Source organism: Dendrobates tinctorius, unplaced genomic scaffold (assembly GCF_039654945.1).
Source record: "Dendrobates tinctorius isolate UK_male_01 unplaced genomic scaffold, ASM3965494v1 ptg000211l, whole genome shotgun sequence".
NCBI lineage: Eukaryota > Metazoa > Chordata > Amphibia > Anura > Dendrobatidae > Dendrobates > Dendrobates tinctorius.
The window spans coordinates 28,933,900-29,005,988 of NW_027361878.1; the positions used below are offsets into that span (position 1 = coordinate 28,933,900).

Genomic DNA, 72,089 nt, shown 5'->3' on the forward strand with positions numbered 1-72,089 from the left:
TCAGCATTGAAAAAGGAGTGCCAAGTTCTATTTTTCAACTCCAGTAAGGGCAGTTTCACACCTCAGTGTCTCTGGTACGTGTAGTGACAGTTTTCTCACTTACCGGAGACACTGACACACGTAGACACATTCTAATGAATGGGTCTATGCAGATGTCAGCGGTATTTCACGGGCCGTGTGTCCATGTGCAAAACACGGAGACATGTCCGTTTTAACACGGACACACGGCCCGCAACACGTGCTGCTCACGTGCACACAGAGAACTGTTCACACCGTCCTCTGTGCCAACGGACGGCGCCGGGATGAAGCGCTACTGTAAGCGCTGTTCCCAGCAGCTGGTGCTGACCGCGGCTGTGATTCTGCTCTCCTGCTCTGCTGGCAGGAGAGCAAAATGAGTGAAAACCCGACGTGGTTTCCCTCATTTTCTGAACCAACCAGAAGAAACTTACAGCTGAGGGCTGCAACCCTCAGCTGTCAACTTCAGCCAGGTTGGTTGTGAAGAATAGAGGGGTCCCCACGCTGTTTTTTAAATTGTTTAAATAAATAAAAAACCGGCGTGAAGTCCCCCCTATTTTGACAACAAACCAGACTAAAGCCGACAGCTGAGGGCTGCTATTCTCAGGCTAGTAAGGGGCCATTGATCTTGGCTCCCTCCCCAGCCTAAAAACAGCAGCCCCCAGCTGCCCAGAAAAGGCGCATCTATTAGATGCGCCTAATCTGGAGCTTTGCCCGGTTCTTCCCACTGCCCTGTAGCAGTGGCAAGTGAGGTAATAAGGGGTTAATGGCACCTTTCTATTATAAGGTGCCATTAAGCCTGGATTAGAAATGGAGAGATGTCAATAAGACACCGATCCATTACTAATTCTACTGTAAATAAATGGTCCAGTAAATAAATGGTCAAATAATCACAATAGGAATAAATTATTTTAATGAAAGAATACAACACACATTTTTATAATCTTTACTACACTAATTCCTTAGCAAAGCCATCGATCTTCTGAAAAAAAGGTGAACATAATAAAACAAATCTATACATTACCTGTCCGACGCTCAGTCACGTCCCGCGGTGTAAATCCATCTCGGGGGTAAATATTTACAGCCGGAACACGACTGTAAATGACTGGGGAATGAATGGAGCAGTCGGCGCCTGCTCAGTAACTAGCGGTGACGTCACCGCTCATCACCGAGTCTGGCTCTGCTCCATTCATTCCCCAGTCATTTACAGTCGTGTTCCGGCTGTAAATATTTACCCCCGAGATGGATTTACACTGTGGGACGTGACTGAGCGCCGGACAGGTAATGTATAGATTTGGTTTAAGTTCACCTTTTTTTCAGAAGATCGAGGGCTTCGGAAAGGAATTAGCAGTGTAATAAAGATTATAAAAATGTGTGTTGTATTCTTTCATTAAAATAATTTATTCTTATTGTGATAGTGTTTATTTAACCCTTTCTTTACTGTAGGATTAGTAATGGATCGGTGTCTTATTGAAATCTCTCCATTACTAATCCGGGCTTATTGGCACCTTATAATAGAAAGGTGGCATTAACCCCTTATTATCCCACTTGCCACTGCTACAGGGCAGTGGGAAGAACCGGGCAAAGCTCCAAATTAGGCGCATCTAATAGATGCGCCTTTTCTGGGCAGCTGTTTTTAGGCTGGGGAGGGCCCAAGATCAATGGCCCCTTTCCAGCCTGAGAATAGCAGCCCTCAGCTGTCGGCTTTAGTCAGGTTGGTTGTCAAAAATAGGGGGGACCCCACGCCGGTTTTTTTCATTATTTAAATAGTTAAAAAAACAGCATGGGGACCCCGCTATTCTTCACAACCAACCTGGCTGAAACTGACAGCTGAGGGTTGCAGCCCCCAGCTGTAAGTTTCATCTGGTTGGTTATGAAAATGAGGGAAACCCGTCAGGTTTTCATTCATTCTCTCCTGCCGGCAGAGTAGGAGAGCAAAATCACAGCCGTGGTCAGCACCAGCCGCCGGGAACAGCGCTTACTGTAGCAGCTTCTTCCCGGCGCCGTCCGTGTGGTCCTGATGCGGCACACGTGTGCCACACGGACACGGATAGCTCCAGTACCGGTTTTTCCAGTACTGGAACTATCCGGACGTGTGAAACTGCCCTAATAATGAATCAGACTGATTCGGGCTCCTAGTGTTCGTACTCCTATGGGGCCCCACGCAGCTGCTCTTCATAGGAGATGTGTTGTAAAATCATCTTACAGTACTGCAGTGTATTAGTACTGCCAAAAAACAAACGTTGATGCAACTCCCAACGACCACTTTAGCGTTCCCTATTTTTTAAGAAAATCCCTTTCATTTTTTTTTTCATAACTATCACGCAACACACAGCTGGGAGTCAGTGCGTGCCCGAGTCTGCTGATCAGAGTGCAAGGAGTGCATTGCATTATAACTGGTGGCACCGATATTCAGATTAGATCTGCAGATCTTCATGGGTGATGAAACCACAACTTGTTTTACAGAAGTCCCAGCATTAGACCGCCCCGAATTCTGCACCAGCAAGAAAGCACTTTGCATCCTTTGAGACCCAAATGAAACAATGGCGATTACGTCAATTGACCATAACCGCTTCCTAAGCCCTCGTCCTACTGCTCCAGAATTCCCCTTCTGAGTTTTGACCTGCCCTTTGGAGGGGACGGCTCCTGGCACCAGTGATCTCATTCCTGCAATGTTTAGTGTAGGAGCTTTTTTTTGTATGGTTATACAGCTCACTAGCGGCCTCTTATGTCTGTAGGTGAGCACAGTCATCTGCATTCTGACAACTTTCAACTTTAGCATTTCTTTTTTCAGCTCTCTGATATCATGAAAAAAAATAAAGAAAAAATATAAAACTGAAAGAGAACCGGTCACCTCGAAAACTTGGGTAAATCTGCAGGTGAATGCTGCCTTAAGGTACAACTACTGGAAGGAAATGAACTTATTTCCTCCCGGGAGCCGCCGGCTTTCAGCCATGGGGGCATGCATGGAGCGACTAGTCACAACTCCGTACCCAGCGGCTGTGAGCACGTCCCAGCGCTTTACCAGCTCTACTACATGGCAAAGCTGGAGGCTCCTGGGAAGAAATAAGTTAAATTTTAGAGATGAGCGAGCATGCTCATGTGCTGAGTGTCTTCGGGGTGCTCAAAAAATATGTTTGAGCTGCGAAACATGCAGCTGCGGGGACTCGAACATATTTTTCGAGCACGCCGAAGACCCTTGGTTACTGAGGAATAAATTCTTGGACTTTACGTGCGCTGCCAGACAAATTCCATGGTTATGGAATTTGTCTGGCAGCGCACGTAAAGTCCAAGAATTTATTCCTCAGTTACTTTGTTGCGGTTCCGCTGTGGACCGTTGGACGTGCAGCAGGCTGACATACTATACAGGTGTAAGCATCGTTCCTATTCTGCTGTGTTCCGGACTTTGCCCTTACTGTTGCCCTTAAGCCTGGCTTCATTTGGCCATACTGGTTCCTGTGACATCACCGCCTGTTGGTCCCGCCCGCCGGGTTTAAATAGCTTTCCTGGACGTGACTACCTTGCTTGTATATCTCGTCCTGTACCTGATCTGCTAGCTGAGAGTTGCACGCTGTGCTACCTCCTTCCTTCCTTCTGAATCCACCTGGATTACCTGCTGCCTAACCGCCGCCGCCTGGACCTTCTGACGGTGTCTGCCTGAAGGCTCCTTCCAGCCCTGCCTCCACCGCTCACCGCTCCTACAGCACTCACGGTATGCGCTGAAGATCTTGACTGCTGTGTGCGTTTCACCTGAGAGACTTATCCCTGCTACCTTTACTCACTCAGTATCAATTACCTAGTGACTTTCTCTGCCACTGCACTGTGCCCGAAGATTCCCCTCCCGCAAGGGAGAGGGCTAAGTGACTGTCCTTGCCCTGCATTCTTAAGACTGTGTCTGCTTACATCTACATAGTGCTGGTGTACAACTTGCTATCTACTGGACTGAGTTCTGCTGCTGTTACCACTGCTGTCATTGTCTGGCTCCGCCAGCACCTGTGCTGTTCTGTGCTGCTTGTTTAATACAAACTACTTTCACGTATACCTGTGTCTGTGACTCTATCATCTAGCCACTGTCTTCATAGAAACCTACTATACATCATTACAACAGGCTTTACTTTCTCTTGGAGAAGGTGAGTATAAATACCGCTATCATTTATACATTTTTCTCGGATAAGACCCTATTGCGCTCTTGTCTCAACCTTTTAGTGCATACAATTATTGAAGACCCTTGGTTAGCACCCGAGCATGGCGGACAACTCCTTATCTCAGCAAGTTAGCTCATCACTATTCATTTTCTCCCAGTGGTCACACACGTAGACGTGTAGCCCCCAGTTTTAGAAACATTTACGACTATTGCAGCGACTGTAGCTCAATGCAACTCCATAAAAAAAAAATCATTGTGATGTAACGTGACATGTTGCCATGCATCCCTAAAATCAGGGCTCATTCAGACATCAGGTTTTCTCACTGATCGCACTTGTAGCTATGACCGTCAATGGAGCCGTTCATAAGTCCATGATTTTCACAAACTAAGTGATCTGCACAAAGCCGCATAGGCTGCCCGATATTCTTCCAAGTTTCTCTATCTTCCTTTTGTTTCCCCATCCAAGGAAAACTGATGAAACTCAGCCCAAACTATGATTGTTAACATGGATGCTGACAAAACCTCCGATAAAAAAAAAACAAACACTGTTAAAACTTGGAAGGATTTTCTTGCATCAGAAAAATCACTAACATCTGCATAAACTCTTATAGGGAGTCTTGTACTCCAGAGGGAGAGCGATTCTTTTCGGCAGCTCTCTAGGGTTTCCTATTAAAAGTTTGATCATCAGGACCCCTTATCCCACCAAGGAAAGGACGAAACATTTGAGGCATTAAAGCCACTGGAAAAAACAGTCTAATGTACTCTACAGTAGGGTCACATCACTATTTCTTGCCTGCAAAATAAGAGGTTTGTGAATCCAGCAAAACAGACAGCAGGTTTACTTATACAGTGTAATATACACTCACTGGCCACTTTATTAGGTACACCATGCTAGTAACGGGTTGGACCCCCTTTTGCCTTCAGAACTGCCTCAATTCTTCGTGGCAGAGATTCAACAAGGTGCTGGAAGCATTCCTCAGAGATTTTGGACCATATTGACATGATGGCATCACACAGTTGGCGCAGATTTGTCGGCTGCACATCCCTGATGCGAATCTCCCGTTCCACCACATCCCAAAGATGCTCTATTGGATTGAGATCTGGTGACTGAGGAGGCCATTTGAGTACAGTGAACTCATTGTCATGGTCAAGAAACCAATCTGAGATGATTCGAGCTTTATGACATGGCGCATTATCCTGCTGAAAGTAGCCATCAGATGTTGGGTACATTGTGGTCATAAAGGGATGGACATGGTCAGCAACAATACTCAGGTAGGCTGTGGCGTTGCAACGATGCTCAATTGGTACCAAGGGGCCCAAAGAGTGCCAAGAAAAAATTCCCCACACCATGACACCACCACCACCAGCCTGAACCGTTGATACAAGGCTGGATGGATCCATGCTTTCATGTTGTTTACGCCAAATTCTGACCCTACCATCCGAATGTCGCAGCAGAAATCGAGACTCATCAGACCAGGCAACGTTTTTCCAATCTTCTACTGTCCAATTTCGATGAGCTTGTGCAAACTGTAGCCTCAGTTTCCTGTTCTTAGCTGAGAGGAGTGGTACCCAGTGTGGTCTTCTGCTGCTGTAGCCCATCTGCCTCAAAGTTCGACGCACTGTGCGTTCAGAGATGCTCTTCTGCCTACCTTGGTTGTAACGGGTGGCAATTTGAGTCACTGTTGCCTTTCTATCAGCTCGAACCAGTATGCCCATTCTCCTCTGACCTCTGGCATCAACAAGGCATTTCCGGCCACAGAACTGCCGCTCACTGGATTTTTTTTCTTTTTCGGACCATTCTCTGTAAACCCTAGAGATGGTTGTGCGTGAAAATCCCAGTAGATCAGCAGTTTCTGAAATACTCAGACCAGCCCTTCTGGCACCAACAATCATGCCACGTTCAAAGGCACTCAAATTACCTTTCTTCCCCATACTGATGCTCGGTTTGAACTGCAGGAGATTGTCTTGACCATGTCTACATGCCTAAATGCACTGAGTTGCCGCCATGTGATTGGCTGATTAGAAATTAAGTCTTAACACACAGTTGGACAGGTGTACCTAATAAAGTGGCCAGTGAGTGTATACTGATTAGTGCATTCTCCGCTTACCAGCGCCACTCCGTTACTCTTCTGGCCCACATGATGTGCAAATAAACTAACCTAGATCACACAGGGGTTCATGTGTGGATCGGGGCTACTTTCTCAGTGAAATGCTATGGAGCCTCCTTGGGCTTATATTGGAGGACAAGGCACTGCCTAATACAAGATCCTTGTGTGAGCCAGCAAAGAATGGCACTGGAATCCAGAGAACACCACAATTGGTAAGTCACTATTACTGAAAGCTACAAGCAGCAGTGTGATGGACAGGTGCCAGCCTCCATGCAAGCTACTTTTTTCTTATCCTTCTGACATGCCATATCCCCAGTTTTCATTCTGTTTGGGTATATAGTCGTAATTAAAGAGTTATTCCATTCTGTAGAAGTGATCACCTACGTGACCCTACAGATCAACACAATGGGGCTTTGCAAAGCCGCATCTGAATGGACCTGTGGACAAGCACAAACACCTCTGCTCCATTCATTCCCTATGAGGTCACACAAAAAAGTTAAGTACTCAAGTTGTCCATGCAGTCCTATAGAACAGGGTTCCGCAACTCCAGTCCTCAAGGCCCACCAACAGATCATGTTTTCAGGATTTCCCTAGTATCGCTCAGGTGATCACCTGAAAACATGATCTGTTGGTGGTCCTTGAGGACTGGAGTTGCGGAACCCTGCTATAGAGAATAAATGGAGTGGCGGCGCAAGTGGAGCTGCCAAGGTTTTTTTAAGCCTTTGCCTAACAAAAAAAAAAGTAACTAATCTGACTTTTTTCCTAAAGCAGCTTAGTTGGCGCTTGTGCCTGCTTTTTTTTTTTTTTTTTTTTTTTTTTAAATACAGGAGAATCTTTTCCCTATACTTTCTGCTACAGTTTCAAAACAAAGCCGCCCCAGAATGAGCATGTTAAAGACTGCTTCAGAACCCTGAAGAGGTTAAAAGTAGCAATAAAAAAAAAAACAAAAAAAAAAAAACTCGAGATGTGCACAGCATGGTTGTTTTATACATTGCTGTGCAATTATTGCAGCTTTTTTTCCCCTTTTAAAAAGGTAGATTTCAGGCAGACTCCACCTGAAGGAGATTCCTGTGCACAAACCCTTATAGATTCCCTAGTGCCCAAGCGTCACTGATCTTGCATGGCTCTTATCTGGTCTGATCCCTCAGAAGCACAAATTGCTGAAAAAGTGAATGCCTGCTGTGGAAAAAAGAGGTCACAGTGCATTGCAGCTTACTTTGTAGCCATAGACCAGTCTGATTGCTCCTGCTGACCCCTCATCCACCCATGAAATCCCCTACAATGGGCATTTGAGAATCAGAACTGGACTGAAGGTGCCACCTTCCAACTTATGAAGGCTTTCACTCATGTCTATATTATCAAGCAGATGGTTTAAATTTGTTGTTCATTACTCAGACAACCCCTTCTTAACCATCACAGCCCCCCCGGTAAAAGTTATACTCCCCTCGGGTACGGGTGCCTGCACTCCTGGGATGATATTGTGCTATGTGAACCTTGCAGCCAAACCATGTCATGAGCCCCGAGAGAGGAGGCGCTGGAATGGCACCAGCAGCGGAGGAGAGCACAGCTGCTATTATTTTACATGGAGGAACTATCATGATTGGCCGAGTAGTGGACAACCCCTTTAATGTGTTCTGGATGATGTATTATTGGAAGGTTTGTTTGGCTTATCTTGTATTTCCAAAAAGGTGAAAAATCTGTATATGATATTCATCCTACATCTTTTATTAAAAAACATTAAACAAGTTTCTTTATATTTTTATTTCTCATTTTATCAAAACATTCTCCGACTGAGATATGGATCCACTTCCACAAAAAAAAAAAAAAAAAATCCTTGACAGGTTGTTATCTTTCTTATGTGTTCACTAGCAGACCGAAAAAGATGGAGGGATGTAGACAGAAGCCTCCCCAATCATAGCTACACAGGGTGTCACATTAGTGGGCTAATCTTTGCACCTCCTCAGGTACGAGCTCGGGTGGGGGGTCAGGGGAAAAAGGGCAGTTATCTGTCGACAAATTTTACTTTTTATTAACTAATAATCCGAACATTTCTAACAACGGCTGCAGTCCTGAGAATTATTTACTAGTCATTTATGTATCACGTGAAAAATCTGATCACCCCTCCTACCACCCTAAAATTTGGACATTGGGGAGTGTTGTAAGGCAGATCAAAGGAACAGAAAAAAAGATCTCAAATCTGAGAAGAAGTGATCCAGTGTCTTACTGTTAATTGTGACAGTACACTATCCGTATATACACAAACACATACACACCATAAGTGCAGCAGGGCAGTGCCCAGAATCATGGTCGGACATTCACACACACATTCAGCGCTCTGACACTCTCTGATCTCTTAATTCTCACATTTGGTCCACATGGAAAAAAAAAAAAAAATCCACCTTACAACACTCGTTAGTTAGGGGGGAGATCACCTGCCTCTTCGGTCTTCCCCCACCATTTCCCTGAAGACTTGGTAAATCAGTGGTGTTATCGAAGAGAAATTGTAAAATCTGAAGCGATGTTAACGCCTGGTTTTCGTACAGTTATCACAGAAGTTTGTGCATCGTAGTCAAATTCCAGCTGCACTTCTGAGCCACCTACAAAAGAAAGAAAGAAAGAAAGGTTAATAAATGAGCAAGTGTTCCGGTCGCAGACCCGTGGGGGTGCGTACTCCACAATGGCGGCTTAGGCATATAACCGGCAATAGGTTGTCCACTACTTTAGCATTGATCGCTTATCCATAGGATCGGTCAGGGTCTGAGACCCGGCACCCCCGCTGAGCAACCCGTAGAGCTGCACCGTCTCCTGATCGTGGCAGCCTCAGGGTACTGTACATTTGCCTATTGATTTGACTAAAAAAGGTAAATGTGCAGTACCCTGCATGGGGAATCTATGAAAGATATCAATCATGTCAAGGGAGATGCGATTAGGAGAAGATCTGTGGCTGTCATCTCCTGTAGTGTATACGAGGATTTGGGGTACACACCGTAAAATCTCTCTATCGCTTCATTGGGGGACACTGGTAACCATGGGGCTACTCAAGATCAGCAGGACAGGAATCATAGGGGAACAGGAATGAATTAAAGAGGAATCTTTAGCACTAAGGAGTGCTTTTTATTGATGACATGCGAGTCGGAGAGGTTATTAATAAAAAAACAAAACCTTCCCTTTATAATAGGATTCCTCTCTAATCAATAACAAGCTCTCGTTAATAAAAAGATTCCTCTTCTTTAATTCATTCCTGCTCCCTTGATTCCTATCCTGCTGATCTTTGGGAGCCCCACAGTTACATGTGTCCCCCCAATGAAGCGATAGAGAAAAGGAGATTTTTGTGTACTCACCGTAAAATCTCTCTTAGCCTCTAATTTGGGGACACAGAACCGTGTGTTATGCTGCTGTTCACTAGGAGGCGACACTATGCATAATCTGAAAAAGATTAACTTTGGCTCCTCCTCTGCAGTATACACCCCTGGACGGCGTCAGCCATCTCCAGTTTTGTACAAAAGCATTAGGAGGAACAGAACAATAACAACATAACCATGCCTGTAATAGGGCTACTATGTACGAGCTCAAAGAACAATATGAGAACTTAACCATAACAACGGCCCGTAAGGGCAACAGGGTGGGAGCTGTGTCCCCCAATTAGAGGCTAAGAGAAAGAGATTTTACGGTGAGTACACAAAAATCTCCTTTACTCTGTCGCCTCATTAGGGGACACAGAACCGTGGGACGTTCTAAAGCAGTCCCTGGGTGGGAAGCAATGGACGAATATTGTGCTAGCAGGTCCCTAAACTTGGGGCACTGCCGCCTGCAAAACCCGTCTACCCAGGCTCGCATCCGCTGAGGACTGGGTATGAACACTGTAGTGCTTCGTAAACGTGTGCAGACTAGTTCAAGTGGCCGCCTTACACACTTGTTGTGCCAAAGCTTGGTGCCGAATGGCCCAGGAGGCCCCTACTGCCCGTGTAGAGTGTGCCGTGATACCGGCCAGAAGAGGGGAACTGTTAAGTCGGTAGGCCTCATGTATGGTGGACTTGATCCACCTGGCAAGGGTAGCCTTGGAAGCCGGCAGTCCCTTGCGACCGCCTTCCGGAAGAATGAAGAGAGAATCAGACTTCCGGAAGGGAGCAGTCCTGGACACGTAAATCCGCAATGCTCTGACGAGGTCAAGCGTATGCAGAGCCTTCTCCACTCTATGAACCGGGACCGGGCAAAGGGATGGCAGTGAAATTTCCTCATTGAGGTGGAAGTTGGACACAACCTTCGGAAGGAAGGATGGTACTGTACGGAGAACCACCTTGTCCTGGTGAAAGGCTAGGAAAGGCCGTCTGCAGGAAAGTGCTGACAATTCAGACACTCTGCGTAACGAGGTGATTGCCACTAGAAAAACCACTTTCTGTGACAGAATGCAGAGTGGAACTTCTTTAAGGGGTTCGAAGGGTGGTGCCTGCAATGCTGTCAGGACGAGATTGAGGTCCCACGTGTCCAGCGGACTTTTGTAGGGAGGAACCAATCGGGAAACTCCCTGGAGGAAAGTCCTTACTTGCGGTTTGGTAGCAATGCGCCTTTGAAAAAGGACTGAAAGCGCTGACACCTGACTCTTAAGCGAGCCTATGGATAGCTTGGCGTCTAGGCCCGATTGAAGAAAACTTAGGACCTTCGGGAGAGAACAAGGGAGTGGGACTTGTCCATGAGATTCGCAACAGGAAAAGAAAGCTCTCCAGGATCGATAATAAATCTTGGCGGAGGCTGGCTTCCGTGCCCTGATCATGGTCGCAATGACTTCCGGTGAAAACCCTGCCTGGGTTAGAATCCAGGTTTCAAGGGCCATGCCGTCAAACTGAGAGCCCCTGAATTCTGATTGTAGAACGGACCTTGAGACAGAAGGTCGTGACGGTCGGGTAAACGCCAGGGGGTATCTGCCGTAAGTTGAACGATGTCTGCGTACCATGTACGTCTGGGCCAATCTGGCGCGATGAGGATGGTTGGAACTCCCTCTTGTTTGATCTTCCTCACGACCCTGGGGATCGGGGAGGGGTGGAAAAATGTACAGGAGTTGGAACTGGGACCAGTCCTGGACCAGGGCATCTGCTCCGAGCGACCGCGGGTCGTGTGTCCTGGCCATGAAATTGGGGACCTTGGTATTGAGATGGGATGCCATTAGGTCCACATCCGGGGTTCCCCAGCGTTGACAGATCTGGTAAAAAATCTCGGGATGGAGAGACCACTCCCTCGAGTCCATTCCTTGCCTGCTGAGGAAGTCGGCTTCCCAGTTTTCTACACCCGGAATGTGGACCGCAGAGAGTACAGACCTCGTGTCTTCCGCCCAGTGGAGGATATGTGCCACTTCTCTCATCGCCTGGGCGCTGCGGATCCCGCCTTGGTGATTCACGTATGCCACAGCCGTGGCATTGTCTGACTGTATCCGTATGTTCGAGGCTGCAAGCAGGTGATGAAAGGCTCTCAGTGCCAGGAAGAGGGCCCGGATTTCCAGGACATTGATGGGCAAGGTCGCTTCCCTTGGTGACCACTTGCCTTGTGCCCTGTGATGTAGGTGCACCGCCGCCCAGCCTGTCAGGCTTGCATCTGTAGTCAGGATCTTCCATTGACCTGAGAGAAAGAGTTTTCCCCGTGCAAGCGAGGTTGGCTTGAGCCACCAATGCAGGGACCTCCTGGTTGACGACGTCAACCGGAAGTCCCTGTCGAGGGAGAAGGGATTCCTGTCCCAAGATCTGAGTATGGCTAGTTGAAGAGGCCTGAGGTGAAACTGGGCAAATGGCACTGCCTCTATTGCTGCTGCCATCCTGCCGAGGACTCTCATGGCAAACCGGAGAGATCGGGGAGGACTGTGGAGGAGTGTACGAACTCCCAGACGGATGGCCAGTGTCTTGTCCTTGGGAAGGCGCACCAGGCCCCTGGAGGTGTCAAATAGCATTCCCAGGAAGGGTAGAATCTGACACGGGGTAGTCGACGATTTTTGTAGGTTGACTAACCATCCCAGACGACTCAGTGTGTCTATTGTGATTGAGACACTGACCTCGCAGTCCTTGAAGATGGAAGACTTGATGAGGAGGTCGTCCAGGTACGGGACGACTAGAATGCCTCTTGAGTGCAGAACGTCCATGGTGGCTGCCATGACTTTGGTAAACGTTCTTGGAGCCGTGGCGAGTCCGAACGGAAGGGCGACAAACTGGTAGTGGTTTTGGTTTACCGCGAACCTGAGAAACCTTTGATGGGCGGGAGCAATTGGTATGTGCAGATATGCATCTTGTATGTCTATGGAAGCAAGGTATTCTCCCTGCTCCATGGACGCAATGATGGACCGGAGGGACTCCATGCGGAAATGACGGACCCGTACATATTTGTTGAGCCGTTTTAGGTCTAGTATGGGCCGAACGCTGCCTCCTTTCTTGGGAACTACGAACAGATTGGAGTAGAACCCTCGGAATCTTTCGTTCGCGGGAACCGACACCACGACTCCTGCTTGAAGGAGAGAGGAGACCGCTTGGTGGAAGGCACGAGCCTTGTCTGATGGTGTTGGAGGGGTAGAGAGGAAGAACCGATTCGGTGGAGTGGAAGTGAACTCTATCTTGTATCCGGAAGACACTATTTCCCTGACCCACCTGTCTTCTGTAATAGGCAGCCAGACTTGTTGAAAGAACAAAAGTCGCCCGCCTACTGGTGGGGTGTCGTCCGGAGTTCGTGAGTCATGATGAAGCGAAGTTCTGAGGTTTTCCTCCCTTGGGTTTCGCTTGGCCTGCTTTCGACTGCCAAGTCCTGTCCGGTCTCTGCGCCGTCCTTGGGTTGTCCCTGCGTGGATAGTGGTTCCGGTTTAGCGCTGGGTGCGAGACGGACCAGCCCGAGGAATTCCGAAAGGATCGGAATCGTGTCTGGTTTCTTCGTTTAAACGTGCGCTTCGGTTTTAGTTGAGGGAGAAAGGTACTCTTACCCCAAGTGGCATTGGCTATCATTGTGTCCAACTTTTCGTCGAAAAGCCTTCCAGTAAGGTACGGAAGATGCGTGAGGGACTTCTTTGAGGCCGCATCCGCTTTCCATTCTCGCAACCAGAGGATACGCCGAATCGTAATGGCCTTCGCCGCTATCCCCGCCAGATCTCTTGCTGAGTCTAGGGCTGCGTGACGCATGTAGTCTGCTACCACTGCTATCTGGACCGCTTGGTCCAAGAGCCCGGCATTTGGAACTTGAAGACTCTCCTGTAGTTTGTTGGCCCAAGCCAGGATGGCTTTGGCTGCCCAAACTGAAGCAAACGCAGGGGCCAGGGAGGCCCCTGCTGCTTCGAAAATGGAACGAGCCATGCGTTCTACTTGCCGGTCTGCTGCGTCCCTGAGGGTTGAGCTGTCTGGCAGAGAGAGTAAGGTCTGCGCTGCTAGTCTAGATACCGGGGGTCCACCTCGGGCGTATCTGTCCACTGTTTGGTGTCTGTGAGAAGGGGTATTTCGCTTCCAAATATTTGCGATTGGCAAATTTTTTCTCAGGCTGCGAAAACTGTTTAGTAAGTATCTTCTGGAACTCATGGTGATTAAGGAACACCTTAGGTGGTTTCTGAACACTTTCAAAACAAATCTTATGTTCTGGGGCTTCCGAGACTGGCTCTGAAATTTCCAGCACCCGATGAATGGCAGAGACTATGTCCTCAACTAGCGCTGTATTGCTAGGGGGGGGGGGGGAGGTACCACGGACCTCTCCGTTTCGTTGTCCGAATCGGAGTCACAGATGCCTTCCGAATCCTGTGTATCGCTAAGGTGATCCCTGGTGGGCGACCTGGGGCGGGGGTCTTCTGTGGTGGGGGATCTCTGTGGTGAACTGCATTGTCTGTCTCTGACAGGGGACTGCCTAGGAGACCTGGAATGACGGTATCTCTCCCTGGGATGGGATGACCTTGTGCTATAGGACAACTCAGGCGATCGTGACCTGTGGGTCCGCTTACGTCTGTGAGTAGGAAGCAGCATGTCCCTGAGACAAGCTGTCCGTTTGCTGGGTAACGTTCATAGCCGGGACCCGACCCTGCAGAGCTTGCAGCAATGTGGTGGTTAAGTTATCTATGGACTGAGTCATAGACTGTGACATCTGAGTAGTCCATTCCGGCGTGGTATCTGACACTGGAGCGTTGGTAGGTACTGCCTGGGGTTCTGACCCAGAGCTCTGGATGCAATCCCGGCAGTGCGGATATGTGCTGCCACTGGGGAGCGTGGCTTTGCAGGCTGTGCAGAATGCATAGAAACATTCCTGCCTGGTTCTCTTTCTTGAGCCCGGCATAGTGCACAGAGGCTGGCTATCAGGGATCCTACAGGGGTGGCTACGCAGAGGGAACCCACAGAGAGCCTTATAGGAAGTATGGATTCACAGCTGAGTAAAGAGAACCCAGCTGTGATCTTACCCCACCAGTGTGCCTCTAGGTCCAGCGCCGACAGATCCCCGTTCTGTGCCCCCCGGAGACTATTGTGGTTCTCCTCTGCTGAAGGCGTCCGTTATCAGGGTGTCTGCAGCCAGAAAAATGGCCACCGGGACGCTGAGGAGAGGAAGGAGGGGGCGGAGAGTTGAAAAGGGCGCGCTGGGCTATGTAGAAACGCGCCCTTTCTGCCTCGATCCGCCCCCTCTATGACACTCTAGTGTGTCATTTTAGTCATCCGGGGTGCGGGCCGGGGGGCCGGGAGAAGGCGACGGCTTCAGCTAGGCCAAAGCCGCGGTCTCAAGTAGAGGCCTGATGCCCAGGAGGGCTCCAGAGCGGCGCGGTAGTCTGGGAGGGGGTCGGATTTGTACCAGACCCCCCCGGAATGGGCGACTACCTAGCGGTGGGGGCAGCAGGGGTAGCGGTTCCTGTGTGTGGGGTCCCTGGAGCCACTGCTGCTGCAGAGACAGGGGAGCAGAAAGCCCTGTCTCTGCTGTGCCACGTCTGCCTGCACCATCCCCCGGCCTTCACAGGATCCCACAGCTGGTCTGGGGTCCCTGGATGCTGCAGTGCCTATTCTCCGACCCTACCTGCGGCATCTTCACCTAATGCCCCCTGCGGGGGATTAGGGAGGGTGCGTCTGTCACCGTCAGGGGGTCTTCATCCTCGCCTCAACCTCAACCCAGACCCCAAAGGGGTTGGGGAAGGAGGGGGGTCTCAACTTCGCACCAGTACCCGAGGGACTGGGGAAGGAGCGACATGGGGAATAGCCGTCTCCACTTCAACTGGGCACCCCTAAAAAGGGGGCCAAGGAAGGAGCCATGCCGGGAGTCTCGCTGGAGACCCACTTTTCTTCATCTGTATTTCCGGACGAAAAAAGGAAAAAACGGAAGAAAAAAAGGTGTGCCTCCTTGCGACACTAAGCAAAAACTGGAGATGGCTGACGCCGTCCAGGGGTGTATACTGCAGAGGAGGAGCCATAGTTAATCTTTTTCAGATTATGCATAGTGTCGCCTCCTAGTGGACAGCAGCATAACACACGGTTCTGTGTCCCCCAATGAGGCGACAGAGTAATAACCCTTTAAATCTCATTCACCATGCCGCAGTGCCCATCTGCTGTATGCAGCCAAATGGGGTCATAACCTCTAATTCTAAATACATTTTTCAATCCATTTCTTCCTATGTAATGCAGCTATCAAAGCACCGTACACACCATGCTGTACTGTCTATACAGAGAGAACAGAAAAATTATATATAACTCTAAGGAATAGTTTCCTACAGATGAGCGCTCACCTGGCTGATGTAAGGTTATGTTCTTTGGCTTTGTTGCTCCAATTATCACGACACGCTCCAACCAACTGGGGGTCTCAAACTTTCCATTAAGATCCAGGGAGCTGGTAAAAGACAGATTATGTTACACAAGTACCAATTAGGCCATGTTCACACATTCAGTATTTTCCATCAGTATTTGTAAGCCAGAATAAGGAGAGGAACAATCAGAGGAAAAATATAATAGAAACACGTCACCACTTCTGTCTTTATCACCCTCTCCTGGATTTGGCTTACAAATACAGGCAGTGTGAACGTGGCCTTACTCAGATCCCGCCATTTCTTCTGATCACGTCTCCATCATACTGACGTTACTCAGCCTCACCTTGATGTCAGTTTTCCATGGCTATAGCTGAATTTTCTGTATAAGAACTCATTTTGTTGGTAACTGAAGCTGTGACCATCATCCAAGTACAGTTCACCTTGGGCTTCCCCCTAAAACAAGGGGAAAGATCTGCTGCTTATAGGAAAGTCATAGACAAAGTGCCTAAGAGGTTCCGTTAGATGATGGCATCAGCCGTAGAACGACCACCCAGAAATGTCCAGTTCACTCACCTGCAGATTCAGGGCCACGTGCAGAGTAAACGGATCATCTTGCACACAATCTGAGGAACGTCTGGCTCGATCCATCCGAGGGATTATAGACCCACCGCGCTGAAACACCGGGATCTGGAAAAGTCACAAGGACAAACACAAATTATCAGGAGCTCTGAATGCCAAGAAAGCAGAAGTACATGTTTTACTAGTTAATAATAAAGAAATAATCCACAAAAATATTTTTCTTACAGTCGCCATATTCTGAGATCATTTTTCAGTCTTTTTATTCCATTTCTTTTTTGGAGGAAATCTGATGTGACCACAGATTCTGCCATTTTTTGTTTCCCATTTTGATGTTCACTGTATGCGATAACTATTCTAATATTTTATAATTTCAGGAAAATATGTATGCAGTGATAGCATATCATTTTTTTTTTCTCCTCTACATTTTTCTATTAATATTTAGGGAAAGGGAGCATATAAAAGGGAATCTGTCAGCGGGACTTCACGCCTCCAGACTATTCATATATGCATATGTAGCCGTTTCAAAAACAAGTCCAGCAATATCTTCACATGGCCAGTTCATTCCTCTGTTACTGAGAAATCAGTGTTTGAATTGATATGTAAATAAGACTGAGGAGCTATGGTAGATCTGAAAGCCTCTGTCACTCCAGCTCTATTCCCTGCCCAGTGCTGCTTCCTCCTGCTTTACTGTGATAAAATGAAAACCTGGCACTCAACTTAATGCTTAGTGAGTCGATTTATTGTAGCACCAGAAAACGTTTCGGTCGATATTGACCTTCATCAGTTACGTGCTAGTATGACTGAGTATAGTTTAAAGGAGGGCGCTTATTACGAGTTTCACTGGAAAGCCGAAAACATGGATTTTTGTGATAACTCACCGTAAAATCCTTTTCTCCGAGACGCTCATTGGGGGACACAGGTACTGTGGGTGTATGCTACTGCCGCCTGGAGGCTGATACTAAGTGAAAAAAAGAGGTTAGCTCCTCCTCCGCCATATACACCCTCGGCCCTGACTGCGGGCGGAAACCAGCTTGGTGCAAAAGCAGTAGGAGATCAAACAAAAATTAGACAACATCAACCTTAATGCAGGCAACAACCTGTCTAGAAATAATCACCCTAATCTCATACAGAGAGCATATTAAATAAACAGAAGCCAACTTGGCCATCAGGGTGGGTGCTGTGTCCCCCAATGAGCGTCTCGGAGAAAAGGATTTTACGGTGAGTTATCACAAAAATCCATGTTTCTCCTTCGCCTCATTGGGGGACACAGGTACTGTGGGACGTCCTAAAGCAGTCCCTGGGTGGGAAGTTGACTCACCGATCCAAGCTACATGCACCTCCTGTCTAAAGATGCGCCACCGCTGCTTGGAGAATCCTTCTACTCAGGCTCGCATCCACTGAAGCCTGAGTATGGATATTGTAATGTTTAGTAAACGCGTGCAGGCTGGACCAGGTTGCTGCCTTGCAAACCTGTTCCGCCGAAGCCTGGTGCTGAAGCGCCCAAGAGGCGCCCCCTGCCCGAGTAGAGTGTGCTCTGATCCCTGCTGGAATCGGCGCGCTTCCTATGCGGTAGGACTCCTGAATAGCCAAACAAATCCATCAGGCTATGGTCGATTTTGAGGCAGCAAGTCCCTTCCTGTGACCTTCAGGGAGCACAAACAGCGCGTCTGACTGACGAAAGGGTGCTGTCCACGACATGTACCCCCTGAGTGCTCTCACCAGGTCCAAAGTATGAAAGGCCTTTTCCACACGGTGTACCGGTGATGGACAAAAAGAGGGCAAGACAATATCCTCATTAATGTGAAACGAGGAAACGACTTTTCTCAAAAAAAGGAGGAGCTGGTCTAAGAACCACCTTGTCCTTGTGAAAGGTCAGAAACGGGGCTCGACAAGCTAGTGCTGCCAGCTCAGAGACCCGCCTGATTGATGTTATAGCTACCAGGAACACCACCTCCCAGGAAAGGTCTGACAAAGACATCCTGAATCGGCTCAAATGGAGCTTCCTGCAGAACACTTAGGACCAGGTTAAGGTCTCAGGCGTCCATAGGTGCCTTATAGGGAGGTACCAAGTGGGAGACCCACTGGATGAAAGTCCTTACTTGCAGGTTGGTCGCAATCCTGCGCTGAAAAAGGATGGATAAAGCCGATAACTGTCTCCTGAGAGAACTGGGGGCCAAGCCTGAGTCTGTGCCAGACTGGCGAAAAACTAAGATGTTAGGGACAGAGAATCTCAGTTGAGAATAACCGTGGCGTCGGCACCATGCAAAGAAAAACTTTCCAGGTGTGGTGGTAACTTCGTGGCGAGGTAGGCTTCCGGGTGCTAACCATTGTAGCAACCACTTCGTGCCCAAACCCCGCCTGAGTCCGAATTTAAGATTCAACGGACAAACAGTCAAACCCAGGGCCCCCAAGTTCGGGGCAGATCGGCCCCTGAGAAAGTAGATCTGGGCGTTCTGTTAGTCGCCATGACACGGTGGCGAGCAGCTGCATTAGATTTGCATACCACGCCCGACAAGGCCAGTCTGGGGCCAGCAGAATTGCTGGCACCCCCTCTGCCTTGATCTTCTTGATGACCCTCAGAAGTAGTGGCAGCAGGAAAAATAGGTATGTGAGGCAAAACAGGTTCCATGGCAGAACCAGCGCATCCACGGCGATTGCCTGCGGGTCCCGGGACCGGGCGACCAATACGGACACCTTGGCGTTGACCCTGGAAACCATCAGATACACATCCGGTGTTCCCCACCGTTGGCAAATCTGCTGAAAGACCTCGGAGTGCAATGACCATTCCCCGGACGCAAGTCCCTGTCGGCTGAGGAAGTCTGCCACCCAGTTTTCTACACTCGGGATGTGGACCGCCGATATCACTGAGCGGCTCCTCTCGGCCCAGTGAAGAACGTGCCCTACCCTGTGCATGGTTGCCCTGCTGCGGGTGCCTCCTTGGTGATTTATGTAAGCCACCGTCGTGGCGTTGTCCGACTGGATTCGGACTGGACGGCCTGATAGATGGTGATGAAAACGTTGCAGAGTAAACCGGATTGCCCGTATCTGCAACAAGTTGATCGGGAGGCGTGCCTCCTGCGGCGACCACCGTCCCTGGGTCGTGTGGTGGCGAAAAACCGCTCCCCAGCCGAAGAGGCTGGCGTCGGTTGTGACCACCAGCCACTGATCTGGGGGAAAGGGTACCCCTGAAGAAGGGAGGAACTGGTTGTCCACCACTCTAGTGATTGTCTGACCTGAGAGGACAACCGGCATCGGTGATCGAGTGTGGACAGGTTCTTGTCCCAGGATAACAAGAGGGCGAGCTGCAGGGGGCGAAGGTGAAACTGGGCGAACGGGGGTCGCTTCCATCGCCGCCGCCATTTTTTCCTATAATCCTCATGCAGGAAACGGATGGTGTGAGGGACTGGTTGGCGCAATACTAGCACCCCCTGCCGGCTAGGGCCTTGTCTCGAGGGAGAATTATCAACCCTCGGAACGTGTCAAAGACCATCCCTAAGAAGGAAATCCTCTGGGTTGGGACAAGGGATGACTTCTATACGTTGACCAACCACCCTAAACGGGCAAGAGTATCTAGCGTGATGCTGACACTTTCCTCGCATGCCCGCCTTGAAGGGCTCTTGACCAAGAGGTCGTCTAATTAAGGCAATACGACTATGCCCCGGGAGTGCAGGATGGCCATGGGGACTGCCATGACCCTTGTGAACTCTCTGGGGGCAGTGACTAGCCCGACGGGCAGCAAATTGAAAGTGTAGACCGTTGATGACGAAGCATAGAAACCTTGATGCAGAGGGAAACTGAGGATATGCAGACAGGCGTCCTGGCTATCGATAGAGGCCAAGTACTCTTCCTGCCCCATCGCCGACATAACTGAACGGATAGACTCCCTCTGGAACTGTCTGATCCTGATAAATTTGTTCAGGAGCTTTAGTTCCAAAACGGGCCTGACCGACCTGTCCTTTTTGGGGACTGCAAACAGGTTGGAATAGAAGCCCCGAGTTTTCCGGTACTGGAAAGAAGACTCCATTGTGGCTGAGCAAATTGATGGCTCCTAGTAGCGCCTTTGTCCGGCTATCCACCTTGGTAAGACGGGAAAGAAAAAAAAAAAAAAAATAGTCTTGGGGGTACCTGACAAATGCTATCTTGTACCCCGTGGACACCAGCTCTCTCACCCATGTGTCGAGCGCGACATTGAGCTAGGCGTGGTGGAACCAGAGTAGGCGACCGCCAACCTTGTTGGTGTCGCCTGGCAGATGCCCTGAGCCATTTGGCTGCAGATCTTTGGGAAATGGATCCTCTTGACCTGGATTGGTTAGCCCGCATTCTGCCCAATGGGTTGGCTCTATATGAGACCTGTCGGTCCCTATTCTGGTTGGGGCGCCCTGACGCGGCGTAATTAGCCGCTGTTGCCCACCCGGGGTTGCGACAGGCCCGAAAAATGCGCCTGAAACTGGTGACGAAACAGCGGTTTGACCTTTTGTTGAGGAAGAAACAACGCTCTTGCCTCCTGTGGAGTCGGAGATAAGCTGATCTAACCTCTCTCCAAACAGATGGCCACACTGGTATGATAGCGCTGTCACTGACTTCTTTGAGGCCGAATAGGCCCGCCATGCCCTAAACCATAGAGCTCTCCTAATGGAGATTGCATCTTCGGCCGCAAGTGCCGCGCAGTTGGCCGCATCTAAAGATGCATTGATCAAGTAGTCCCCCGCCATGGCTATTTGATTTATGATTTCTGATACTTCAGCTGGTAGGTCTATGTCTTGCAAGGCTCTATTCAACGATTCTGACCAAGAAATCATGGCCTTGACTACCCACGTTGCTGCAAACGAGGGAGAGAGTGCTGATCCCGATGCCTCAAAACACTGAGCGAGCCAAGTTCTCTATGAGACGATCCGTGGGATCCTTAATAGAAGAACCACTAGGTACTGATAGTAGAGCTTTCCAAACGTGACACAGGTGGATCCACCGTTGGAGATTCTGTCCACTTTTTACGGAGATCCGGGGCCAAAGGATACCTCGCCTCTGTGTCGTTGCGCTATGTCCTCAAATTCAGGGTGAGTGCAAAATACTCTAGGGGGACGCTTGACTCGCTTAAATGACACCTTATGGCTCAAAGCCAGAGTGGAATCATCCTCAATCCCCAGCGTCTGGTTGACTGCTTCTATGAGACTGTCAACAGTTTCCTCACCCCCCGGCGTATCAAGGTCAAGGGGTTCGTCCGAGTGGTAGTCCGAGCCCTGCGAGCTCATGGATGCCGAGGCACCGGATGAAACGGGAGACGCCGTGTGGGTTCGTTTCCCTGGGTTGGCCTGGAGTGAGAGTGGCCCCTGCAGGCCGGAGGCTCCTGTGAGGTAGGGGACCCCTCTAAGACAGGCGAGCCACTGTCCCTGCCCCTATCTGAGGCCTGAAGGGACTCAATTGATCTCGTGACGCCATGGATTGCGACAGTGATAACGCCCATTCCGGGGGACCTGGTACCCTGGGCTCGGTCGCAGGGGAGGGCTCCTGGGTGCAATCGGACTCGCAGGCTTCACATACTCGCTTGGTCTACGCCTGCGGAAAAGCGGACCGACAGGAGATGAAAGCAGCGTATAAAAACGTATGCGTCTTAGGTTTTCCTGACATGCTGTACCCATCAGACCTCCGTGCTGAAAACACCGCCGGGGGAGGGTGCTCTTCGTTTCTCTTAGCGGCACTCTGTGGGGCTAGGGGGCAGCACTTACTCCAGTCCTGTGTCCCGTGTCCTGGCGTGCAAGACACTGCGGGCGGGCCCCCGGAAGAAGAAAGGGATCCTGGGGGCGGTACTTCCAAGTGCGGCCTAGCTTCGGCCTGAAGCCGGGGCCTAAATTTCTTCGGCGTCCGCCCAGGCCACAGGGCAGCTGCAACGCCGGGGGCGGGGATTTCCGGCCGCGGCCTAGCAACGGCTGAAGCCGCGGCCTTGATTTCACTATCTGCCCGGGGGCCAGAACCAAGGCCGGGAACTGATCCGTTCCTTCCAGAAGCACCCATCTCTGCTCACCCAGAAGTTAAGCGCCGCTGCAGGAGCCCTCCCCGGCCATCCTCCTCCATCCAGCTCAGGTAGAGGGGAGGGGAGGCCATATGAAAAAAAGGACGGTGCAGGCACCCTAACTCCATCTAACCCTTTGCAAGGGTGAGGAGAGTGACCGTCCGCCGCCTTGCCGCACCGCAGTCTTAGCATTGGTGGGACAGTGGGGGCCGCACGGACTACACCTGAGCCTCTGTGCAGCCTAGGGTTTCAATACGCCAGGGTGGACAGGGATAAGTCCGGCATCATGTCCCATGGTGCGGGAGAGGATGCATGGAGGTACACTCACACGTGCTCGCCCGTTGTAGGTTGGGGGAGATCGGCCCCTTTCATTAGGGTCCGTCGCCCGTATCTCACCTCCGTGGTTTGACAATATCCCACGCTGCGGGAGAGGATACGTGGAGGGATACTCGCATGTGCTCGCCCGTTGTTGGTATGGGGAGATCGGACCCCTTCAATAGGATCCGTCGCCCCTAGCTCATCTTTATGCGAAAAAAAGGACAAAAAACCCTGGTTGCGGGAGAGGATACGTGGAGGGATACTCGCAAGTGCTCGCCCGTTGTTGGTTTGGGGAGATCGGACCCTTTCAATAGGGTCCGTCGCCCCTGTCTTATCTTCATGGGAAAAAAGAAAATCAGCCTGGGAAACAGACAGACGTGTGCCTCCAACGGACACTAAGCATGAACTGATTTCCGCTCGCAATTAGGGCGAGGGTGTATACGGCGGAGGAGGAGCTAACCTCTTTTTTTCACTTAGTGTCAGCCTCCAGGCGGCAGTAGCATACACCCACAGTACCTGTGTCCCCCAATGAGGCGAAGGAGAAAATCAAGAGTGCTGCTGTAATGCAGAATAATCTTAATCAATGGCAGTGTAAGCGCAGCCTGGTCCTCCTGGACGCGGGTAAACACCGGCTTTCCAGTGAAACTCATAATAAGCGCTGATTTCACAGGAATGGATCAATGGACTGGGCATGTAAAAGGTATTGCTGGACTTGCCTTTGAAAGCGCTACATGCAGTCTAAGGCTACTTTCACAGTGTTTTTTAGCGCTGCGCTTCGTTCGCAATAGAAACGCATGCAAAAAAAAAAAACGCATCATGCGTTTTGCATGCGTTTGTGTTTTTTAGGCGAATGCGTTTTAACCAGTTTCTAACCATGTTAACTCTTAAAACGCATGCGATTTTAAACGCAGACGTGCGCATGCACACGCCTGCGTTCCCATAGACTGTAATGCGTTATTTTGTCGCATTCCGTGCGCATGCGTTTTTTTTTTGTTTTTTTTTACACAGTTGGACGGACCCAAAAATGCAACAGGTTGCATCCGGCGCGCCTAGGCGCACACTACAAAAAACCGCATGCGCACGAAAACCCATACGAACGCATGCAAACGCTAGACCATGCGCCCGCCATGTTAAACAAAGGGGTGCATAGACGCGCCCGATGCTCTGCGCTAAAAAACACGTGTGAAACCAGCCTAAGTGATGATCTATGTGTATAGTAACGTGGCAGAAATGGGGCCACGGTAACCCATCAACACCCTCCGATCGCATAGCACACTGGCAGATAGATCGGAGAGCTGCCATATTTGGTAGCTTTTAAATGCCGTCATCTCTACTGACTGTGGCATTTAAGATGTTGACCTGTTGTGATCAGAGCTACCTATATACAGAAGATGTTGTTAAGTGCTTAAGAACGCGCATCAGCTCATCTATCACGGTAATGATACTCACTGAACTCATGGTGACCGACTGGTAGAACTTATGAGGAGACTTGTACTGCTGATATGTGTGGACATCATACCAGACCTGTGAAGAGTTACCAGGGGTCAGCAACATGTGTGTGATCCTTGGAGGCTACAATCACAATGATGGACTGGTGCACTCACTTCTCCGGTCCCAGGAAGATAGATCTGCACTCCGCGAGCATTGCTCTCTGTTACAGGGTGCACCAGAAGTCCAGAGCCTGCACAATGTTCATAAGCAGAACCAAACATTACAGGCGCTACCAAAATACCATAATATCTACAAATAATAATGGCGTATATTTCGCTTTTCAAAAAAACAAAGTAATTATAGGGGTTTTCCACATACAAAGAAGGGGTGACAACATGGTGGCAAGACACAAATAGAACGTCTCCGGGTCCATCGGTGACGTCTTGACAAAAGCGAACATCACGGCTGCATCCACTCACGTGGCTCAGCTGCTGTGCTGAAACACACGACATGAGTCACTTAGCTCGGTGATTGGCCGCAGCTGTGCTGCGCGCTTCAGTTGTGACGTCACCGTTGCAGCCCAAAGAAGCGGTGAAAAACCAGTGATGGGACCTGGAGAGGGGCGAATACTGTGATTGCTGGCTGCCAACCAAGCAATTGATTGGGCACCACTTTTGTGAAAGTGAAAAACCACTTTAAGTGTCAAAATAAAGACTCCTAGAGTTGATAAGAGAGGTACATATGCACAGACGTGGATAATCGGCTCACCCAATAAATACTGGTCGTCCATCGCAAATGTGGAGACGTCTGATGGAAAGTCGATCCAGAGAGCCCTAAAATATACAAAGCCTCCATATTTAGATCACTACTGACATCTGCTTTCCATGATTTCTAATGTTAAAAGGACGCTGACATCGCCAGCGACATCGCAGCGCTGCAGCCAAGCACTGAGCTCAGCGATGTCGGCTGTGTCTCCCGGCAGTTAGGTGATCAGTTCACAATCTTAATCCTTAAAATGAGACAGAACTGTTCCAGGTGAAACAGAGCGCGTCGGTACTGGTAGAGGACCAAGGACTAAAGGGGGGGACAAACCCTCTAAACCCCACATTTCTATCCCCCCCCAGTTTCCCAGCATTGAACAATCCCCTCACCTCATTACGGGCTCGCCATCACGATGTGCGGAGTAGAACAGTGTATACCAGTATGGAAGGAGCGCGTATCTTTCCTGTAGGGCTTCACGTATAATATCTGCATTGGTTTCTCCGTGTAACCAGGGCTCACGTCGAGGTGTGTCCAAATGCGCGTGAGCACGGAAGAAAGGCTGATATGCCCCGGCCTGGTACCAGCGGACAAGCAGTTCAGTTTCGGGGTTCTTGAAAAAACCGCCAACATCCGCTGTAAAAGTTGAAGCAGACTATAGTTTATAATCACTTACTATTCATATATCGCTAATATAATCCAGGGCGCAACTGATTGCAATACGGATGACCTAGTAATGATGTTACTTGTAGGTTCCACTTGTCTTTAACCGTGCAGCCACATGGACTACACTGTGGCATGAAGCAGATTTGTTCTATTGATTAACCCCTTCATGACCCAGCCTATTTTGACCTTAATGACCTGGCCATTTTTTGCAATTCTGACCAGTGTCCCTTTATGAGGTAATAACTCTGGAACGCTTCAACGCATCCTAGCGATTCTGAGATTGTTTTTTCGTGACATATTGGGCTTCATGTTAGTGGTAAATTTAGATCGATAATTTTTGCGTTTATTTGTGAAAAAAATCAGAAATTTGGCGAAAATTTCGCAATTTTCAAATTTTGAATTTTTATTCTGTTAAACTAGAGAGTTATGTGACACAAAATAGTTACTAAATAACATTTCCCACATGTCTACTTTACATCAGCACAATTTTGGAAGCAAAATATTTTTTTTTTCGGAAGTTATAAGGGTTAAAAGTTGACCAGTGATTTCTCATTTTTACAACAAAATTTACAAAACCATTTTTTTTAGGGACCACCTCACATTTGAAGTCACTTTGAGGGGTCTATATGGCAGAAAATACCCAAAAGTGACACCATTCTAAAAACTGCACCCCTCAAGCTACATTCAAGAAGATTATTAACCCTTTAGGTGTTTCACAGGAACTAAAGCAACATGGAAGGAAAAAAAGGACATTTTAATTTTTCCAACCAAAATTTTCTTTCAGCATCAATTTCTTCATTTTCACATGGGCAACAGGATAAAATGGATCCTAAAATTTGTTGGGCAATTTCCCCTGAGTACACCGATACCTCATATGTGGTCAAAAACCACTGTTTGGGCGCACGGCAGGGCTCAGAAGGGAAGGAGTGCCATTTGACTTTTTGAATGGAAAATATGCTGGAATATTTAGCGCTTGCCATGTCGCGTTTGGAGAGTCGCTGTGTGCCTAAACACTGGAGCTCCCCCACAAGTGACCCCATTTTGGAAACTAGACCCCCCAAGGAACTTATCTAGATGCATAGTGATCACTTTGAACCCCCAGGTGCTTCTCAAATTGATCCGTAAAAAAAAAAAAAAAAAAGTACTTTTTTTCACAAAAATTATCTTTTAGCCTCAGTTTTTTCATTTTCACATGGGCAACAGGATAAAATGGATCCTAAAATTTGTTGGGCAATTTCTCCTGAGTACACCGATACCTCATATGTGGTCATAAACCACTGTTTGGGTGAACGGCAGGGCCCGGAAGGGAAGGAGCGCCATTTGACTTTTTGAATGGAAAATTCGCTCCAATCGTTATCGGACACCATGTCGCGTTTGGAGAGCCCCTGTGTGCCTAAACATTGGAGCTCCCCCACAAGTGACACCATTTTGGAAACTAGACCCCTTAAGGAACTTATCTAGATGTGTAGTGAGCACTTTGAACCCCCAAGTGCTTCACAAAAGTTTATAACATAGAGCAGTGAAAATAAAAAATCATTTTTTTTCCTCAAAAATGATTTTTTAGCACGCTATTTTTTTATTTTCACAAGGGTAACAGGAGAAATTGGACCCCAAAAGTTGTTGTCCAGTTTGTCCTGAGTATGCTGGTACCCCATATGTGGGGGGGGGCACTGTTTGGGTGCACGGCAGGGCGCAGAAGGGAAGGAGCGCCATTTGACTTTTTGAAATGAAAATTAGCTCCAATCGTTAGCGGACACCATGTCGTGTTTGGAGAGCCCCTGTGTGCCTAAACTTTGGAGCTCCCCCACAAATGACCCCATTTTGGAAACTAGACCCCCTAAGGAACTTATCTAGATGCATAGTGAGCACTTTGAACCCCCAGGTGATTCACAGAAGTTTATAATGCAGAGCAGTGAAAATAAAAAAATCTTTTTTTTCCCTAAAAAAAAATTTTTTAGTTGGCAATTTTTTATTTTCACAAGGGTACCAGGATAAATTGGACCCCAAAAGTTGTTGTCCAGTTTGTCCTGAGTATGCTGGTACCCCATATGTGGGGGGAAACACTGTTTGGGCACACGTTGGGGCTCAGCAGGGAAGTAGTGACATTTTGAAATGCTGACTTTGATGGAATGGTCTCGGGCGTCATGTTACATTTGCTGAGCCCCTGTGTGCCTAAACAGTAGAAACCCCCACAAGTGACCCCATTTTGGAAACTAGACCCTCCAAGGAACTTATCTAGATGTGTGGTGAGCACCTTGAACCCCGAAGTGCTTCACAGAAGATTGTAACGCAGAGCCATGAAAATAAAAAATCATTTTTTTTCCTCAAAAAATGAATTTTTAGCCCGCAATTTTTTATTTTCACAAGGGTAACAGGAGAAATTGGACCCCAAAAGTTGTTGTCCAGTTTGTCCTGAGTATGCTGATACCCCATATGTGGGGAGGGACCATTGTTTGGGCACACGTCGGGGCTCGGAAGGGAAGTAGTGACGTTTTGAAATACCGACTTGATCGAATGGTCTGCGGGCATCATGTTACGTTTGCAGAGCCTCTGATGTGCCTAAACAGTGGAAACCCCCCACAAGTGACCCCATTTTGGAAACTAGACCTTCCAAGGAACGTATGTAAGATGTGTTGTGAGCACTTTGAACCCCCCAAGTGCTTCACAGAAGTTTGTAATTCAGAGACGTGAAAATGAAAAAATCATTTTTTTTCCACAAAAATAATTTTTTAGCCCCCAATTTTTTATTTTCCCAAGGGTAACACGAGAAATTAGTCCCCAAAAGTTGTTGTGCAATTTTTCCTGAGTACGCTGATACCTCATATGTTGGGGTAAACCACTGTTTGGGCACACGTCAGGGCTTGGAAGGGAGGGAGCACCGTTTGACTTTTTGAACGCAAAATTGGCTGGAATCAATGGTTGCACCATGTCGCGTTTGGCGACCCCCTGATGTGCCTAAACAGTGGAAACCCCTCAATTCTAACTCCAACCCTAACCGCAACACACCCCTAACCACAGCCCTAACCCTAACACATCCCTAACCACAAGCCTAACCCTAATTCCAACGCTAACCCTAATTCCAACCCTAACCCTCTTTCCAATCCTAACCCTAACCCTCTTTCCAACTCTAACCCTAACCCTCTTTCCAACCCTAACCCTCTTTCCAACCCTAACCCTCTTTCCAACCCTAACCCTCTTTCCAACCCTAACCCTCTTTTCAACCCTAACCCTAACCCTCTTTTCAACCCTAACCCTCTTTTCAACCCTAACCCTAATGGAAAAATAAAAATAAAAATATTTTCTTTATTTTATTAGTTCTGCCTACCTATGGGGGTGATAATCGGGGGGTTTATTTACTTTTTCTTTCATTTTGATCACTGTGAGAGTGATCAAAATGAAAGAATGGAATCTGCAGCCGGCAGATTCGGGCGGGCGCACTGCGCATGCGCCCGCCATTTTCTAAGATGGCGGCGCCCATGAACCGGACCCGCCGGACACCGGGAGCGACAGGGGGACTTAGAAGGTGCCGGGGGAGGTGAGAGTGGGTGAGGGGGGGATCGGAAGCTGGCGGGGAGCGGAGGGAATGGGAGGGGGGCAGATGATGACAGCGGCGGCAGATCGCCGCTGTCATTCAGTTGCGGGGGGGGGCGATCGCCGGTGGGGGGTGTGGAATCGGTGTCTCCAGCCATGTCCGATGCTACAGCAGCATCGGCCATGGCTGGATTGTAATATTTCATCAATTTTCATTGATGAAATATTACTATCGCTCTGATTGGCTGTTAAAAGTGAAACAGCCAATCAGAGCGATCGTAGCCACGTGGGGGCGAAGCCACGCCCCCTGTGGCGAAGAACAAAGCCCCCTGTATCTGCGGGTCGGGTGACCTTTCAGTGACCTAGGTCACCCGACCCGCAGGGGGGCTTTAAAGTCATGACGCCACATAGGTGTCATGGGTCGTTCTGACACGACTTTTCATGACGCCTACGTGGCGTCAAAGGTCGTGAAGGGGTTAAAGAGGGTCACAGAAGTCAGACCCTGGCCAAAATCAAGAATTAGTGGCACTGTCCCTGCAAACCATAATTAAAAATAAATAAAATAAATAAAATTAAATGGCTCAAACCTCCACAGAATGAGATCCCAACAAGAGCCAGACTCAGGCACATGGGGAGAGAGATCTTCAAGTGCTCCCACTCTGCAGCATTATCACCTGTCCACACCGCACCTGGGTAACGACAGGAAAGTTCTCCTGTAACCATCAGATGTCCAGTGTACCAGAGCAGCCCCGGTTTTTACCGTTACTCTTACCATAACGCTGTGACCCTGCAAAGAAGGCTCGGGTCAAGACGAACGGTCTCTCCTTCCCACCGGAACGATGGATCAAACCCTCGGCGGTGGCTTTGTGCTATACGTATAGAATAGCAGAAGGTTGGATCTAGACCACATACCATACACCATATACACATACGATGCAGTACTCACCACATACAGCCCATAAAGGTTGTGAACCTCTCGGTGCTCCCAGCCACCCCAATGTACGGCATCTTTGTGCATAGTCACTTCAGGGCCGTTGAATACAGACGGTTCGTTCATATCGTTCCAAACAAAAAGGTTATCCATAGATCCCTGACGAGGAAACAAGAACATAAGCAATGGCACAAAATAAAGACCGAAGAACAATTGGCAGCACTTCACCTCATACTGGTCATAGGAGAACATACTGGACCACCAGGCTCGCATGTCTGGATTGGTGAAGTCGGGATAGGCGGCAGAACCTGCAAAGGAAGAGCGTAAGAAAACACGGCAGCCCGAGACGTGACCGCAGTCTGCGATGGATCAGACCTACCTGGCCAGCACCATCCCTCGTAGTCACTCCCGTCTTTGGATTTAATATAGAAATTTCGAGACCGGATCTCGCTATGAATCCGATAAGCGCTGTCTATTTTTATGTGAGGATCAACAATCGCCACCATCTGCAATACAGGAAAAGAGCAATATAAAAACAAATGCTACACCAAGTCAAAAAACTGATCCTCTACTATAGAAGAAAGGACTGAAGAGAGGGTGCTTTTTTTTTTTTTTAAAGTTTGAGTTTTTTCCTTTGTAACGCGGAAAACCCGTCACTAGGCTAAAGTTTGATACAAGAAAAACACAAAACTACTTTATAAAGCGATTTTCCATTTTGAAAAACCTGTCCCAAGTTGCAGATTTTTTTTTCTTCTTTCAAAAAAACAAAACAAAAAGGTGCGCTTTACTCACCCTCCTCGGGTCCAAGAAAGCCTATGCACCGAGTGAGTTATAGTCAGCAGCACCGACCTGCTGTCAACTTGAGCAAAGCAGCAGCTGAGCTCAATTATTGTCTGCAGTGCTGTCGACGTGATGTCAGCGCTGCAGACAGTAAGAAACCAATAGCAGCGGAAGAGACTCCGTGAACTCACGGAGGGCTAGTAAAATAGTTTTTTTTTTTTTTTTAAGTTTTTTCTTTTTTTAAAGGCAAAACTGCATCCCGGGGCCCAGAGAGTTTCCGAAAGTGGACAACCCCCTCTTTTAAAAGAATTCTGAACTCCTGCTCTGCTACAGGAACAGAAAAACAAAAATTTCTATCAAATGACAAATACAAACGGCACCAGACAAGTAAATAATGGTGTTAGCGGGGGTCAGTCATTACTGGAGGTGTCGACACTGTGCCATCTCTTTGGATAAATATGAAGGCTGTCCCGCCAATGCAGACGTCAGCGGAGCCTTATGCAGTCTTGATGCAAGCTGACCATCTTACCTTCCTGCGCTTCGCTTTCAATCCAGTCAGCATATTTTTGGGAGTGGGGAACTTGTGAGGGTCCCAGGTGAAATATCTCTTTCCATCAGCATGCTCAATATCTAACCAGATGACATCGTAAGGCATATCGTGCTCGTCAAAGCCGGCATCCACATTACGCACATCCTCCTCGTCGTTGTAATTCCATCGGCACTGGTGGTAGCCCAAGGAGAAGTATGGGGGCAGAGCCTGGGTGCCTGTAAAAGGGTGGAGAGAAAGAAACATTTAGCAAAGATGATCATTTTTCAGTTTCCTGGTGATGTTCCTGAAATCAACATATGCAATCTGGGATGCTAAAGTGGTTGGTAAGATGAGGAATATTCGAGGTTGCGTTGCTCCTCCTGTAATCACCAGGGTGTACAATAATGATAGTTGCCCATGGTCAGCAGATGATACAGCTGCCTGGTACCGGGGTGTGCTGCTGAAATATAGTATGGATTAACTGGTGTAATGTCAGCAGGACGCTACTAGAACTGCAGAACATCAGCTGTGATCAGGGATTTGTAAGTTTTACTAAGAGCAGTAAAAGTTGGTCTATTAAGACAAGAAGCTGCTGCTCTAAGGGGACAAAAGCAGTGAGCAGTCTTGTTACCTTTTATATAAATATCACTGCCTCCTGCATGTTTGCACTTAGCCCTTTTCAAATGATACCCAGAAGCCTCCATGCTGTGCCAGTCAATGCACTAGTTGCCCATGCACCACAGTATACAATATAAGCTTATCCATCTCCCAAACAAAGCTCTCCTCAGTGCTGCACCATCCCACATCTTAGCCCTCCTTGTGTTCTCCTTTTCTAATGATACAAGACTAACATCTCCAAAATCTGTTCTCACTCTAATCTCCAAGACGTTTCTCGTGCTGCACCATTTCTCTGGAATGCACTACCCAAGACAGTCAGATTATTTCTGTGTCCACAGTTTTAGTCGTGACCTGAAAACACATTTTTAGGCAAGCATCTTATGAATCTAACTGGTTCTGCACTTCCGTCCTACATTCTTGCTCAGAATTCAATCACCTATTCCAGCATCCTCCGTGCATTCAGAGGCATATGATATCTGGACATATACAGATACCAGCTGATGATCGGTTCGTGCAGCTGTGCATGAATACCTGGACCGCACACCACAAGTACTTTGTGTCATCTCTATTTTCTTGTGTATTGGAAGCTCTTTGGCATCAGCCCCGCACTCCTTTTGATAAAACAAAAAAAAACACAACAGACCTATCACCTTGGAAATTGCCATATCCCTGCAGACATAGGGTTAATCTGCAGGTAATTAGCATTACAATGTTGCCCGTCCACCTTATAGAAAGTGCAGCTATAGGGAGAAAAGGAACTTATTTCCTCCCAGGAGCCACAGGCTTTGTCATGCACGGAGCAGCTACAGTCATCGCTTAGTATACTGTGCGGCACAGGTTTGCACAACCCGGCACATTGACAGCTCGCTCTGCACATATGCCAATCAACGTGGGGAGCACGATGTATCACAAAGAAGAATTGCTAGATACCTGTCAGACTGGCATACTGCTTAAAGATATCGCTCGGTGAAGGCCCAAGTAAAATGAACACATCGATGATCCCACTCTCCGACATCCAGCGCACATCCGTCTGTGGTGTCTCATCACCTCCTTGCATGTACTGCAACATCTTCCCCAGAAGAGTCTGCCGGGAATACAAGCATATTAACAACCAGCCATCCCCCCGATGTGTCATTCATCGCTTTCAGACCCACGTTGCCCTCACCTTGCCAGCTGTGTTGGAGCTGATGTCAACCCAGGTCTCAGCAGCATTGAGCCAAAATATACCTAATGTGCGCTGAACATTGTGAGCTAGCAAGAGGGGCACGGCGCCATACAAAGCCATGGTGTTGTACAGCTCATACTGAAAGACGTCCAGGTTATAGAGCCGATAAGGATCTGTGCTCCTACAAGGACAAAAACAGTCATTTCTAATGTGATCACAGACGCAGAGAAAAGGGGCAAGAGGGCAACAGAGAGAAAGACCACCACCATGATTTTAAGAGACAGCCCCTATAGTATGCTTCCATGACCTCAGTGTGGGGTTTTTAAGGTGAGGATGGGCATGATATATTGAGAACAGAAGATATTGAGGGTCCACAATTATGGGACATCAGTAAGCGAGGTGACGACGGAATTAATGTAATGAGAATCAGAAAGAAGTGCACAAGATCTCCTCACTCTGTTGTCCGTAGTCGGAGGTTGTCCGCGTGTTCTGGAATCCCGTAAACATGTTCAAATCCCGGTAAAGAGAAATCAAGACCCACAGAAGAAGGACCTGCAACAAATGAACACGTTACACCCGAGTCACATTTTGGCTGGTTTCAAAGTGTCCAACACTGACGGTCCGAGCACGGCCTATGAGGTCCGGACCCTCAGCTGGACTCCTGACTCTGACTTAATAGTTTCACATGAGGCTGATGAGTTTGGGTCAGATGAGCTGTGACCGGTACAGACGTCGCAGTACTCGGACCACAAATGTTGTGTTGAGGGAGGGCTAAATTAACCCTTCACGGCTGACCAGGTGATTTCCAAATTAATTCACAGGATGTTGCTAGCAACTGAGAATGACCACACGGAGATGTGTCTCTGTATGGGAGGATCAAAGCAGACCACTAATCCCGTTTATTGAATCTCACATTACATAGCATTCTGCTTAATTATGCAAAGAATACAGCTACCAATAGAATCGTAATACATTTAAGCCAATAGTATTGCAAGAAAATCGGAATATGTCCCTAGCTGCGTGACGTAGAAAACAGAACAATAGCACATTCTTTTAGGGTCTCATATCTTGTACAAGCTGGAACAGTCTGGTTTCATAACAACCGTGAACTTTCATCTAGTTAAGTTACAAAATTTAACTCGTAAACAAAATGGCGTCGCAAGCACAAAAATGGATCCCGGAGAACAAGATGTCCCGTACATCTGAATACTGTACTTCACAATTGTATGAAACATCCATATCTGTGAAAGTAATGTGAAGATAACAACACCGCTCCAGGACCCAGTAATCGTAAAATCCATTTTGTTAATCTCATTGGGGTACACAGAACCATGGGATAGTCTGCTGCCACCTAGAGGCTGACACTATCATTGCATTTAAATAAAACTTGCTCCTCCCCAGCAGACTATACCTCACCTGCTGGACTCAGGCTTCCACAATCTTTGCAGTCTCAGTTGAAGGCAAAGTCTGTCTCAGACCTGTCTTCGGTTAAGGGCCTGTTACACTAAGCGATATCGCTAGCAATATCACTATAACGTCCCTGGTTTTTGTGACTTAGCAGCGATATCGCTATGTGTGATACTTACCTCCGACCGCTCCCCGCTGGTTATTGCTGATCGCGCGAGAACGTCCTGCACCGTTTCTCATCGTCAGCTTTGTGCTGGGCTTCCTGTGGCGCCGACGAGCGACGCATGGACGCGGGCGGGAGGACGTCAGGATCGCCTCGTCTAACAGGTAAGTAACGACCCCCGACCGCTGCTATGTCGCTGGCGAGATCTGCCTGTGTGGCAGCTCATTAGCGACCACTTAGCGATGCACCAGCGATCCTGACCGCGTCATATCGCTGGTGCATCGCTAAGTGTGACAGTACCTTTAGGCGCTAATCATTTTGCTTGTGTGTTTCAGATGGATGTCTCTGGGTAACAGCGATCATAGATGGTTTCACCCACTTAACGACGGAGAGTACAGGCTGCAATTGTTCAGTCCGTATTCTCTGACGTCGTGTGGTCAGACTAATGTACCTTGAGACAGTCGGTAGTAAGGTACTGGGATGGAAGTCCATATGCTAACTAGCTCTTGTCTGCTGCCCCACATATCACCTGTTTGGATGGAGAAGATTAAGGATCCAAATCTTCAGGACAGGCGTAACGCTGTTGTGAGCCTTTTCTTACCTTCTCCTCCCTGGTTCCGCACTCTTATACGCCTCTATTTCTTTGCTTGGGGTGGTAGACAGTCCTGTTGCAGGGGCCAAGTGCTGCTGCTGGCTGTTTTACTTGCCCATCGGAGCGCCCCTTGGTTTTATCTGGTCGGGGTTAAACAGGTTGCTGGGCTGGAGTGGGGCCTTGCCGCATAGCTGCTCTTCTCTCTCTGCCGGTAGCAGGCCAGACCCTGTTGGTGTGGATCCATAGAGAACGACGCCTGAAGGAATACACAGGCAGTCGCGCAGCAAAAGCAAGGTCCCACTTCAGACCACTGACCTTTTTAACCCTGACCAGACAAGGAGCGCTGAGAAAAGCAAGTAGGACAGCCAGCAGCAGCACCTGGCCTCTGCAACAGGACCGTCCCTTCATTCCTCCTAAGCCGTAAAGCCTCTAGTAAGCACCACCCCAAGGACAGGAATAGAGAGTGGGGAACAGGGGGAACGAGAGGGTTATATTTACCTGTCCAGAAGATCCGTATCCCTTTAATTTCAGTTCCGCACTATTTGGGGTGGTAGGCAAGAGGTAGTTGGCTTACGGACCTCCATCCCAGTACCTGACTACCATACTGTCTCACGGTACGTTGGTCTGGCCCCACCGATGCAAGTAGACACGTACTGAACAATTACAGCCTGTACGCTCTGTCGCTACATGGGTGAAACAGTGCACAATTACACTTTTCTACCCTGAGACATCCATCTGAAACACCCAAGCAAAATGGTTAGCGCCTGCCTAACCTAAGACAGACCGTGCCTAAAAGGGACACTACAAAAACTGAGGAAGCCTGACTCCAGCAGGTGAGGTATAGTCTGCTGGGGAGGAGAGTTTATCTACATGAAAAAATATCGTCAGCCTCCAGGTGGCACCAGACTATCCTGTGTACCCCAATAAGTCGAACGAGACATACGAAATTCACTCCAAGAGGTGCATTATTTATTGGGGTTTTCCAGGTCCCTAGCATTTTAAAAGAAAAATATGGTGGGAGAAAAAAAAAAAGTAACATACACAGAGGTCTTGATTTTTTTTTTTTTTTTTAAATCTTTAATGGGACATGCCTTGGAGTCTTGGCCTTCAAGGGAACCCTGAAGGTAGGAATGCCTGCACAATGCCCACATGCTGAGATGTCCAGCAGTCCTATCATGTGTCATGCCAGACTAGTTTGGGGTAAGAGATAACCCTCCAACCTAGTCCTGCCACATCTCATATGGCGTTGTGCAGAATGAAAGAAGCAAAGTTTGTCTGCAACATAAGAAAGTATAGTCACTACAGTGGTGGATGGAAACAATCAGGGGACCTGATAACTCTTGTGGCGGGAAGCTGTCTCATGGCAGACAGCATTGGCGTATTCACAGGGTATGCCGTTAACGAAAAGATGCCCAACACGGAGCTAAGCACCCACCTCCTATAATTGGTGCCTCGGCCGCAGTGACAGGAGAGATAGCTGCACCCAGGAGCAGCATTCTCCATTTACCACTGTGGTCGGCTTATACGCCAACCTCCCCGTCTCTTAATGTGATCAGACCGCACCAGCTCAATATGTTATTATACAGAGGATGGTTTGTGATTTCTTAGAGCAACCAGGGCATCTCCTACTAAGCTCGCCAGAACCTCCGATTTTGGGGATGGCTTAGAAACTGGTTCTTGACTCGTCTGAGGACATTTTATGGGCACATGTGAACTGTAATGTCGAGAGGAAACTTCATGGATTTGCCCTCCATTATTGAGCTGGGATCTCCATTTGCAGTCACCACAGTCCTTACCATTTGGTTTACTGTCCGTGTGAGTTTTAAAGGTTTCTTCCCATGTTCCTGGCTCATCCTCCTCTTCCTGGCCAAAAATAAAAAATATAGGAAGTGTTATTACATGGACTAACCAGATCACTGCCCAAAAGGGGTCCTGCAACACGTCTATCACTGCAAGGCAACTGTCTGATGCCCGGCACGGCAGGTATCGCGCCAATCTGAGATGCGTATGGTACCCGCCAGGCATCTAAATGTTGGCCATCTTGGCCGGCGTAAGACAGGAAAATGAACGCCACTTGCACAATCCTCCTTAGAATCACTGTGCCCGAATATCAGACGCACATTAGCATTCTGTCTATTATTCCCCTCCCTTGTACATTATCCCATAAAAATATCAGTCATCCCCCTTTCTCACCTTCTTGCTCTCCTCTTCCTTTGCCACTTCCTCCTCTCCTTGGTTTTCATCATCACTTCCAGTGGGTTCATCCGTCTTCTCAGAATCACTACAAGCCGAACAAAGACGAGGGGTGAGGAGTGACGCTTCCAGGAGGATGGGACATAGAGAAACAGAGGCAAGGTAGAGAGGAGGGAGAGGGTTAGAAGATGAAGAGGGCACGTGATGATGAAGGGGCGTGACGTCTAAGGCTATGTGTAATGGGTTACTGCCGTCATCCTCTGCCGCTCGGTCGTGAAGCTCTCTATCGGACCACCCCCGGGTTAGCCCCCCCTTAGTGAGAATTTGGGTAAAAAATGACTACATTCGTTAGATCTTTGTTAGATCCGGTTTGATCAACCAAAACTAACGTTAGATCACCCCTACAAAATGAGATATTTACGATCTTTTCCAGGGGGGGCTAACCCGTAGCTAGCCCCCCCAACTATGAAATTTGCCATTTTTTGGATGGATTCTGATAGATATTCGTTAGATCCGGTTTGATCAGCAAAAATTAGCGTTAGATCTCCTTTCGTTTCCGAGATATTGGGGGTGTCAGGTGGGGGGTTAGCCCCCCCTATTTGAAATTTGCCATTTTTTGGATGGATTCTGATAGATATTCGTTAGATCCGGTTTGATCAGCAAAAATTAACGTTAGATCTCCTTTCGTTCCCGAGATATTGGGGGTGTCAGGTGGGGGGTTAGGTACGGGTTAGCCCCCCCTAATTTGAAATTTGCCGTTTTTTGGATGGATTCTGATAGATATTCGTTAGATCCGGTTTGATCAGCAAAAATTAACGTTAGATCTCCTTTCGTTCCCGAGATATTGGGGGTGTCAGGTGGGGGGTTAGGTACGGGTTAGCCCCCCTAATTTGAAATTTGCCGTTTTTTGGATGGATTCTGATAGATATTCGTTAGATCCGGTTTGATCAGCAAAAATTAACATTAGATCTCCTTTTGTTCCCGAGATATTGGGGGTGTCAGGTGGGAGGTTAGGTACGGGTTAGCCCCCCCTAATTTGAAATTTGCCGTTTTTTGGATGGATTCTGATAGATATTCGTTAGATCCGGTTTGATCAGCAAAAATTAACGTTAGATCTCCTTTCGTTCCCGAGATATTGGGGGTGTCAGGTGGGGGGTTAGGTACGGGTTAGCCCCCCCTAATTTGAAATTTGCCGTTTTTTGGATGGATTCTGATAGATATTCGTTAGATCCGGTTTGATCAGCAAAAATTAACGTTAGATCTCCTTTCGTTCCCGAGATATTGGGGGTGTCAGGTGGGGGGTTAGGTACGGGTTAGCCCCCCCTAATTTGAAATTTACCATTTTTTGGATGGATTCTGATAGATATTCGTTAGATCCGGTTTGATCAGCAAAAATTAACGTTAGATCTCCTTTCGTTCCCGAAATATTGGGGGTGTCAGGTGGGGGGGTTAGGTACGGGTTAGCCCCCCTAATTTGAAATTTGCCGTTTTTTGGATGGATTCTGATAGATATTCGTTAGATCCGGTTTGATCAGCAAAAATTAACGTTAGATCTCCTTTCGTTCCCGAGATATTTCCGATCATTTTCTGGGGAGGGCTAACCCGTAGCTGTCTGAATGCAAAATCCTACAGAGACAAGTAGCGGCTTGGAAAATTCATTGTGGCGGTCTAGACTAGAAATAGGAAAAGCAAATGACCCCAGTAACAGCAAACGTCGCATGTGACCACTGGATATAAGGCCTCTTTCACATGATCTTAGTTTTGTCGTGTAATAAGCTGTTTTTCACGCATGTGTATTTCACGATGAAATGTACCCATTGAAACCGATGCGTTTATTCTCATATGCGTTATTTTCATGCATACGCAAATGCGTGTAAAAAAAAAATAACAATTACAGGATGTTCTATTCTGTAGCATATTACACGATTAGCCCATTAATACAAATCACTGGGCTGCGTGAAATATGATGGGAAATGCGCAGTGACAACGCTGCATTTTTAACGCACGCAATACGCATATGATCATGTGACAGAGGCCTAAAGGTAACATAACCACTAGTGCGGTCTGCAGAGCGCCTGTGTATCTAGTTTCTGCCTATCTATGGTCACTGTATAGGAGTAATATTGGTCTTTGCATGGTGTTTTATTCAGTCACAGTATGGCAGTATTGTTTCATTACTACGTTTGTGTAACTCTCATCAGAGTGGGGGCAAGTAGGAAATCTTGGGTGCGTTCCCACAGTTTTTTCCCAGAACTTAACCCCTGGTAGTAGCTGATCTGTAATCCAATGTGAGCATGTGATGTATGGTGCTGAAGGGGTTCCCCGGGATTTCCCCAGGCTGCAGAACGCTGGTGGGGTGACGTCACCCTGCCAGCGGGAAAGCTCAGGGAATCCTTACAGTGCCACAACAGAGGGATGCCGGTGAGCAGTGCTCCCCTGCACATCGTCCTCCCGCTTCGCTGCAGTGGCACCGGTACTCATGGCCTCCCTTGCTGTCGGCTACCTGTGGGTCTTGTACTGCAGGGCTTGTCTGTGGTTCCCTGGCGTTTCCCCAGCATAGGAAACTGGAGGGGCGACGTCACCCCGCCAGCAGGAGACACCAAGGAACCCCTGCAGTACCACATTCAGAGTTTAATTCCGGCTCAGAGAAAACAGGTGTCATATTTAAGCAGTGTGAACTTAGCCTACGTCAGCAGATAAACATTGATATGCGTCTATGACTTATCAAAAGTTACCTGAAAGCTAAATACAGGGCAGGAAAAGCAACAGGTGGCATAGCGGCGGAACAGAGGAACGCAGCATGATGGAGCCGATCACATACTCATCAGCTCCCTAAGCACTGCATGATGCCACTGAAAACCACATGTGGAAAAACCAGGTGGGGCAATGGCTTGAAAACCCACTTAGCTCCTTTTACATTTGCATGTAGTTTTATCAACACAATGTATCAACTTTTGAGTGATTTTGATCCCACCCTCTGTTTGACCCTGTGTGTGACCCTTTGGATGTTCAGCTTCACTTCAGTCATAAGAGCAGGCAGCGAAACACATCCTCGTACAAGTGTGATCACTAAATGTGAAGGTCGGTATTGATTTCCTACGTATGGCATATTTCTATGCAGGAAGGTCTGATCTGCTGTGTGTAATCTGTGCATGAGTGTGTGTATGGATCTGCTGGTCAGTGTGTGCAGATATGATGGCGGCAGGAGAATGGATGTACAGAGCTGTGTGTTGCGAAATTTAATCCCACTTTAAGCACATAAGTGCACAATAGGAAAATGTGCCAAGTAGCTGCCACCAGTCCTTTACTTCAAGCCTCCCCATTACGTTATTTGTGTTGGCCAATTTATTCATATATAGGATATTAGTCATTCACACGAGTGTTGAATGCTTCACTGAAATGCTGAGAACTGGCAGCAGAGCTGGGCTAGTGACCACATGACCAGCCTAGTCGTGCTATTAGATAGCTGGCATGCGCCTAGTTCTGGGCGCTGCAGCACCCAGACGGCACCTCGGAGTGGAGCGCCACTGGTGTCATTATTCTGTGTGTCTGCAGGACAATACAGGCCTGCTGACAGCTGCATAGGGTAGCATTAGGTGGAAGATTCCCTTTAAGCACACCAACATATATAAATCCAAAAGAAAAGCATGATGCCCATTAAAGAGGCACTCACAGACCACTAAAGAGGCATTCCCAGACTGATGGGTGTGCAGAGGCATGCAGTCTGAGGCAGCTAATTATCTTATCTGTCTCCTCCTCCAGCTTCTGTGTTTAGATGGCGGACATCATCCAGTATACTTGAGGAACTCCCCTGCTGTGGCACTGTTCTCTTCCATGCAGGCTCATGTGCAGATTGCAAGTACACGAGAGTGTGCCAGATGTCAGCGATCCAACCACCTCCAGCTCATGAACCAGAGGAGAAGGGGCCAGAGAAATGAAACTGCATTGAAAATTATTAATTCTCTGAGGGGCAGACGACAGGCCGTGCTCTGACCATCAGTGAATGACGACAAGAATAAGGCTGCTAGCAGCATTTTCTCCCCACTACTTTCCCACCCAGTCTTACGATGACATGACGGGACGGTGAAGTAGTGGGGAAACAAAAAATTGTAATGATAGTCCGATTCAAAGTGAATGGGACCGTCACCTCACCTTTTTTTCTTTCCTGCCATGATGGCAGTCATTGATGGGGAAAAATTGTGAGCATGGACAAAGCCTTAAAGAGTACCTGAACCTTTACTCTGCATTCTGTCATGCTGTGGCTGATGCCCACAGCATGACAGAAAACGGTGTGCAGCTGCAGCTGTGCCCGAGGCCTCCTGCAGCCCGCAGTGCTGCTGCAAATGCAACGTCCCCCCTCCTACCGCCACCAGAGCCAGGAATCGCTTGACTGATCTGGCAAAATGCTAAATGAGTCAAGGTCCTTGCGCCGGGGGCAGGCCAGGAGTGGCTGCGATGCGGTCACTTCCTGGAATGAAGGCCACGCCCCCTGCAACATCACATGATGCAGCAGACTGCTGCGTCACGTGACGTTGGCTCTTGGCCCATTCAATGGCTGTGGGTGGGTGGGCTTCAGCGGCAGTGGCGTTATGCCTAAAGACCTGGTTCATCACCAGATCATTGAAGGTTTCCACTCACCAGATTCGGCAGGGGTAGGGGGCCCCCGGCCGGTGCAGCGGCATTGGTGGACATGTCCCGCCGCACTGCCGCACATACCTTACTGTCATGCTGTGGCCCGCAGCCACAGCATGACAGAATTAAAAAAATAAATAAAAAAAAGGTGCCGGTACCCTTTAAACAAAATCTATTTTTTGATGACAGTTCAACTTTACAATGAAATTCCAACCAAAACACTGAGATGTCCATGGTGTATTGGCAATTAAGTAGGATCACTTTCCATGTTACATGCAGTAATGTTTATTTGAAACTATTATTATTTATTTCTATAGCGCCATTAATTCCATGGTGCTGTACATGAGAAGGGGGGTTACATACAAAGTTATAGATATCGTTAACAGTAAACAGATTTACAATGACAGACTGGTACAGAGGGGAGAGGACCCTGTCCTTGCGGACTTACATTCTACGGGATAGTGGGGAAGAGACAGAAGGTCAGGGGTGCAGCAGCTCTGGTGGTGGTGAGGCGGCAGCGGTGGTGAGGCGGCAGAATGGTTATTGCAGGCTGTAAGCTTTCCTGAAAAGATGGGTTTTCAGGTTCTGTTTGAAGGATCCGAGGGTGGTGGATTCTGGAAATATTTTTGAGTTGCAGGCGACAGGAGGTGGCAAGAGATTGGACGTGCGGTTTGAAGGACAGGGCAGAGTCGAGAGTTACTCCAAGGCAGCAGATTTCAGATGTGGGAGAGAGCGTGATGCTGTTACCATAATAGATAGATCGGGTAGGGAAGATACATGAGGTGGAGGAAAGATAATGAGTTCAGTTTTGTCTACGTTGAGTTTTAGGAAGCGAGAGGTGAAAAATGAGGATATGGCTGATAGACACTCTGGGATTCTGGACAGCAGGAAGGTGACATCTGGGTCAGAGAGGTAGATCTGAATGTCATCTGCATACAGGTGGTACTGGAAGCCATGGGACTTTATGAGTTATCCTAGGCCAAGAGTATAGATAGAAAAAAGTAGGGGCCCCAGGACAGAGCCTTGGGGGACTCCAACAGAGAGGGGGCGGGATGAGTAGGTATTGTGGGAGTGGGAGACGTTGAATGTGCGGTCAGAAAGGTATGAGAAAATCCAGGATAGGGCGAGGTCTTTGATGCCAAAGGAAGAAAGAATCTATAGCAGGAGGCAGTGGTCAACTGTGTCAAAGGCAGAGGACAGGTCAAGAAGGAGGAGGATGGAGAATTGTCCGTTAGCTTTGGCTGTTAGTAAGTCATTAGTAATTTTGGTCAGGGCAGTTTCAGTGGAGTGGTGGGGGGTGGAAGCCAGATTGCATGATGTCAAGGTGGGAGTTAGATGAGAGGTGGGAGGAAAGTTGAGCATGGACATGCTATTCAAGGAGTTTGGAAGCAAATGGGAGCAGTGATATGGGGCGATAGCTGTGCATAGCAGTTGGGTCAAGGTTTGATTTTTTGAGGATGGGTGTTACGGTGGCATGTTTGAAGGCAGAGGGGAAGGTACCAGAAGTTAGGGATAGGTTGAAGAGATGGGTTAGGGCTGGAATGATCATGTTAGTGAGGTTGGGGAGCAGATGGGAAGGGATGGGGTCAAGTGCACAGGTGGTGAGGCGTGATTTGGAAAGGAGATGAGTAAGCTCTCCTTCAGTGATGTTGGAGAGGGAGGTTATTAGGGAGGGGCAGAGGTCTGGTATGTGGAGCGGTTGGGGTGGTGGAACTGTGAAGGTTTGCCTTATTTGGTCAATCTTGTTTTTGAAGTAGGTGGCAAAGTCCTCAGCAGAGATATGGGGAGTTGGAGGTGGCAGTGGTGTGCGGAGGAGAGAGTTGAATGTGCTGAACAGTTGTTTTGGGTTGTGGGATAGTGAAGATACAAGGCTTGTTAAATAGGTCTGTTTAGCAGAGGTGATGGCTGATTTAAAGGCAAGTGTAGCTTGTTTGAAAGCAGTGAAGTCGTCTGGCAGGCGTGTTTTCTTCCAACGCCACTCTGCCACCCTGGATGCTTGTCGAAGTTTTTTGGTGAGGTTGTTGTGCCAGGGTTGCCTATTGGTTTGTCGCACTTTAACATGCATGAGAGGAGCGACTGAGTCTATGGCTGATGTGAGGGTGGCATAACACTAACTAGACATATACCTTTTAATATCTTATTAGTGACAAGAAAAAAACATACTAGCTTATCCATTTAATTGTTTTCCTATTTTTGTTTTTAGATGCCACGAAAACCCTCTATTGATAGTCAGACATTAAAAAACACATTAAAATCTTATCCTGGCATTTTCAATGCTAATGGAGAGTTAAAGTCAGCCTCTGATCCTATCTGGAGGGAAGTATGTTCTCACCCCTCCTTGCAGAAATATAGCTCCTTGATGGAAGAATCAGAAACTTCCCAGGCTATATTTAAACCCAAACAGATACATGACTATGTATTTCAAAATAGGTATGATCTGCAGACGTTCTTACGTATGGAACATAACATCTTGCCTCAATCAAAAGATACAGAAATTAAGGAGTTGTGGCCTGACACAAGCACATCTGATGAAAACTCTTCAGAGGAACACTCTTCAGAGGGTGGCTTTGTGCGCACACAGGGACGAGAACCAACACTTCTATGGCATGTATTAATCCCTTATGACCAATACTTAGAGATCAAGCCCAAAACAGTGTTCTATAATGAGGGTGACAGCAAAAAGAGGCGCAGGGTGCTCAAAAAACACGCATGGACTTCTATTATAACAGAGGTTCTTTATAAACAGCATGGACTCCCATGTGCCTTCTCCTTTAGGAGGATCAAAGTTCGTATGGGTGAAGACAAAGCAAGAAAGTTCTTAACTGCAAATGGGCATTGCACAGAGTGCAAAGCAGCAGTGTATATTTCTGCAGAAGAGGAACCTAATCTGGGAAACCCTTTAATTCTTCATGTTCGAGCCCCTGACACAAGACCCATACCACACTCCAAAAAAAATCAGTTGACAGGTGAGAAGAGAAGGAAACTTGGAGAAGAAATGTTAAAAACTTTACCCTCCAATTGGAGACGAGAAACAATTGATTCCGAAATAGCATTTGGAGAAAAGGAACCACCAACCATACCATCACTAAGAATTTGTCAAGATGCTAGGCAAGAAGCTATGGATAGGATGTTTGGTACACCAAAGTTGAAAGATCCAGTTTTATCACTGTCTCAGATGAAGAGTACTCATAAGTATGCAGGAGATATTCATACTATCTCATATGATGGTTTTTTTGTTCATTATTGGTCAAAGGAACAAATATATATTTTTAAGAAGTATTGTTCAAAGCATTGCTTCCCTCGCATTCAAGTAGATGCCACAGGGAGTTTGGTATTAAAAATAAAAAGAGAAAATAAATTGTCTGCTCATATTTTTTTATATGAGATTGTTATTAACTTTGAGAATACACAAATGAGTGTATCTCAAATGTTGAGTGAAATTCAAGATACTCCAACTATAACTTTTTGGCTGGAAAAATGGATAAAGGATGTGCAGAAATTGCCTAAAGAATGTGTCTGTGACTTTTCTCATGCATTACTTGGTGCATTGTCACGAGCTCTAAATGACTGTAGCCTTAACACATACTTGAGGACTTGCTTGTTCCTCCTACTTGGCAATAAAAGTGAAAAACCGAAATGCTATGTACGAGGAGATGTTGCCCACCTGATTAAAACTGTATGTCGGTGGAAGTGCTTTCCAAAAAATGCAAAACTTGTGAGGAAGTTCTATATACGATGTGTTGGACTTCTGGTCAAGTGTGAATCATTTGACATTCTTAAACAGCTTGTTCTCAGTACCTTTATTCTTTGTGTATCTGAGACAACAGGTAACATCAGTGATCGTGAAACATCAAAATATAAAACATCAAAGGCATACCTTTGCCATTGCATTGAGACTGGGAATTTGAGAATTATTGATGAGTATCTGGAGAATTGTCAGGAGACTGAAATACTCAGTGATGAAAATGAAAAGAACTATAGTGAGCCACTGTCAGGATGGCTAAATGACATTGTGCAAGAAGCAGAAACTGCAAGTCTAGAACAAGGGGAACAGCCAAACCCTTACTTCTGTCCAGATTTTTCTAGTTCACCTTCTGAAGTATTTTCCTATTTGGACATCTGTGATGCAACCAGTTTTTAAATCACCAAATAAAACAGCCTCTTCTGCATCAGTTGAGGGAGATTTTGGCCTTTTGAAGAACTCCATTCTTCAGCATATTCAAACTCCAATGCGAGTTGACAAATTTGTTGCATTGCATTTAAGTGCTCTGTGTGGGCGCTCAAAAATGGCAGCTGCTGTACATGTCACAGAAAGTAACAGTTTAGTAACATTGCAAAAGGAAGAGGTCATCGATGAATCTGCCATAGACAAACATGGGCAGCAGGAAAAAAGTAATGAAAAAGAAGTTGTTAGTGAACACATAAAGAAACTGACAGACACTCTCCTGCCTCTTCAACAATTTATGAAAGAAACAAGTGTTTTAGAAAGTAGGAACACGGAACAGAGTGTGGTAGAGCTTAGGGAAGAAGAATGTTGGCGGGGTAAAACCAACTCTCAATTGAAAATTGTACATACTCCCATAGCACAAAATGAAGGTGATAACAAATCGTTGAAGTCCAAGGATTTACTTTCCCCACTGAACATACCTTTCAAGAAGAGACCAACATATTTAACGCCGTATCCAAATATATGTCAAATAATTGATGATCCTTGTTCACGAAAACTTTTAGGTATCCTGCGCAATGGGAATCTCTTGAACACCATTAATATAAATAATAACGTGTATAAGGTCAATAATACTTGCCCATTTGACTCTTTGCTTCATAGTTTGTCAACCATGTTTGTTGATTATGACTCATACAGAAACTTCATAACTAACTCAGAAAACCCATTTTTGGGTGTTGTTAAGTATTTTGTGGAATTTGGGGCAAATCAAAACATGTACAGAAAGAGAGCTCAGTTGATACAGGAAAATTACACAAGCCACACACTTCTAGGTGGAATTACGAGTTTGGATGCAGAAGATTACATTGGCCATACAGTAGAATTGTTTTTAAAAGACATCCCCAGTTCAACAGAAATATCTACATGTCAAAATGTCACATGTAAAAACAACAAAGAACGATGCAATATCTTTTGGCCAATCAACACTAATGATGTAAAACATGGTTTTGAGCGTGCTATGCAAATTTCATCTAAGGTCATTAATAAACCATGTACACCCAACTGCAGCCAACGTACTACGATTATCTACAAACCAGGACCACATCTTATAATAGAGCCACGTGTTGGTTTACCGAGAAAGCAACGAATCTCTGAATTCCCCACTCAAGTGATCATATCAGATATACGTTATACATTAGGAGCCATTATAATGCATGTTCAAGGAAACCACTACATTTCATATCGTAGAAGAAAGGACAGTTGTTGGGAAGTTTACGACGACATGAGCTACTCTGTAAAAACGGTAGACCCACATAAACTATGTGGAAATGCAGAAGTTGTAATATATGTTAAAATGTAGCTTTTCCTGTTTACAGGTATAACAAATGAGTAAAGACAATCGCTCTTTAAAGAGTAGCTAAACTTTTAAGCAAGTTTACCTCTATTGTCTCCTCGGGCCTTGTTGTTATGACATTACTTAGTCCTGCAGCAGTACAGCGCTCCTGACCGCTGCATCGCACTCTGTCTCCCCAATGTCCACCAGATATTTCCTCTTGCTGGTGACTACATATGGAGTCACCCAAGATTGCACCAGAACTGATCAGAGCCTTCCTTTCCTTATTGCGAATCAGATTTCACAGGAAAAGGAAGCCTCCGATTGGGGCTGATGCCATCTTGGGTGACTACACATGTAGACACTTGCCAGAGAAAATATTGGGTGGATGTCGGGGAGACAGAGCAGGTGTGAATGGCAAGAACCATGGCTGATACCACAGTGTAGGAACACAAAACTGGCAGGACTAAGGTAAGTTAGAATGAGGGTGGGGAAGCCAATTGATTTAAACTGGTTTGAAAGTTTAGCTATTCTTTAAAACACTTCTTGTAAAGCTAAGGCTGGGGGTCAGGGGGGTTTCATTCAGCTCCTCTGTCAAAAATAAGAGGCTGAATACAACAAAACAAAGACTTTTGCTTCCCCGATAACTTGAATAAGGATACAAGCCTTCTGAACTGCTCGTACTAGAAATGTTAAGGCTGCTTTAAAATAGGGGGGTAAAAAAAAGGCCTGCATGTAGGAAGAAAAAAAAGTGCTAATATTTTGAGCACTAGCAGTTCAGTAAGTTACTGTCCCCGTTCCAGCAAACAGGGAAGCAAACTATTATATTTGGTTCTGTCCAGCCTCTCCTTTGGACAGAGAAGCTGAATATAACTATACGTTGTCCTTGTGAACTCAGCCTACGCTAAGTGCATTTACAGACCATTTTCATATACTGTAACTGAAACCAAACTAGATTTCAAAATTAGTTATATGTCAAAAGCAACAAGTAAAAAAAAAAAAAAAGAGGACTATCTTTTAATTCTCAAAGAGTAACTAAACTTTTCTATTTCATAAGTGGGCAGGGAGGGGGCATATATATTTACTTCTATATAGATGCAGGGTCTACAGATTCTGAAAGTGCCCCCAAGTTACACCGCCAACCATCCTCCGGATTTTTATTTCTTCAGCCGACTGGCTTAATCAGCCTGACTGACAAAAGGGAGAAAAGGGGAGAGCAATGTGACCGTGGTCCTAATTGGCTGGTTGCTGTTAGAGCTAGCAGCCAGCCAATCAGGAGTTTGGCCACAGTGCTAGCCATGTCCGTGATATCATGCAGATCATGGAAGAAAAGGAAATCTAGTGGACAGCTGTGGAAATTGTAAGGGGAAATTTGAAGGCACTTACAAGAGTCTTTAGACTCTGCATATAAATACAGTACAGGTTAGTATGCAAATCTCAGTGGCTTTCACTGCCACACTGTACCAACCAAGAAGAAACAAAAAAAATGTAAATTTGCATGGATTTCTACAGACAATACATGTAATACAAGTAATAACCCTCACATACCCCCATGTTAAGCAATAATGCCCCCAAAGTCAGTAATGTTGCCTTCGTTTTGCTCTCCTGTGTGTCCCGAGTCCCACTCCTCACCACCTGCTGCACAGCAATATGGCTTACATGGCAGCAGGAGCGAGTGGCTGCATGGAGCTCATCACCTACAGGAGGGCTGCTGCTGTCTGAGCTGATCCGACATCTGCAGTCTGGGTCCGGACGCTTAGGAGGCAGTGACACAGCAGCGCTTGCCAAGCTCCTCACAGGCTGAGCACAGCTACAGCCTCTACTAGGAGCTAAGCCGGCCTCGGAGGAGCGCTCTGACCGCCACACACTTCTTTCTATCCAAAGACTGTTCCTCCATTCCTAAGTAGGGTTTTTGTATGAGTGGAGAAAAACTATAAGGGAAATGGAGATAAATTTATTCAAATATGTTTAATCATAGGATACCAATAATAATTTACAATACATATTCACGAAAGATGTAGGCTGTATCTAAAGAATAGAAGGACTGAAAATTCCCATGAGTGCCAAATAACTCAAACAAAGGAAAGAAGAAGAAGAACAGTAACGCCCCGGTGTTGGGGTGATAGTGTTCTTTCTTTTGTTTGAGTTACTTTGCACTCATGGGAATTTTCAGTCCTTCTCTTCTTTAGATACAGCCTACATCTTTCGTGAATATTTATTGTAAATTATTATTGGTATTCTATGAGATTAAACATTTGAATAAATTTATATCGAGTCACATTAGTAATTTTCTTTGTTTTTTGTATAATTCAAACACCGATAACTCAGGAACTTCGTCTAGATGTTAAAATGTACATGTTATATTTATATTACAGGGATTTACAGTCCTAAACTTTCAGGTTTTCACTGTTTAAATATCTATTTCTGTAAGGTATTACTTTTACTTGTGTTTTTGTACTAATAAGATTTATTTTTTTGATAATTAAATTGATTAAAAATGAGACCACATGAGGAGTTTTTGTTTAGTCTATGTACAGGCTTTTTTAACCCCTTGACGACCGCCCATTGACTTTTGCCAACGGGGCTAGCCGGGCCTTATTCATCCGCCATAGAGTTTTCACGTCGGGCGGGGAATGGCAGCCCCAGCTAGCCCCATCGGCAATCGCGGGATCCCAGCTGTCCTACTGTCAGCTGGGATCCCAACCCCCAAAAATTAAATATTTTAATATTTATTCCACACGGTAAACACCATAAAAAATAAAAAAAGCCTTAATTTCTATTTTTTTCACTGTTTGAGTCACAAAAAAAGGCATAAAACGCGATTAAAAAATCGGATATACTCCAAAATGGTCCGAATAAGAACTACAACTCTTCCCGCAAAAAATGAGGCATCCCACAGCTCCGTAGTCAGACAAATAAAAGCGCCACGGGGCTGCGCATGCGGCGAGACCAAATCCTCTCCAATTATTTAAAAAAAAACATTTTACTTTTTAAAAGTAGTAAAAAGAAAAAAAATTACATAAATTTGGTTTCGGTGTGTCCGACCTGACACGGAGAATAAAGATATTCTGCTATTTTTACCGCACTGGAAACTAACTAAAAATAAAACTCAAAAAACATTAGCGTAATTAATTTTTTTTTAAATTTTGCCTCTCCTAAAAAATAAATAAAAGTTATACAAAACATTATATGCACTCCGAAGTGGTGCCAAGGAAAAATACAACTTGCTAGCTATGCAAAAAACAAGCCACCTGTACTTTGAAATTTGCCGATTTTTAAATGGATTCTGATAGATATTCGTTAGATCCGTTTGAGCAGCGGCGACTTCGACGGGGGCCAGTTGTGGGCAGCATCAGGACTTCACTGGCGATGTGTCATGGCGAGGAAGGGGGACATTGTGCTGCGATGATTGCGAAGAGGCGAGCCTGTAGGCATCATGGGGGACGAGAATGACTGACTCGCTGACCGAACTTTCAGATTGTCCCACTCACTCACCACCTCCTCACTTCACTCTCTCTCTGTTGGTCTCCCCCAATTGGACCCCTCCTCTTCTCCATCTACACCTCAGGACCGCTGCTAAAACGGATCTAACGAATATCTATCAGAATCCATCCAAAAAACGGCAAATTTCAAATTAGGGGGGGCTAACCCGTACCTAACCCCCACCTGACACCCCCAATATCTCGGGAACGAAAGGAGATCTAACGTTAATTTTTGCTGATCAAACCGGATCTAACGAATATCTATCAGAATCCATCCAAAAAACGGCAAATTTCAAATTAGGGGGGGCTAACCCGTACCTAACCCCCCACCTGACACCCCCAATATCTCGGGAACGAAAGGAGATCTAACGTTAATTTTTGCTGATCAAACCGGATCTAACGAATATCTATCAGAATCCATCCAAAAAACGGCAAATTTCAAATTAGGGGGGGCTAACCCGTACCTAACCCCCCACCTGACACCCCCAATATCTCGGGAACGAAAGGAGATCTAACGTTAATTTTTGCTGATCAAACCGGATCTAACGAATATCTATCAGAATCCATCCAAAAAACGGCAAATTTCAAATTAGGGGGGGCTAACCCGTACCTAACCCCCCACCTGACACCCCCAATATCTCGGGAACGAAAGGAGATCTAACGTTAATTTTTGCTGATCAAACCGGATCTAACGAATATCTATCAGAATCCATCAAAAAAACGGTAAATTTCAAATTAGGGGGGGCTAACCCGTACCTAACCCCCCACCTGACACCCCCAATATCTCGGGAACGAAAGGAGATCTAACGTTAATTTTTGCTGATCAAACCGGATCTAACGAATATCTATCAGAATCCATCCAAAAAACGGCAAATTTCAAATTAGGGGGGGGCTAACCCGTACCTAACCCCCCACCTGACACCCCCAATATCTCGGGAACGAAAGGAGATCTAACGTTAATTTTTGCTGATCAAACCAGATCTAACGAATATCTATCAGAATCCATCCAAAAAACGGCAAATTTCAAATTAGGGGGGGCTAACCCGTACCTAACCCCCCACCTGACACCCCCAATATTTCGGGAACGAAAGGAGATCTAACATTAATTTTTGCTGATCAAACCGGATCTAACGAATATCTATCAGAATCCATCCAAAAAATGGCAAATTTCAAATTAGGGGGGGCTAACCCGTACCTAACCCCCCACCTGACACCCCCAATATCTCGGGAACGAAAGGAGATCTAACGTTAATTTTTGCTGATCAAACCGGATCTAACGAATATCTATCAGAATCCATCCAAAAAATGGCAAATTTCAAATTAGGGGGGCTAACCCCCACCTGACACCCCCAATATCTCGGAAACGAAAGGAGATCTAACGCTAATTTTTGCTGATCAAACCGGATCTAACGAATATCTATCAGAATCCATCCAAAAAACGGCAAATTTCATAGTTGGGGGGGCTAGCTACGGGTTAGCCCCCCCTGGAAAAGATCGTAAATATCTCATTTTGTAGGGGTGATCTAACGTTAGTTTTGGTTGATCAAACCGGATCTAACAAAGATCTAACGAATGTAGTCATTTTTTACCCAAATTCTCACTAAGGGGGGGCTAACCCGGGGGTGGTCTCTATCGGTAGTCTTAGACTGGAAACCCGGACATGGCCCGTACTGCTGTCATCCCAGGAAAATGTACAAAAATGGCAGCCAAGGAACAAGTTAAAGTATCTCCTGTTCTGGGGAAAATGACTGATACTACTGGAGTAACCATGTCTCTAATCTGCTTTCATTAGCGGCACGGACCGACTGCCGTCTCCGGTGATCAACCACCATATTACATTCAGTAGGACTGGAGCCGGCACCTCTCCAGCACTCTCCTACCGAGCCGCCAAACAGAAAATGTACATGAAATGCAGAAAATAATTTGTAATATTCTCCGCTTCTCTACTGCAATGAAATCCTAGACATATGTAAATGATTTTTTTCCCTGCATGTTATACGTGTCCCTTCACAACAGTGGCCATACACCTAGCAGTGGATTGCTGTAGGACAAATCTCTGCTCCATAATGGCTAGACCCTTCTGGATGAGGCTCATCTTCACTGGGGAATGGATAAGAGGAGAAATGGGAGACCCCAAAACACATTACAAAGCTGGCAATCCAAGCCTGCAGTGTATGGGCACCTTAACTTAAGGCAACTGCTGCAAAAAAATCCGCTCTACTCATCCTCCCCAGGTCCACCAGTCTCTCCATGCACTGACGTCCCATCAGTAAATCTCAGCGACTTGTGCCCAAGCTCACAACTGAGTTCAAAGTAACGTCAGCGCTGCAGACAACAGATACTGGGAGCAGCAATGGAAACTCTGATGTGGACCTGGGGAGGGTGAGTAAAGCATGTCACTGGGGGAAAATAGGTCTTTTGAAATCAGAATACCCTTTCTAACCAGTGTCTCACTTGAAAATGGAAAGCACCATAGAAAAAGTAGCAGTTGGTCCTCTACTAGAGTTCTACCTGCCGCCTTTAGTTCCCCGTTAAGTCTCACCTGCGTTATTCTTACGTCAAAGCTCGAGTATGTCAGTCATGTATGTCAAGTCAAGTTTGCAAGCGGGATCAATGATTACCTAGAGAAAAGATTCTTCACTTTATGCCACATGTTACCGACAGCGCTACTAACTTTAGCCGAGAGACTGGGAGGTGATGGGGCACGAGAGGAGAGGGCAGAAAGAAAAAAAAGGGATGGGGCATAGAGCAAAAAAGAAAGAAAAACACATTTCAGTTTCAATTCCCAGGTCAAAATAAGCCCAACCCATAACCCCAATAATTCAACGATTTATTCCCAAAATTACGTCCCAATCACTCGTGAGCGCCCTCCATTACTTACGTGTCTTTCCTTTCTCTGTACTCCTCAAAGTAAAGCAAGCCACGAGAGTTGACGCTCAGGACCAGATCTCGCCCGGCCAGGATGTCCAGGCGGAAAGGTGATCCGGTCACCAGAAGCTTGTGCTCCTCGCTCCCCAGGGACAGCTCCAGGGTATTATCGTCCTGTCCGGTTACCTGCAGACTGTCGGAACATTCGTGAGTACACATGTACGCGAAGAGAGCTGTAAGGACGTAACGTACACCAACGTGGGTTCACTTACTTATCAGGGGTGGGTGTCCCGAGCAGCACATCGGGAACCTCATAACGGGGTCTTAAAGGCTTGATCTCATTGATCTTAATACGGGTCATGTTCCCATGGAGCCCAAAGACTTCCAGAAGGAGGGAAACCTAGGAGGGATTAAATCAAGAACCGCTCAGGAAATAAACTAAGACGTAGGCCTCACTCGGACGTCATTTTTATTGCATCCCAAAAATGGATCCATTTCCATCAGTATTATAAAAAATAAAAGATTGAAAAGTTATAGCACAAGGATGCAACTCAGAAGACATCAGTAGGCTGTGAGAGACCTTCGCGGACCTATAAGTTTGAATGGGGGAGATTGATCTGCATCTTCGATAGAAAAAAAAAAAATGTTTTTTTTTTTTTTTTGGGGGGGGGGGAGGGTCTGCCAGACATATAGACATGTGAAAAGCCCCGTAGACTTTACTGGTTAGGCCGGGATCACACTACCGTGTCTGATGTGAGAAACTCGTATCAACACCCGGCGGCACTCATAAAGATACATGTAGCCGCAACTCTGGTCCTGATGCAAGAGACTCGTGCGAGTTTCATCACACACGGTAGTGTGATCCCAGCCTTAAGCCTTCTATCCATGAAAAACAGATGTGTGAATGAGGCTTAATACAGACCTAAAAATTACCCAGGGGCTGTGAGGACTTGCAGTGCATACACTGGGGAAAGGATAATCGATCCTGCCGAAATCTTACCTGGGTCTTGTCGTTAATCAGCTGGATTTCAAGTTTATCCGCAGTCAGTTTTGCGCTTCCCAGCAAAGCCCGGTATTGAGAGGGTCCCGGCTCCAGCTTGCGCTGACGTCTACAAGAACATCGGTGATAAAAGACAAATATTTATCCCAACTGAAAGCAAAGAACAGACTATGGGGGGCTGTAAATAAAAATCTGCTCTGCTTTCCATCCTGGCTATAACAGGTCTCCTCAACTATAAAAGATTATAGGAGATCTTGCTGATCACAGGATCCCTTCCTTAATAATTGAGACCAGGGACTGCAACCCCTAGAACCAAATTCTGCAGAGACCTTCTGGAAAGATTTGGGAGGTGGTCACATTAAGGCTCCGCTCTATTCAATGTCTATGGGACTGCCGGAAATAGCCGAGTGCTGGACTTTCACAGACAATGAATGGAGGTTAAACGTGAGCTCTCTTCAACAAGGTGCTGTGCAGAACCCCATTTTGGGCTTATTTCCTTCTACCTATTGAGCTGGAGTATAGAAGGTGTGGGGATCAGAGGAGTTAAAAAAAAAAAAAAAAGAAAAAAAAATCAATTTACCCCCCAGTGTCTCTAACTCCTCGATACTGACACTGGAGTTGGCCTCCCCTGCTTATTCAGCGTCTATAGGGATTTCTAGGAACGTCTGAACTTCAATTTGCATCTCACTCAGAATCAGAGAGAGGAATCCCAGACATCAAGATCATAAATTGATGGCATAGCCTTGCAAGAAATAGATTAATGAAAGGCAAACGGCCCTTTTTAATTTCTAACACCAACTAATTATTAGCGGACCTTTTACTTAAGTGCAGTCGTGTGGACTGTGTGTGACCGCTGAGGGAAAGCCTGCAGCGTGAGATCTGTATTAGAGCAATTATTAATACGCCCGCTTCGAGAATGGCTGCACTCTCGACCTCATCAGTCAGCGGCGGCTACCAATGGAGGCCATAACTGCAGTCTGCCGCTCACCAGCCCTGCGGCTCCATCCTGTGGTTTTGGGATTAGGTAACTCGTCACTTAAAACAGCAGATTCCCCGGAATCCAGAGACGAGATTTCTTATGCTCTCTGTGGAAAAGGGGTCCGGCGACCCCCCTGTACTTTCCATAGAAAGATCTAAGCAGCCGCGTGGCAGAGCGAGTCTTGCACAATGCAACAGCACTCCGGGCACTGCCAGCGCCACGCGTCCTCCAGTGGGTGCAGTCATTGTGATTTTGTAGGAGAAGGTGCACAGACCTATGAAATATTCGGGTCACTTACTTGCAGAACGAGCTCTGTTCACATGTCTTGAAGTTGCTCCTATCGACACTCAGGCCGGGAGTAAGACAGACCGAAAACACGAGAGCGAGCCCAAGGAGCCTAGAAGAGAGCAGGACGAGATCAGACAGGAGACGGTGACAAAGGGGGAAATTATACAAAGAAAGAAACTGGAAGGATCAGAACGGGGGATCGGTGAGGGGTTCACGTTTATCACCCCCCCAAGACTATCTCAGTCCTGAAATATGGCAAGGTGCAGCCAATCATATCCAATATGGTTGACCAGTATTTCCCGTGGCCAGGAGGAGTTTTTCTGACAACATCACAAACAGATCTTCCCTTATAAACCTTCACAAAAGTAAGAAAATAAATGTAATGTGCTGCCAAGACACACAGAGGGACAACATGCAGACACCTTCCGGGTATGGAAAGAGGATCTGTCATCACTCCTGACGTCTGTAAACAAATATCTTATTAATAGCTCTTATAAATCTGCAGAAGGTGGGTCCCCCGTTATTCCCCCTGGAAATGGAGGCGCCCCTAAATAGTGACGGCCAGCTGAAACTTCAAGGAGGGATAACAGAGGAAAAGGAGATCGATCTCGGTTCTAAGAAAGGAATGGGGAAGACAATCATTGAGTAAAACTGCCAAATCCTGGGAGATCAATTATTAACCATCCAGTGTACAATTCATGGGCTCGCCCCATTGCAGAGACCTCCACTGATCACTAAAACTGTCATCCCAAAGCGGAGGTTTAAGCCCCCCGAGAAGATAGTAGGCTGGTGGGTGAGAATCAGTAGCAGAGGGGGCGTTGTGGTCTGGGACCACCCAGGGACGATTAGGCACAACCTGTAGAGTACGGGACAATCCCTTTAAAAAGGGGACCAAACAGCATAGTTCTGATAATATAACGTTAAGTTAACCATTTGAGCCCCCACAAAGATCAACTCCGAGCATATACAAGCCAATGGAGTAAGAATGTTGGAAAAGCCGAACATCTCTGCAAACTTCCCTCCGTCCCCTGTATATTGGGCAGGTTAGACATAAGTAGTGCGCTCTCAGAATGAGAGAACACGGGGCTTGTGTGCCATTTGTTACCATGGAAACGCATGGGTCAGCAAAGGAGCTGTGGACCCAACCAGTGGAAATTTTGCGCTCGCTTCACTTTCCTCATAATTCGATGCACTGGAGCTCACGATTCCGCCACAATAAGTCACTAAACCAAAAACGTTTAATAAATAAAAGAAAAATGAGAAACACAGAAGGGAATCGCTGATCTGTAACTGGAAAAGTCATGAACAAAGAACTGCCGGCACGTTATGTACTATGGTGACATGCCACGGGAGAGGGGAGGCCTAGAACTGAGGCACGACTGCTAAAGAGCTCTGCCCACCCTGATACAGTAATATCCTACAGTACATGGTGGAAGCTGGGGGTAGTGATCAATCCCTATCACACAGTACATGGTGGATGCTGGGGGTAATGATCCATCACTATCACACAGTACATGGTGGATGCTGGGGGTAATGATCCATCACTATCACACAGTACATGGTGAATGCTGGGGGTAGTGATCCCTCACTATCACACTGTACATGGTGGATGCTGGGGGTAGTGATCCCTCACTATCACACTGTACATGGTGAATGCTGGGGGTAGTGATCCCTCACTATCACACAGTACATGGTGAATGCTGGGGGTAGTGATCCCTCACTATCACACTGTACATGGTGGATGCTGGGGTCAGTGATCCATCACTATCACACTGTACATGGTGGATGCTGGGGGGTAGTGATCCATTACTATCACACAGTACATGGTGAATGCTGGGGGTAGTGATCCCTCACTATCACACTGTACATGGTGGATGCTGGGGGCAGTGTTCCATCGCTATCACACTGTACATGGTGGATGCTGAGGGCAGTGTTCCATCGCTATCACACTGTACATGGTGGATGCTGGGGGCAGTGTTCCATCGCTATCACACTGTACATGGTGGATGCTGGGGGCAGTGATCCATCACTATCACACTGTACATGGTGGATGCTGGGGGTAATGATCCATCACTATCACACAGTACATGGTGGATGCTGGGGGTAGTGATCCATCACTATCACACAGTACATGGTGAATGCTGGGGATAGTGATCCATCACTATCACACTGTACATGGTGGATGCTGGGGTCAGTGATCCATCACTATCACACTGTACATGGTGGATGCTGGGGTCAGTGATCCATCACTATCACACTGTGCATGGTGGATGCTGGGGGCAGTGATCCATCACTATCACACTGTACATGGTGGATGCTGGGGGCAGTGATCCATCACTATCACACAGTACATGGTGGATGCTGGGGGCAGTGATCTACCACTATCACACTGTACATGGTGGATGCTGGGGGTAGTGATCCATCACACTGTACATGGTGGATGCTTGGGGTAGTGATCCATCACACTGTACATGGTGGATGCTGGGGGTAGTGATCCATCACACTGTACATGGTGGATGCTGGGGGTAGTGATCCATCACACTGTACATGGTGGATGCTGGGGGTAGTGATCCATCACACTACATGGTGGATGCTGGGGGTAGTGATCCATCACACTGTACATGGTGGATGCTGGGGGTAGTGATCCATCACACTGTACATGGTGGATGCTGGGGGCAGTGATCCATCACACTGTACATGGTGGATGCTGGGGGCAGTGATCCATCACACTGTACATGGTGGATGCTGGGGGCAGTGATCCATCACTATCACACTGTACATGGTGGATGCTGGGGGTAGTGATCCATCACTATCACACTGTACATGGTGGATGCTGGGGGTAGAGATCCATCACTATCACACTGTACATGGTGGATGCTGGGGGTAGTGATCCATCACTATCACACTGTACATGGTGGATGCTGGGGGTAGAGATCCATCACTATCACACTGTACATGGTGGATGCTGGGGGTAGAGATCCATCGCTATCACACTGTACATGGTGGATGCTGGGGGTAGAGATCCATCGCTATCACACTGTACATGGTGGATGCTGGGGGTAGTGATCCATCGCTATCACACAGTACATGGTGGATGCTGGGGGTAGTGATCCATCGCTATCACACAGTACATGGTGGATGCTGGGGGTAATGATCCATCGCTATCACACTGTACATGGTGGATGCTGGGGGTAATGATCCATCGCTATCACACTGTACATGGTGGATGCTGGGGGTAGAGATCCATCGCTATCACACTGTACATGGTGGATGCTGGGGGTAGTGATCCATCGCTATCACACAGTACATGGTGGATGCTGGGGGTAGTGATCCATCGCTATCACACTGTACATGGTAGATGCTGGGGGTAATGATCCATCGCTATCACACTGTACATGGTGGATGCTGGGGGTACTGATCCATCGCTATCACACTGTACATGGTGGATGCTGGGGGTAGAGATCCATCACTATCACACTGTACATGGTGGATGCTGGGGGTAGAGATCCATCACTATCACACTGTACATGGTGGATGCTGGGGGTAATGATCCATCACTATCACACTGTACATGGTGGATGCTGGGGGTAGAGATCCATCACTATCACACTGTACATGGTGGTTGCTGGGGGTAGAGATCCATCACTATCACACTGTACATGGTGGTTGCTGGGGGAAGAGATCCATCACTATCACACAGTACATGGTGGATGCTGGTGGTAGAGATCCATTACTATCACACTGTACATGGTGGATGCTGGGGGTAGAGATCCATCACTATCACACTGTACATGGTGGATGCTGGGGGTAGAGATCCATCACTATCACACAGTACATGGTGGATGCTGGTGGTAGAGATCCATTACTATCACACTGTACATGGTGGATGCTGGGGGTAGAGATCCATCACTATCACACTGTACATGGTGGATGCTGGGGGTAGAGATCCATCACTATCACACTGTACATGGTGGATGCTGGGGGCAGTGATCCATCACTATCACACTGTACATGGTGGATGCTGGGGGCAGAGATCCATCACTATCACACTGTACATGGTGGATGCTGGGGGTAGAGATCCATCACTATCACACTGTACATGGTGGATGCTGGGGGTAGTGATCCATCACTATCACACTGTACATGGTGGATGCTGGGGGTAGTGATCCATCACTATCACACTGTACATGGTGGATGCTGGGGGTAGTGATCCATCACTATCACACTGTACATGGTGGATGCTGGGGGCAGTGATCCATCACTATCACACTGTACATGGTGGATGCTGGGGGCAGTGATCCATCACTATCACACTGTACATGGTGGATGCTGGGGGCAGTGATCCATCACTATCACACTGTACATGGTGGATGCTGGGGGCAGTGATCCATCACTATCACACTGTACATGGTGGATGCTGGGGGCAGTGATCCATCACTATCACACTGTACATGGTGGATGCTGGGGGCAGTGATCCATCACTATCACACTGTACATGGTGGATGCTGGGGGTAGTGATCCATCACTATCACACTGTACATGTTGGATGCTGGGGGTAATGATCCATCACTATCACACTGTACATGGTGGATGCTGGGGACAGTGATCCATCACTATCACACTGTACATGGTGGATGCTGGGGGCAGTGATCCATCACTATCACACTGTACATGGTGGATGCTGGGGGCAGTGATCCATCACTATCACACTGTACATGGTGGATGCTGGCGGCAGTGATCCATCACTATCACACTGTACATGGTGGATGCTGGGGGCAGTGATCCATCACTATCACACTGTACATGGTGGATGCTGGGGGCAGTGATCCATCACTATCACACTGTACATGGTGGATGCTGGGGGCAGTGATCCATCACTATCACACTGTACATGGTGGATGTTGGGGGCAGTGATCCATCACTATCACACTGTACATGGTGGATGCTGGGGGCAGTGATCCATCACTATCACACTGTACATGGTGGATGCTGGGGGCAGTGATCCATCACTATCACACTGTACATGGTGGATGCTGGGGGCAGTGATCCATCACTATCACACAGTACATGGTGGATGCTGGGGGCAGTGATCTACCACTATCACACTGTACATGGTGGATGCTGGGGGTAGTGATCCATCACACTGTACATGGTGGATGCTTGGGGTAGTGATCCATCACACTGTACATGGTGGATGCTGGGGGTAGTGATCCATCACACTGTACATGGTGGATGCTGGGGGTAGTGATCCATCACACTGTACATGGTGGATGCTGGGGGTAGTGATCCATCACACTACATGGTGGATGCAGGGGGTAGTGATCCATCACACTGTACATGGTGGATGCTGGGGGTAGTGATCCATCACACTGTACATGGTGGATGCTGGGGGCAGTGATCCATCACACTGTACATGGTGGATGCTGGGGGCAGTGATCCATCACACTGTACATGGTGGATGCTGGGGGCAGTGATCCATCACTATCACACTGTACATGGTGGATGCTGGGGGTAGTGATCCATCACTATCACACTGTACATGGTGGATGCTGGGGGTAGAGATCCATCACTATCACACTGTACATGGTGGATGCTGGGGGTAGTGATCCATCACTATCACACTGTACATGGTGGATGCTGGGGGTAGAGATCCATCACTATCACACTGTACATGGTGGATGCTGGGGGTAGAGATCCATCGCTATCACACTGTACATGGTGGATGCTGGGGGTAGAGATCCATCGCTATCACACTGTACATGGTGGATGCTGGGGGTAGTGATCCATCGCTATCACACAGTACATGGTGGATGCTGGGGGTAGTGATCCATCGCTATCACACAGTACATGGTGGATGCTGGGGGTAATGATCCATCGCTATCACACTGTACATGGTGGATGCTGGGGGTAATGATCCATCGCTATCACACTGTACATGGTGGATGCTGGGGGTAGAGATCCATCGCTATCACACTGTACATGGTGGATGCTGGGGGTAGTGATCCATCGCTATCACACAGTACATGGTGGATGCTGGGGGTAGTGATCCATCGCTATCACACTGTACATGGTAGATGCTGGGGGTAATGATCCATCGCTATCACACTGTACATGGTGGATGCTGGGGGTACTGATCCATCGCTATCACACTGTACATGGTGGATGCTGGGGGTAGAGATCCATCACTATCACACTGTACATGGTGGATGCTGGGGGTAGAGATCCATCACTATCACACTGTACATGGTGGATGCTGGGGGTAATGATCCATCACTATCACACTGTACATGGTGGATGCTGGGGGTAGAGATCCATCACTATCACACTGTACATGGTGGTTGCTGGGGGTAGAGATCCATCACTATCACACTGTACATGGTGGTTGCTGGGGGTAGAGATCCATCACTATCACACAGTACATGGTGGATGCTGGTGGTAGAGATCCATTACTATCACACTGTACATGGTGGATGCTGGGGGTAGAGATCCATCACTATCACACTGTACATGGTGGATGCTGGGGGTAGAGATCCATCACTATCACACAGTACATGGTGGATGCTGGTGGTAGAGATCCATTACTATCACACTGTACATGGTGGATGCTGGGGGTAGAGATCCATCACTATCACACTGTACATGGTGGATGCTGGGGGTAGAGATCCATCACTATCACACTGTACATGGTGGATGCTGGGGGCAGTGATCCATCACTATCACACTGTACATGGTGGATGCTGGGGGCAGAGATCCATCACTATCACACTGTACATGGTGGATGCTGGGGGTAGAGATCCATCACTATCACACTGTACATGGTGGATGCTGGGGGTAGTGATCCATCACTATCACACTGTACATGGTGGATGCTGGGGGTAGTGATCCATCACTATCACACTGTACATGGTGGATGCTGGGGGTAGTGATCCATCACTATCACACTGTACATGGTGGATGCTGGGGGCAGTGATCCATCACTATCACACTGTACATGGTGGATGCTGGGGGCAGTGATCCATCACTATCACACTGTACATGGTGGATGCTGGGGGCAGTGATCCATCACTATCACACTGTACATGGTGGATGCTGGGGGCAGTGATCCATCACTATCACACTGTACATGGTGGATGCTGGGGGCAGTGATCCATCACTATCACACTGTACATGGTGGATGCTGGGGGCAGTGATCCATCACTATCACACTGTACATGGTGGATGCTGGGGGTAGTGATCCATCACTATCACACTGTACATGTTGGATGCTGGGGGTAATGATCCATCACTATCACACTGTACATGGTGGATGCTGGGGACAGTGATCCATCACTATCACACTGTACATGGTGGATGCTGGGGGCAGTGATCCATCACTATCACACTGTACATGGTGGATGCTGGGGGCAGTGATCCATCACTATCACACTGTACATGGTGGATGCTGGCGGCAGTGATCCATCACTATCACACTGTACATGGTGGATGCTGGGGGCAGTGATCCATCACTATCACACTGTACATGGTGGATGCTGGGGGCAGTGATCCATCACTATCACACTGTACATGGTGGATGCTGGGGGCAGTGATCCATCACTATCACACTGTACATGGTGGATGTTGGGGGCAGTGATCCATCACTATCACACTGTACATGGTGGATGCTGGGGGCAGTGATCCATCACTATCACACTGTACATGGTGGATGCTGGGGGCAGTGTTCCATCACTATCACACTGTACATGGTGGATGCTGGGGGCAGTGATCCATCACTATCACACTGTACATGGTGGATGCTGGGGGCAGTGATCCATCACTATCACACTGTACATGGTGGATGCTGGGGGCAGTGATCCATCACTATCACACTGTACATGGTGGATGCTGGGGGTAGAGATCCATCACTATCACACAGTACATGGTGGATGCTGGGGGTAGAGATCCATTACTATCACACTGTACATGGTGGATGCTGGGGGTAGAGATCCATCACTATCACACTGTACATGGTGGATGCTGGGGGTAGAGATCCATCACTATCACACTGTACATGGTGGATGCTGGGGGTAGTGATCCATCACTATCACACTGTACATGGTGGATGCTGGGGGTAGTGATCCATCACTATCACACTGTACATGGTGGATGCTGGGGGCAGTGATCCATCACTATCACACTGTACATGGTGGATGCTGGGGGCAGTGATCCATCACTATCACACTGTACATGGTGGATGCTGGGGGCAGTGATCCATCACTATCACACTGTACATGGTGGATGCTGGGGGCAGTGATCCATCAGTATCACACTGTACATGGTGGATGCTGGGGGTAGTGATCCATCACTATCACACTGTACATGTTGGATGCTGGGGGTAATGATCCATCACTATCACACTGTACATGGTGGATGCTGGGGACAGTGATCCATCACTATCACACTGTACATGGTGGATGCTGGGGGCAGTGATCCATCACTATCACACTGTACATGGTGGATGCTGGGGGCAGTGATCCATCACTATCACACTGTACATGGTGGATGCTGGGGGAAGTGATCCATCACTATCACACTGTACATGGTGGATGCTGGGGGCAGTGATCCATCACTATCACACTGTACATGGTGGATGCTGGGGGCAGTGATCCATCACTATCACACTGTACATGGTGGATGCTGGGGGCAGTGATCCATCACTATCACACTGTACATGGTGGATGCTGGGGGCAGTGATCCATCACTATCACACTGTACATGGTGGATGCTGGGGGCAGTGATCCATCACTATCACACTGTACATGGTGGATGCTGGGGGCAGTGATCCATCACTATCACACTGTACATGGTGGATGCTGGGGGTAGTGATCCATCACTATCACACTGTACATGTTGGATGCTGGGGGTAATGATCCATCACTATCACACTGTACATGGTGGATGCTGGGGACAGTGATCCATCACTATCACACTGTACATGGTGGATGCTGGGGGCAGTGATCCATCACTATCACACTGTACATGGTGGATGCTGGGGGCAGTGATCCATCACTATCACACTGTACATGGTGGATGCTGGGGGCAGTGATCCATCACTATCACACTGTACATGGTGGATGCTGGGGGCAGTGATCCATCACTATTACACTGTACATGGTGGATGCTGGGGGCAGTGATCCATCACTATCACACTGTACATGGTGGATGCTGGGGGCAGTGATCCATCACTATCACACTGTACATGGTGGATGCTGGGGGCAGTGATCCATCACTATCACACTGTACATGGTGGATGCTGGGGGCAGTGATCTATCACTATCACACTGTACATGGTGGATGCTGGGGGCAGTGATCCATCACTATCACACTGTACATGGTGGATGCTGGGGGCAGTGATCCATCACTATCACACTGTACATGGTGGATGCTGGGGGCAGTGATCCATCACTATCACACTGTACATGGTGGATGCTGGGGGCCGTGATCCATCACTATCACACTGTGCATGGTGGATGCTGGGGGCAGTGATCCATCACTATCACACTGTACATGGTGGATGCTGGGGGCAGTGATCCATCACTATCACACAGTACATGGTGGATGCTGGGGGCAGTGATCCATCACTATCACACAGTACATGGTGGATGCTGGGGGTAGTGATCCATCACTATCACACTGTACATGTTGGATGCTGGGGGCAGTGATCCATCACTATCACACTGTACATGGTGGATGCTGGGGGTAATGATCCATCACTATCACACTGTACATGGTGGATGCTGGGGACAGTGATCCATCACTATCACACTGTACATGGTGGATGCTGGGGGCAGTGATCCATCACTATCACACTGTACATGGTGGCTGCTGGGGGCAGTGATCCATCACTATCACACTGTACATGGTGGATGCTGGGGGCAGTGATCTATCACACAGTACATGGTGGATGCTGGGGGTAATGATCCATCACTATCACACAGTACATGGTGGATGCTGGGGGCAGTGATCCATCACTATCACACTGTACATGGTGGATGCTGGGGGCAGTGATCCATCACTATCACACTGTACATGGTGAATGCTGGGGGTAATGATCCATCACTATCACACAGTACATGGTGGATGCTGGGGGCAGTAATCCATCGCTATCACACAGTACATGGTGGATGCTGGGGGCAGTGATCCATCGCTATCACACTGTACATGGTGGATGCTGGGGGCAGTGATCCATCACTATCACACTGTACATGGTGGATGCTGGGGGCAGTGATCCATCACTATCACACTATACATGGTGGATGCTGGGGGTAGTGATCCATCACTATCACACTGTACATGGTGGATGCTGGGGGTAGTGATCCCTCACTATCACACTGTACATGGTGGATGCAGGGGTCAGTGATACATCACTATCACACTGTACATGGTGGATGATGGGGGCAGTGATCCATCACTGTCACACTGTACATGGTGGATGATGGGGGCAGTGATCCATCACTGTCACACTGTACATGGTGGATGCTGGGGTCAGTGATCCATCACTATCACACTGTACATGGTGGATGCTGGGGTCAGTGATCCATCACTATCACACTGTACATGGTGGATGATGGGGGCAGTGATCCATCACTATCACACTGTACATGGTGGATGTTGGGGGCAGTGATCCATCACTATCACACTGTACATGGTGGATGCTGGGGGTAGTGATCCATCACTATCACACTGTACATGGTGGATGATGGGGGCAGTGATCCATCACTATCACACTGTACATGGTGGATGCTGGGGGTAGTGATCCATCACTATCACACAGTACATGGTGGATGCTGGGGTCAGTGATCCATCGCTATCACACTGTACATGGTGGATGCTGGGGGCAGTGATCCATCACTATCACACTGTACATGGTGGATGCTGGGGGCAGAGATCCATCACTATCACACTGTACATGGTGGATGCTGGGGGTAGAGATCCATCACTATCACACTGTACATGGTGGATGCTGGGGGTAGTGATCCATCACTATCACACTGTACATGGTGGATGCTGGGGGTAGTGATCCATCACTATCACACTGTACATGGTGGATGCTGGGGGTAGTGATCCATCACTATCACACTGTACATGGTGGATGCTGGGGGCAGTGATCCATCACTATCACACTGTACATGGTGGATGCTGGGGGCAGTGATCCATCACTATCACACTGTACATGGTGGATGCTGGGGGCAGTGATCCATCACTATCACACTGTACATGGTGGATGCTGGGGGCAGTGATCCATCACTATCACACTGTACATGGTGGATGCTGGGGGCAGTGATCCATCACTATCACACTGTACATGGTGGATGCTGGGGGTAGTGATCCATCACTATCACACTGTACATGGTGGATGCTGGGGGTAGTGATCCATCACTATCACACTGTACATGTTGGATGCTGGGGGTAATGATCCATCACTATCACACTGTACATGGTGGATGCTGGGGACAGTGATCCATCACTATCACACTGTACATGGTGGATGCTGGGGGCAGTGATCCATCACTATCACACTGTACATGGTGGATGCTGGGGGCAGTGATCCATCACTATCACACTGTACATGGTGGATGCTGGCGGCAGTGATCCATCACTATCACACTGTACATGGTGGATGCTGGGGGCAGTGATCCATCACTATCACACTGTACATGGTGGATGCTGGGGGCAGTGATCCATCACTATCACACTGTACATGGTGGATGCTGGGGGCAGTGATCCATCACTATCACACTGTACATGGTGGATGTTGGGGGCAGTGATCCATCACTATCACACTGTACATGGTGGATGCTGGGGGCAGTGATCCATCACTATCACACTGTACATGGTGGATGCTGGGGGCAGTGATCCATCACTATCACACTGTACATGGTGGATGCTGGGGGCAGTGATCCATCACTATCACACTGTACATGGTGGATGCTGGGGGCAGTGATCCATCACTATCACACTGTACATGGTGGATGCTGGGGGCAGTGATCCATCACTATCACACTGTACATGGTGGATGCTGGGGGTAGAGATCCATCACTATCACACAGTACATGGTGGATGCTGGGGGTAGAGATCCATTACTATCACACTGTACATGGTGGATGCTGGGGGTAGAGATCCATCACTATCACACTGTACATGGTGGATGCTGGGGGTAGAGATCCATCACTATCACACTGTACATGGTGGATGCTGGGGGCAGTGATCCATCACTATCACACGGTACATGGTGGATGCTGGGGGCAGAGATCCATCACTATCACACTGTACATGGTGGATGCTGGGGGTAGAGATCCATCACTATCACACTGTACATGGTGGATGCTGGGGGTAGTGATCCATCACTATCACACTGTACATGGTGGATGCTGGGGGTAGTGATCCATCACTATCACACTGTACATGGTGGATGCTGGGGGCAGTGATCCATCACTATCACACTGTACATGGTGGATGCTGGGGGCAGTGATCCATCACTATCACACTGTACATGGTGGATGCTGGGGGCAGTGATCCATCACTATCACACTGTACATGGTGGATGCTGGGGGCAGTGATCCATCACTATCACACTGTACATGGTGGATGCTGGGGGTAGTGATCCATCACTATCACACTGTACATGTTGGATGCTGGGGGTAATGATCCATCACTATCACACTGTACATGGTGGATGCTGGGGACAGTGATCCATCACTATCACACTGTACATGGTGGATGCTGGGGGCAGTGATCCATCACTATCACACTGTACATGGTGGATGCTGGGGGCAGTGATCCATCACTATCACACTGTACATGGTGGATGCTGGGGGCAGTGATCCATCACTATCACACTGTACATGGTGGATGCTGGGGGCAGTGATCCATCACTATCACACTGTACATGGTGGATGCTGGGGGCAGTGATCCATCACTATCACACTGTACATGGTGGATGCTGGGGCCAGTGATCCATCACTATCACACTGTACATGGTGGATGCTGGGGGCAGTGATCCATCACTATCACACTGTACATGGTGGATGCTGGGGGCAGTGATCTATCACTATCACACTGTACATGGTGGATGCTGGGGGCAGTGATCCATCACTATCACACTGTACATGGTGGATGCTGGGGGCAGTGATCCATCACTATCACACTGTACATGGTGGATGCTGGGGGCAGTGATCCATCACTATCACACTGTACATGGTGGATGCTGGGGGCAGTGATCCATCACTATCACACTGTACATGGTGGATGCTGGGGGCAGTGATCCATCACTATCACACTGTACATGGTGGATGCTGGGGGTAGTGATCCATCACTATCACACTGTACATGTTGGATGCTGGGGGTAATGATCCATCACTATCACACTGTACATGGTGGATGCTGGGGACAGTGATCCATCACTATCACACTGTACATGGTGGATGCTGGGGGCAGTGATCCATCACTATCACACTGTACATGGTGGATGCTGGGGGCAGTGATCCATCACTATCACACTGTACATGGTGGATGCTGGGGGCAGTGATCCATCACTATCACACTGTACATGGTGGATGCTGGGGGAAGTGATCCATCACTATCACACTGTACATGGTGGATGCTGGGGGCAGTGATCCATCACTATCACACTGTACATGGTGGATGCTGGGGGCAGTGATCCATCACTATCACACTGTACATGGTGGATGCTGGGGGCAGTGATCCATCACTATCACACTGTACATGGTGGATGCTGGGGGCAGTGATCTATCACTATCACACTGTACACGGTGGATGCTGGGGGCAGTGATCCATCACTATCACACTGTACATGGTGGATGCTGGGGGCAGTGATCCATCACTATCACACTGTACATGGTGGATGCTGGGGGCAGTGATCCATCACTATCACACTGTACATGGTGGATGCTGGGGGCCGTGATCCATCACTATCACACTGGCATGGTGGATGCTGGGGGCAGTGATCCATCACTATCACACTGTACATGGTGGATGCTGGGGGCAGTGATCCATCACTATCACACTGTACATGGTGGATGCTGGGGGCAGTGATCCATCACTGTCACACAGTACATGGTGGATGCTGGGGGCAGTGATCTACCACTATCACACTGTACATGGTGGATGCTGGGGGTAGTGATCCATCACACTGTACATGGTGGATGCTTGGGGTAGTGATCCATCACACTGTACATGGTGGATGCTGGGGGTAGTGATCCATCACACTGTACATGGTGGATGCTGGGGGTAGTGATCCATCACACTGTACATGGTGGATGCTGGGGGTAGTGATCCATCACACTACATGGTGGATGCAGGGGGTAGTGATCCATCACACTGTACATGGTGGATGCTGGGGGTAGTGATCCATCACACTGTACATGGTGGATGCTGGGGGCAGTGATCCATCACACTGTACATGGTGGATGCTGGGGGCAGTGATCCATCACACTGTACATGGTGGATGCTGGGGGCAGTGATCCATCACTATCACACTGTACATGGTGGATGCTGGGGGTAGTGATCCATCACTATCACACTGTACATGGTGGATGCTGGGGGTAGAGATCCATCACTATCACACTGTACATGGTGGATGCTGGGGGTAGTGATCCATCACTATCACACTGTACATGGTGGATGCTGGGGGTAGAGATCCATCACTATCACACTGTACATGGTGGATGCTGGGGGTAGAGATCCATCGCTATCACACTGTACATGGTGGATGCTGGGGGTAGAGATCCATCGCTATCACACTGTACATGGTGGATGCTGGGGGTAGTGATCCATCGCTATCACACAGTACATGGTGGATGCTGGGGGTAGTGATCCATCGCTATCACACAGTACATGGTGGATGCTGGGGGTAATGATCCATCGCTATCACACTGTACATGGTGGATGCTGGGGGTAATGATCCATCGCTATCACACTGTACATGGTGGATGCTGGGGGTAGAGATCCATCGCTATCACACTGTACATGGTGGATGCTGGGGGTAGTGATCCATCGCTATCACACAGTACATGGTGGATGCTGGGGGTAGTGATCCATCGCTATCACACTGTACATGGTAGATGCTGGGGGTAATGATCCATCGCTATCACACTGTACATGGTGGATGCTGGGGGTACTGATCCATCGCTATCACACTGTACATGGTGGATGCTGGGGGTAGAGATCCATCACTATCACACTGTACATGGTGGATGCTGGGGGTAGAGATCCATCACTATCACACTGTACATGGTGGATGCTGGGGGTAATGATCCATCACTATCACACTGTACATGGTGGTTGCTGGGGGTAGAGATCCATCACTATCACACTGTACATGGTGGTTGCTGGGGGTAGAGATCCATCACTATCACACAGTACATGGTGGATGCTGGTGGTAGAGATCCATTACTATCACACTGTACATGGTGGATGCTGGGGGTAGAGATCCATCACTATCACACTGTACATGGTGGATGCTGGGGGTAGAGATCCATCACTATCACACAGTACATGGTGGATGCTGGTGGTAGAGATCCATTACTATCACACTGTACATGGTGGATGCTGGGGGTAGAGATCCATCACTATCACACTGTACATGGTGGATGCTGGGGGTAGAGATCCATCACTATCACACTGTACA

At 47.8% G+C, this 72,089-nt stretch overlaps 1 protein-coding gene across 2 annotated transcripts; it reads right to left on the bottom strand.

Moving 5' to 3' along the window:
- Nucleotides 1-8,009: 8,009 nt before the first annotated feature.
- On the bottom strand, nucleotides 8,010-56,533 carry LOC141058415 (neutral alpha-glucosidase AB-like). 2 transcript variants are annotated; one of them, XM_073554663.1, is made up of 24 exons: nucleotides 56,415-56,533; nucleotides 55,138-55,246; nucleotides 54,410-54,537; nucleotides 54,151-54,330; nucleotides 53,891-53,956; nucleotides 37,658-37,745; nucleotides 37,261-37,327; nucleotides 33,758-33,854; nucleotides 33,303-33,483; nucleotides 33,068-33,221; nucleotides 31,520-31,755; nucleotides 30,590-30,716; nucleotides 30,439-30,518; nucleotides 30,226-30,369; nucleotides 30,052-30,148; nucleotides 29,867-29,968; nucleotides 25,475-25,718; nucleotides 25,092-25,156; nucleotides 24,497-24,573; nucleotides 24,342-24,416; nucleotides 16,562-16,675; nucleotides 16,332-16,441; nucleotides 15,971-16,071; nucleotides 8,010-8,864 (listed from the first exon to the last, which is right to left on the bottom strand). In XM_073554663.1, exons 3-24 carry the CDS (start codon nucleotides 54,496-54,498, stop codon nucleotides 8,755-8,757), a joined length of 2,604 nt encoding a protein of 867 aa, XP_073410764.1. In that variant the 5' UTR covers nucleotides 54,499-54,537; nucleotides 55,138-55,246; nucleotides 56,415-56,533; the 3' UTR covers nucleotides 8,010-8,754. The 2 variants fall into 2 exon arrangements, with proteins under 2 accessions (XP_073410764.1, XP_073410765.1); XM_073554664.1 differs by lacking the exon at nucleotides 53,891-53,956.
- Between the last annotated feature and the right edge of the window lie 15,556 nt (nucleotides 56,534-72,089).

What these genes read in the sequence shown, in the direction of transcription:
- LOC141058415 (XM_073554663.1), bottom strand. Translation starts at nt 54,498, where the DNA reads ATGACCCGTATTAAGATCAATGAGATCAAGCCTTTAAGACCCCGTTAT. An exon ending in TACAGAGAAAGGAAAGACAC is followed by an intron (nt 53,957 to 54,150) that starts GTAAGTAATGGA and finishes ATCACCTCCCAG; the next exon opens with TCTCTCGGCTAAAGTTAGTA. An exon ending in AGTCGGTCACCATGAGTTCA is followed by an intron (nt 16,676 to 24,341) that starts GTGAGTATCATT and finishes TGACTTTTCCAG; the next exon opens with ATCCCGGTGTTTCAGCGCGG.